Source organism: Crocodylus siamensis, chromosome 6 (genome assembly GCF_052110815.1).
Source record: "Crocodylus siamensis isolate JL-2025a chromosome 6, ASM5211081v1, whole genome shotgun sequence".
Classification (NCBI taxonomy): domain Eukaryota; kingdom Metazoa; phylum Chordata; order Crocodylia; family Crocodylidae; genus Crocodylus; species Crocodylus siamensis.
Genome location: NC_143400.1, coordinates 77819633 through 77891721, shown reverse-complemented (window position 1 = coordinate 77891721; position 72089 = coordinate 77819633). Strand labels below are relative to the sequence as shown.

General features: G+C 43.9%; 1 protein-coding gene across 1 annotated transcript; it reads left to right on the top strand.

The window, feature by feature from the left end:
• Positions 1 to 39042: 39042 nt before the first annotated feature.
• Positions 39043 to 58321, top strand: NMD3 (NMD3 ribosome export adaptor). Its single transcript, XM_090051854.1, has 15 exons — positions 39043 to 39583; positions 40300 to 40434; positions 41731 to 41827; positions 44161 to 44241; positions 44842 to 44970; positions 46505 to 46595; positions 46842 to 46920; positions 47282 to 47378; positions 48292 to 48409; positions 49256 to 49401; positions 51825 to 51937; positions 52784 to 52856; positions 53649 to 53755; positions 55106 to 55176; positions 55535 to 58321. The coding sequence occupies exons 1-15, from the start codon at positions 39540 to 39542 to the stop codon at positions 55663 to 55665; spliced, it is 1512 nt and encodes a 503-aa protein (XP_089907980.1). The 5' UTR covers positions 39043 to 39539; the 3' UTR covers positions 55666 to 58321.
• Positions 58322 to 72089: the final 13768 nt, after the last annotated feature.

Genomic DNA, 72089 nt, shown 5'->3' with positions numbered 1-72089 from the left:
CAAGCCTTCGATGGGCATCACACGGACACTGGAACATGCTGATGGGGTTCATTAGTGCATTGCCCTATACAAATATGCATTAGTGACACCAGATCACCTCAAGATTTTGAAAGCAAGGTGTGAGGTTGACAGATATGTTTAATGAAAAATATCCATAGTGGGGAAAACTACAAACAACACCTCCAGTATACAAAATGCATATCAATCAACAACATATTGACATCAGCCAGCATTAGTTTTCACCAAAAGTGCTGTATTCAGAAGTCATGGGAACAAAACAAATGAATATTGAATAATCCCTGTGCCCAAATCATTTCACATTTGGATAGACTGATGAATTCATAGGCAGAGTTCTTTGTTACCTTATTAATAATAAATGGCATATATCTGTGCTTTCTGTGCATACATTGTGTTATATTATTAATCTATAACCCAAGCCAGCAAATACATTTCAGCATAAGCTTTATACAGTAAAAGCCGTGTTAGCCAGTACTTCATTAACTGGCATGCCAGTCGACACGGCAAAAGCAAAACCAGAAGTCCTGCTTCCGGTTTCACCGAGTCCCACTTCAGGCCACGGTGAATGTATTGATAAATTAATAAAGTTTACATGTAATCCAAAGTATCCAATGTGTACAGGGGAGGGGCAGGAGGGGCAGAATGGTGCCTGCCCCCCAGCACACTAATGCACCGGATGCAGCAGGGGCAGGCAAAGATGCCTCTCAGGTAACCGGCATATTTGGTTATCCAGCATTCCCCATTCCCCATGGGTGCTGGACGACAGAGCTTTTGCTGTATTTATAATTGCTGAGTCTTTTAAAATCTGCTCATTCCAAACTGCATTTATAAGAAATTGGGCACTTTTTCTAATGTGCATTAAATTTAGTACCTCCAATGTGACATAGTAAAGAAATGCGCATTAGGTTGCCTTAATGCACAGTAATGAATGCACTTGGTTTTTCAGTGCCACTTAATGTGCAGTAGCCTATTTTACTGTGCATTAGCATAATCACATTTGTTTAAGTAATGTACAGTAAAATAGGCTACCGTGCATTAAAGCACATGTAGACGTGTCCACTGAGTACAGAAATGAGCTCCCAGAGAAAGGAACAAAGCAACAGCTGAGAGACTTGGCAGCATGACAGCTCCCAGCCTCCATTGGCATCTCTCAAACAAATTAATAAACTCCCATCCTTACAGAGGCATCAGGCCTTGCCTGATGGAAGCAAGTGTCTGCAGTGTCCCCACTTCAATACAAGATGGAGCATCCCTGGACCTAATAACAAGGAATACAACATCCAAAGTTCATTCACCTGCAACTCCACCAATGTTATATACACAATCACCAGCGTACAATGCCCTTCTGCTGTCTACATTGAACAGACAAGGTGATCTGTACATGTAAGAACGATTAATTGCCAATATGACATTAGCTGCAGAATGACAAAAATGCCTGAAGCAGAACATGTCTACCACCCCAAATAATCCATTGCTGACATGAGGATTACTGTTCTCAGGCAACAAGATTTAAAAAACCAGTTGGAAAGGGAAACTGTAGAACAAGAAACTACCCATAAACTTGCCTGTGTTTGTGTTATATTTTATAATTATGTTTTAAACATGGACTATGAATTCTTACCTCATTACCTGGATTAGGTTTTGTGACCTCCTTTTTCTGACGGGTTTACTGCTTGTTTCCTTATCTCTCCTACCACTGTCCCCTCCCTCTCTCCCCCTCCATTATCTTTTGCATTCCTGTCTCCTTTTTATACTCTTGTAACTCTTCTGCTGGGGCACTGGTCAGCAGCAAAAACAGACGGGTTCAAATTTTGGGGTACCTCATAAGTGATAACAGTGGCCCATCCAGAAAATCTGGGAACACTAAATTTCCTGGGGTGTCCCATGTAAACAAAACTCCCTCTCTCACATGCAGTATGTTTATATAAAACCCAAATCTGTTACACAGAATAAAACAAAACAAATTTGGAAATATCATTTTAAAACACTATTAACTACAGAGCAAAATCTATAGATGGCACCCTCTTAGGGAGGCTTCATCCATACCCAGGCAGTCTGGGATTTGGGACTCCCTAACAGTGAATCCCAGAGTCCTGCACCCCTATACATGCCCTTCAGCAATAGGCTTGGGAGCAGAGCCCACACTGGAGAGTCCTACAAGCTGCTTGAGAGTGTGTGTCCTTCTGCATTGCAAGGGGCCCCTCGTTGCTCCTGGGGAAGTGGTAGAATCCCAATCTTTGCCACCACGGAGAAGCTGAGCGCGTATGTGCAGGGTGACCGCGGCTCCAGCCAGCATGCACATACCTCAAAAATTCTGGGCTGGATTATATGGCCAGCTGAAACAAAACTGCAGGACAAAAGAAGCCAGGTTGATTAATGGCTACAGCTGACCCAACCACACAGCTTGACTGGAGCAAAGGACCATCAAAAGAAACAAAAGGGAAAAGCCAGGACTACCCTCTAGGCCTGAGCTGCAGGTAGTTTGGGCCACTGGGAGCAAAAAACATTGCAAACCTCAACCCCAGCCCAAAGTGGGAAGGCTCAGAAACTCTCAGGTTTCAACCCTGTTCAAAACTGCCAGGCCTCACTCCTGGTCAGGAAACCCAAGGAACCAATACTCTCTTCCCCAGTATTAATCCCTTAAACCCATAAAAAAGGGAAAGAAAAGGAGGAGAGAGGAGTTCCCAGACACTGGGACAGTTCTCCCTGTCTCTCTCCTCTGAGTTTCCCTTTTGCTATCTGCAAATTCCTTCTCCCTCAGAAGACTTGACTCTTCACCACCCCCTCGCAGCTACTCCCTCTCCCCAAACCAGCCTAGCTCATCTTATATCCCCCTGCATGACATCACCCTGGCCTTGTCCAGTCAGGGAGTGCCGCAATCCAGTCTTTCTCCCAACCAGTTTGCCTAGAGGATCTTCTGCTTCCGCTGGCCAATGAGTCCAGAGGGTTTTACATACTTTGCCCAGGTACAGGCCCCACCTTGCACATGGCCAGAACAACAGGGTCTATCTTGCCCACGTAAAAACAGAATATACAACAACCAAAAACATACAGTTTACCATACACAACCCCAAGTGTTACACTGTGCTTTCTGCACATCTTTTCACAGCATCAGATGAAGGGAAGTTGGGTTCACAAAAGCTTGTACTCTAATATATAGATCTTATTTTAGCTAGTCTGTAAAAGTGCATAACTGACTTCAGATGAACACAACTGCCCCCTCTGCACATACAGATGCCCAGCACTCTCATTCCAAAAATTCTGCAGCAACAAAAGATCAGCATTAAGTCTTTGAAATCAGTACATATACCAACTAACCCTCCTCAGGGAATCACGAGCCTAGATCAGAAATATATTCTCTCGGCCGCAGAGCAAATCCCCTTGCCAGTCACTTGTCAAGTTCAGGTTCATAGCTCATTGTTCTAAAGCAAAACAACTCTGTATACATGCTACAGAAGTGATGCATCAGGCCACCTTGCTATGAGTGTATCAGCAAGAATGACTGAGATAGACTGGAAAAAAATGGTCCACAATCAACCAGATGAAATTCAGCAAGGGCAAGTGCAAAGTCCTGCACTTCGGGTGGAATAACTTCATGGGAAAATACAGATTGGGGAACGGACTGGCTTGGCTACAGTACTGCAGAGAAGGACCTGGAAATTACTATGGACCATAAACTGAATGAGCACAGTGTGCTCTTGCTGCCAAAAAAGGCCAACTGAGTTGTATTAACAGGTGTATCACTTGCAAAATCAGGGAAAATGATTCTTCCACTTTATTCAGCATTGGTAAGGCATTAGTGGAATGCTGTCTCCAGTTTTAGGCCTCACACTTCAAGAAGGATGTGGACAGACCAGAAAGAATCCAGCACAGAGCAAAAAAAATGATGAGAGGTCTGGGAAGCATGCTGTGCAAAGAAAGGCTGAAAAATCTAGATGTATTCAGTCAGGAGAGAAGAAGGCTGAGGGTGTCAGGATCAACTGGGCTGTGGGAAGGCACTTGGAGCCAGCTGGAGCCACACCAGGTATCTACTGCAGTCTGAGTGGTCAGGCCAAGGGTTGAGGTAGGATTGTGGTCAGGACAGGTGGTAGGTCAGAGCCAGGATCTCCAAACAAGGCAGAGGTCAAGAAACACACAGAAGAGCACTGTTGCTAGGACAAGTGCCACAGGAAGTAGGAGGAGTTTTAGAGTCCCCCTGTCAGGGGCTCATGGCTCCCATAGGTTCCTCCAGGTCACCTGACTCCTCTTCAGTGTCTTCATGGGAAAGGCCAGGCTGGGTTGGGGCTGGTATCTAACCAGCTGCCTGTTGTTGCTGAGGCCCTGGCTTCTGCCTGCTGGTTTGGCTGTTCCAGGCTCAAATCCCCATACCATTAACAGAGGTCCCCAAATACATAAAGGGCAATTATAGCAAGGATGGAGATAGTATTTTCTCTGTAGCCATAGGGTACAGGACTAGAAGCAATGGCCTCAAGATGCAACAGTGGAGGATCAGGAGGAATTTTCTACCTGTGAGTGTGGTCAAGCATTGCACCAAGTTACCTGAAGAAGTGATGGGCTCTTCATCTCATGAAATTTTCAAAACCATTTAAACAGACACTTGACTGGGTTTAGTCATGGATGATCCCACCTTTACCAGGAGGCTGGACCTTGTGAAGTCTCTTCCAGCCCTACTTTCCCATTATCTTTTGTTGTTATCAATATGAAGGAATATGCATTTCTCTGGGAACAGAATTTGTAAAATAACTGCTGGCAAGAACACAGTAAATAGAGGCAACACAAGAATGTGAAATTCATTTCTCAGTCCTACAAAACTGGGGTTAACTTGTTTTCTTCAAGCAGTCAGCAGAGAATTTTGGAGTACTACAAATTATAAAAAGTGTTTGTTGATGGAAGGTTGGCAAAAAACTGAAACCACCTTTTCAAACACTGTTCAAAATGCCATCTTTGGGTTTTTTCAAAGGGTCACAGGTTAGATCGTAAAGTAATTTAAAGGCTTCATGATTCTTGTGCTCTTGTTGATTGTCTGCAAAAAACTAAGGACGTTTTTTGTCCAACAGAGATCCTTGAATTACTAAAGTCCCTACAGAGTTTAATAATCATATTCCTTTCAAAACGAATCCACCATTTTACAAGTTTAAGTCACAGGAGTACTCAGAGACCCTATCCAAAAGGCCAAATCACTGCCTTAGTTCCCGTCTAAACCTAGGCTACTCACTGCCCTTTGAGGAGTGTTCTGAAATACACGAATAGTACAGTGCACTCACTGCTCAGTAGTTTTCCTAAAAGACACGTTAATCTTAACATGGAAGATGTTCATCATTGTGAACAAAGTGAGCCTCTTAATGAAGAATTTCTGATGAAGGAATTGTTGATTACATCTATAGGGAAGAAAGTGTGACCTGAATGGAAAGTTTTCTTATTTGCACAGATATGGTATTAAAGTAACTGCCAAGTTTAATTTACCCTGAAGTGTGTATTTATGGCATAAGCACTATAACAAGCTACAAGAATATGGAATCCTTCCAATCTAAAAGAGCAAACAAAACTTGATAGGAGACAGACTAAGGTTGGCTATTCCTGTCTTACAAGTTAGAGGTTGAGCCAGTGCAGCAACAATAGTGGAGCTATCCTGAGAATATAACTAGACAAATGGTGCATGAGAAGGAAAAGCTGGGCTATAGATGGCAGGATATGGGTTGTGGATGGTTGGTAAATCCAGGGGAGAATGGGAGAAGCTAGTACCAGAACAATCTGTAATGAATCAAGAGACTGAAAGTGCAACAAGGGAAATTTAAATTACCCATTAAAACTAAGCAACAGGGGATTCAGGTTTTCTCTGTTTAAAATCACAAGTTCTCTGATAAAACACCAGAAACTCTTTTATTAACAAGCCCAAAAATCAATGTTTTTCTGCCACTATATGTATAGGTATCAGCTGAACACAATATTTTATTGATATATTTACAATTTTAAAGCAATTTGGAAGCCTACCAGTGCCTTAATCACCATAATAAAATAAATTCTAAATACTATATATTTTGGGGATTATGAGGTTTTATCATGGAAAATAAGAGCTCCCCCTGCTCTCTTCACTCACCACGATGCAGGGCCAACTTCAACTAACCTCAGCCCCACTACGTTTGAGTGCTGAATGGAGCCCCACTACATTGGAGTGGATATGCCAGTGCCCTGATCATGCCATTGCCCCTCACTTCTGACTCAACACCCCCCACAGCCCTGCTGGAGCCCCTCACTTCCCTCCTTAGCCCTCCAGGGCCTGCCAGTGCACCTCAATCCCCAGCCACAGCCCCACCGTCCCCCCAGCCCTGCTGGAGAGGACTTCCAGTTGCCAAAGCTACAGGGCCAGGGACCTAGGTCTCTTGACCCCCCAGCAGTACCCAAAGGGGGTGGCAGCTGCTGAGACAGAGCAAAGTGCAGAGCCCAGCTCCCCCTCCCCCATGGGTGGCATGGCTGGAATGGAGTCCCTCAGGGGAAGGTAGATGTGCGCTGCCTGTGGTGGTCTTGCAGCCCCCCACCCTGCTGCCCTTACCCCAGAGCCTCCACAGGGCAGTGGGCAGGACTTGGAGCAGCAGGGCAAAGTGGGGCTGGGTAGAGAAGCTTGTTACCACTGCTTGGAGTTCCACACTGCCATAGCGAGGCACTCCCTGCCCACCCAGCAGCAGCAAGGAGCTTTCTTCAAACAGCTAGCAGAAGTTTCCTGATCACTACCCCTGGTTCTCATGGGGGACCTCAATCACCCTGACATCTGCTGGGAGGGCAATACAGCAGTGCACAAGCTATCCAGGATGTTTTTTAAAAGTATCGGGGACAACTTCCAGGTGCAAGTGCTGGAACAGCCAACTAAGGACCGTGCTCTTCTTGACCAGCTGCTCAAACAGGGAAGAACTGGTGGGGAATGTAGTAGTGGATGGCAACTTGGGCAGTAGTGACCATGAGATGATTGAGTTCAGGATCCTGAGGAAAGGAAGGATGGAGAGCAGCAAAGTAAGAACTCTGGATTTCAGAAAAGCAGACTTCGACTCACTCAGTGAACTCATGGGCAGGATCCCTGGGAAGCCAGACTGAGGGAGAGAAGGGTCCAGGAGAGCTCGCTTTACTTTAAAGAAGGCTTACTGAGAGTACAGGAACAAACCATCCCAATGCGCACGAAGACTAGCAAGTATGGCAGAAGACCAGCTTGGCTTAGCAAGGAACTCTTTAGTAAACTAAATCACAAAAAGGAAGCTTATAAGAAGTGGAAACTGGACAAACAACAAGGGAAGAATATAAAAGCGTTGCTCAGGCATGCAGGGATGAACTCAGGAAGGTCAAAGTGCAATTGGAATTGCAGCTAGCACGGGATGTGAAAGGTAATGAAAAAGGTTTCTACAAGTATCGGTAGCAAGAGAAGTATGACAGGGGGCAAGCTCGGGGCCAGGTCTCAAGTCAGCCCACCTGCCTGTCTATGGGACAATCTGCCCAGTCTCATCTGCCACAACTTTGCTGATGCCTTTTAGTGGTGGTAAATGCAGAAAACTAGCCATTACATGCCCAAATGCCAGGGGCGCCATCCGCAGCTCCAAACCTTCCCTACACTGTGACCAATGCCTTGCAGATGGCATCTGGGATCATACAATACACCCAGCCTAAAGCCAGACCAAATGTAGTCCTATCAGGCCTCTTACACACATACCACCTCCCCTCTCACTGGGGCCTCTCACACTCCACCCTCTTTCACAGGGTCTCTTTCTTGCTGCACGATACTGTGCCCCCTCTGCTCTGCTCTGCTCCCTCTCAGAGCAATCCTCTAGGCCTTGGAGCTTATCTCATTCATGCCTTGGGTGGCAGCTGTGCAGTCTTTTGGGCCTCTCGTGACCCTCACCTGGGTAGTGGCCAGCCAATAATCTGACCTGGGCTGCTTGCCCTGGCCCCTCCTGGGGCAATTCTACACACTCTTGTGGGGGTTGGCCCATGTGTTGTCCTTCAGGCCTACTCTGGTTCCACCCTACTGAACACACCCCCTGGGGCTGTTCTTCAGACCATCCCACAGCCCTACTCAACCCCAAGTTACACCCAGTCCTTCAGGCAGTAAAGACGTGCCCTACTCTGGGAGGGTCCCACTACTGTCCCCTCTCTGTGGCCTCCAGGGTCTCATTCCCCTGTGGGGGCTCAGGTAGCCACGCCCATGCCTGGCTCCTCCCCTTTGCTGGGGTCTTACATCCACTAGGGCTCAGGTGGCCATGACCGTGCCTGGCCCTTGTACCCATGGTGCTGTGGGGGCTAGGGTTATTAAGGTGCCCCGACTCACTTTTCACCAGGGAGGTGAACAGTCTTGGCATTCGAGTGGGGCCACTGAGCCACTGGCAGTCCCACCAGGCCTCCCTTCCCTGTCAGGGTGCAGTTTTAGGTCATGCCTAGGGCTAGGAGCCTCCAAGCCATCCCCCTATCTCCTTCCCTTACCTCTAGGATGTTGTGAGCCTCAGCTCAGCCAGGTGATGTTGCTTCCTCGGAAGCAGGCAACACACTGCTGACTCTGCCTGGCTGACCTTAGTTTTAAAATGGCCACCCTAATCAAGTACCTGCCGGTTGCCTGCTCCAGCCCTTAAAGTGGCCCAAAGGTGCACTGCCACAAGGAGGATCAGGGAAAGTGTAGGCCCCTCACTGAACAGGGGAGGCAACCTTGTGCCAAAGGATACAAAAAAGGATGAAGTGCTCAATGCTTTTTTTGCCTCAGTCTTCACAGGAAAGGTCAGCTCCCAGATTACTGCAGCAAGCAGCAGTTTGGGAAGAAGGTAAGCAGCCCTCAGTGCTGAAAGAATAGGTTAGGGACTACTTTAAAAAGCTGGACATGTACAAGTCCATGTGGCCTGATGGGATGCACCTGAGGGTGCTGAGGGAGTTGGCTGATGTGATTGCAGAGCCACTGGCCATCACCTTTGAAAACTCATGACAATCAGGAGAGGTCCCAGATGATTGGAAAAGGGCAAACATAGTGGCAATATTTAAGAAAGGGAAAAAAGAGGATCCAGGGACTTATAGTCCAGTCAGCTTCACCTCAGTCACTGGAAAAATCATGGAGCAGATCCTCAAGGAATCCATATCTAAGCACTAGGAGGAGAAAAAGGTGATGGAGGAGAAATAGTCAGCATGGATTCAGCAGGGGCAAGTATGCCTGACCAATTTGACTGCCTTCTATAAGGAGACGACTGGCTTTGTGGATATGGGGAGACCAGTGGATGTGCTGTACCTTGATTTTAGCCAGGCTTTTGATATGGTCTCTCACAGCATTCTTGCAAGCAAGCTAAGGAAGTATGGGCTGGATGAGTATGGGCTGGATGGGGGACATGATTTATGAGGAAAGACTGAGGGAACTGGGCTTATTTAGTCGAGATAAGAGGAGACTGAGAGGGGACTTAATAGAAGCCTTCAACTACCTGAAGTGAGGTTCGAAAGAGGATGGAGCTAAACTGTTCTCAGTGGTGGAGGATGACAGAACAAGGAGCAACCATCTCAAGTTGCAGCAAGGGAAGTTTAGCTTAGTTATTAGGAAGAATTTTCTCACTAGGAGGGTAGTATAATACTGGAACAAGTTACCCACAGAGGCAGTGGCAGCTCCATCCTTGGAGGTTTTCAAAACCCGGGTAGACAAACCTTTGGCTAGAATAGTCTAGCTGGGGATGGTCCTGCTTTGAGCAGGGGATTGGATTAGATGACCTCCTGAGGTCCCTTCTAACCCTTTCTATGATTCTGTGATCCTATAACTCCATGTTCCCACCAACATTGCTGCTGGTCAGGCAAGGGGCACCTCACCATGGCAGTGCAGGGCTTGCAGCAGCAGCACCAAGCTTCCCCACCCTGCTATGCCCTGCTGCACCAGGCCCTTTCTGCTGGGCTGAAGAAGCCCCAGGGGAGGGCAGCAGGGTGGGAAGCACAAGCCCACAGTGCCCAGACACAAGTCTGTGGGGCACATGCCCCCCCCCGCCCTGCCCCAGAGTGCACACAGCAGCTGGGGGCCAGACCCTCTCCCCCCTCACCACAGACAAGCTGCCCATGGCTGCTTCCCACTCCCCGCCTGGGTCCTACAGCTGCACATTCTCACCCTGGGCCCCAAGCCCCATGCATCACCCTGGCTGGGCAGCAGCCCCAGCCCTGCCCAACTCCCTCCCTCCCTATGGGAGCCTCAATCCCCACCACCACCAAACTTACTTGTGAGGAGTTGCTCTCCAGGCTGCCTGGCAGCCATGTGCATATCTACATGTACACATGCACATGGCGCCCCCTGCTGATTGCCCTTCTCCTGCTTCTCCCATCCTCTTGTAGGCTGAAACTCTGCCAGCCTGCAAGGGGAAACTCACTGTTTCCCATGTTTTTCTCCTTTAATATGAGAAAATCTTGGTTTTTCAGCTTAAAATGAAAAAAGCCAGGTTTTACCGCATTTTCCTATGGCAAGCAGAAAACCCGTGCCATTGCCCCCTGTCTGGAACACTCTTGGAGCACTCTGGTTGGTTGTTTCAGACAATCAATTAGAGTGTGAATAAAGCATTACAGACAAACTAAGGTTTTTCTAATATTAAAATTGATTCAAGCAGTATCTCCAAAAATGAGGTTTCAGTTATATTGTTTTTTCCAGGATATTTAATAAATGAAATGATATGATTTCTTACTAACTCTGTAAAATGGTTAGCAGCGACTCTCAGTTGACTTCAGGAACTGTATGTATGGTTTTAGGAACAGCACAGTGAAGTTGCTGCATGCATCATATTTGTCTCTGCGGGGACCAAATGAGCCATCAGCTTGATTATTTAACATACAGACTCCATCTGTGGCTTAATTTAGACATCAGAACTGGATTCCTAATTTCCCTTAGGCCTCTATATGTGTTTAATATATTTGTTATTAGGTTGAGAATTCAAAGTACCACTGCATTATTTCTAAGATCTAGAATACAGTATTAAATATGACAGTCTAACAAGATGGTCCACAAATGTTATGGGCAGTTACTACATATTGGGCAGTAACTTTGACTGCCCAATTTACAAACACTGTAAGGTTTGTTGGGAAAAGGTATCCTTAGAAATAACAATCACGGTATAGTATACAACACACTTTTGACACCGCATGGGTACATTTCATTGAAGAATCAAACAGTCAAGTCTTAATGGGTCTAATGAATTCATAGAAAATAATATCATTCTGCAGCTGATGATGTGAAGTATGTGGAGATAAATCTGAAACATATTCCCAAACCACACAGTGCAAGATCATACCACAGAAAGCAGCATATGAGGCCAGTGCAGAAAGGGGTCAGCTTCCTCCCTCCATATCATCAACAGAAAGCATGTAGAGAGGAAGTGTTAACTTTTTTAAAGAATGTCCATGCAGGGCCCCACTGAAGACTGTATGGTAGTTATGAACACATTCCACCATCAAGTCAGCTAAGGCTCTATAGACCATACTAACTCCCCATCTTTCAGTCAATCAAAAGCAAATGAGCTAGCTGAAAACAGCAGAAGCCATTGCCTAAGACAATGGATCACGCATGGCAACACCTAAGCTTTCTGGACACAAGGATTCTAGAGATAAGGGGATTGTTTGGGAACAGAGAGAGCGAGCAAGGGTGAGGGTGAGGAAAAAAGCCAGCAGGCAGAAAAGCAATTGTGAGCACAGAAGCAACTGACTTGAAAACTATGAGTGAAAGAACAATTTGCTGTTGATTCACTGTGTCCAGGGACTTTACATACCCTTCTGGAAATAAGATATGTTGTACCAAAAACACATCTGACTCACTATTCATCTTGCAAGGCCCTAAATATTGTTCACTGGCCCAAGACAGTTAGCCAAAGTCAAAACCTTTGTTAAGGGCCTGAGTCTGTGCAATTATAGAAGTCTGTTTAAATTACTGTAGAGGTCTTTCAGATGTCTAAAGTAAGCATCACCTCTTATGAAGCTTTTCCATTGTGACCTCTAAGTAGCTTCCTACGTTACTTATTGCTTTTTCCCCACATACCCTTCTACATGTAATCTTCACCTAGTTCAGGCTTATTCAATAGAGTGCCAAGGAACGCTAAGAATTCAGAGAAGAAGCAGATCATAATTTTTATTGGTCACTGTCTGGTGCTGCTATTTACCTTCAAGGCTGTATTTACTGCTGTCCTCCCAAAGTGCTTCCCTTCAATTATTTATTTTTTTAATAGTTATGGGAACATGACAGGCTAAGGTCTTTTCTACTTGAATTGATGAGATTTAAACTGTGCTCAGGAGAGTCGGTCTCCAAGCATCAAGCACAAACTGAAACTGAACCAGAATCTTTCTTCCAAACTGCTGGTACAGCTTGAAAGGAAGACCAGCTGTGGCAGCTGAGAAGTCCTAACAGTGTCCCTGATGGGTTTTTTTCCCTGGCTCCAGTTTACACAAGGGAATGGTGAGATCAGGTGATCTGTTTAGTTAATCACAGGGACCTCTCTGCTATGCATTTGCTCCTGTACGCCTTCTTTATTGAAACTTGCTACAAATGCAGCCGCCGCCAACCAACTGCCCTGTCTTGCAAATCGCAACAAAGGGCAATATTGCACATTACACTTAGGACATAAATTGCACTTAAAACATGAGCACTTACATATTCAAGCAGCAAAACACATGCCAGATGCAATCAAACTGTAGCAAAGTTATGACTTTTTTGCAGGAAGAGTATCTTTACACTGTAGTAAGTAACAGAAATAATAGGACTTCAAGACTCTGGTGTAGTGAGGTGGTGGAAGCAACAATCAGCTGATTGCGGGTCCCAGCCCCTGCATTTCACCAGTGCCAGCTCAAGACTGTCAGCAGCAGAGATCCAGCTCAGCCTGCAGAGCCAGCAGCAGGTATGGGTCCAGCATCCTCTCCTGGGCTCAGCTCCCTATGCCTCCCCATACCCACTGCCAGTGATAGAAACCTGGCTTGCCCCAGTGTGGTAAGGTCAAGCGCTCCATGGCTGGGCAGCGCTGAGCATGAGACAGGGAGCGCATTGACTTCAGCAAGGCCGACCCACAATTTTTTGGGGCTCCCTGCAAGAAATAGTTCTGGGGCCCCCTGAAGAAGCCGGTGGGGGGCAGGGTGTGGTGAGCAGCTAAAGAAGCCAGTGACAGCAGCAGGAGGGGTGGCAAGCAGCTGGAAGTGAAGCTGGTGGCGGTGTCAGCAGCGGGGAGGGAGTGGCGAGCCACAGGGGGTCTCTTGGCTGTGGGACCCCCTGCAGTCAGAGGGTTTTGCGGCATAGGATGGGCCCGCTCTACATCCTCACATAGATGCACAAGCTGCAACAACTGATGCCAGGGTCAATGTTGGTGGGGAAAGAGCACAGCCGGCTCTGGTCCTGTGCAGAGGGGGCTGAGATTGTAATAAGCATTACCATGCAACTGCTCAGAACACATTCTTTTAATATAGCACAATAATGCTACAATCTAAATAAAATATGTGCTAAATGTCCTGTGCAACAAAGCCCTAACATTGTTCTTATCTCTTCTGCCTTAGTACCTGACCTTTCAAACAAGATATAAACGATCAATCCATTATTGAAGCATCTCCTCCATCCACTTAAGTAGCAGGGTTGGAATATTACTGCAGCCATTAGTCCAAACATAACCAAAATAAATTATCAAACAAATCTTGCTTCTTGATCGATATTCAAGACAGAAAGCAATTATTTTATTGCTATATTTTTGAAAAAACTGAATCCTCTTAGTTCCCATGTATTGCACCGATATTTTGTGAGCCTATTGATCACTTTACCTGCAAGGGCCCAATTTATAGTCCATTGAAGTCAATGGACAAATTCATTGAGACTTGAAAGGACTTTTGGTCAGGCCCTCAATGTATACTTAAGTGTTTGTTTCTTTTTTTAAGTCTGGGTAGCCTAACGAACAGAAATGTAATAGTATATGCCAAGGCAGTGGGCTTACAGTAACAGATTCAGAAGATGCTAAAGTGCATGAAAGTATAAGTAGCAAACTAGTACATGGCAAAATATAACATTAAACCCTCATAACGGGAAGTGGCAACAGAAGGGATAAGCAGTTAATGCAAAGCATGTATGACTCAGCAAAAAGTCTGCAAGATCCAAACCAGTGGTTCTCAACCTTGTTAGACTCAAGATACTCCTCTGAAAATGCCAGATCTTAGCTTTCACTCACTTCTTGACTGCAGAAAATGAGTAGAACAATTTTTCTGCTGCAAACACACAAGGACCACAACAGGTTCCAGAATGTTTTTGACACTATGGATTACCATGGGAAATCTCTGGGTTTATCTTGTAAATCACATACAGGTGTTTGCACACCTGACACCAGCACCCTACTTGAGAATCAGTTCTCTAAATGCTTCTGTCTGTACAATAAGGTCTTCAACTATCAAGAGTAGAAAAAAGTTTAAAAAGCCAAAAGCAAGTACTTAATATAAAAGATTCTGGAGGTATATTAGATAACCTGTAAAGCAAAACTTTTAAAACAAACAGGAAATCAATAGACTTCTGGTTTCATCCTCTAAGGTTTCCAAATGAAATAAAACCTTCATTGATTCTACCCCTGAATGCCTGAGTGTGAATTACCCCTATGGTATGAACAGGTCAAAACAAATGTTCAAACAGTCCAATCCTTTCTATCCCCTTGGAATTTTCATACTTTGATAAGTCTCACAACTAATGGCTAACTTACAGCTCTGTAGAATGAGGTACATATAGAAATGCTGACACACTTTTAGCAATAGCAGCTGCATTGCTTCAAGGGAGAGAAAAAAAAAATCACCACCCTCCTTTCCTCTTTCAATCATTATGGCTACATATACAGGCGTCCACATTCTAATTAGAATGCATCGGAGCAGATTAAGTTAATTGAGTCTGCTCCATGTTCTAATTAGAACTCTTCACCGTCACGTGTATTAAGTCCCCCCACAATTTTAAATGGCTACAGGAGCACGTTATCTAAACCTCATTGAATGAGCCTTAGATAAAATGCCCCACAGCCATTTTAAAAAGAGCAAGGGCTTAATACACGTGACAGTGAGCTATTTTAATTAGAGCAGCTGTCCAGGAACCACTCTAATTAAAACACCTCCCTCCACCCCCGAACATCTGTATAGGCAGGTTATGTACCTAGTGGTGAAGGCCTGACAGCTTTACAGTCCAAGTTTCCAGTTTACAGAGCAGTACCTGTATATAGTTTTACAAGTCCTACAGCTTTGATGTGAAAAGGGCAATTAAGTGGAGCTGTAAAAATTAAAATATACTGATAAATTACCAAAATGTGCCTCTAAAAGCAGCTCCAGCATCTTCAGCAGCAAAAGAAAATTCCACTTAGATCTAGTGTCTATATGGAAAGGATAATCCCCATGATTTTTCACCATTAGGCAAGCCATTTTCCTTCTTCCCTACTGCAGGTATGATATATATATTATTAAATAGCACAACTAAGTACAGAATAATGATGAATAAAAGAGAAATTACCAAAGGAAAGATATATATGGAGATGGGGAAAAGTTCCAGGTTGACCTGCATGGAAAAACCCTACCTCCACACATAATTTTTTAACTTGAGAAGAACCTAACCAAACAAAACAGACTTGCAGACCTGAGATCTACCTTCAATTGTTTGTTGTTGTGTTGATCTGCACACTATATGCAAGGTAATAAGCAGAAGTGAAGAGTTCTTCATAATCTATAGTGCTACATAGTGTTACCTTGTCAGTTTAGAGCATTACTAGAATGTTGGTTAAGTGCTGTATGGGGTAAAACTACAGAACAAGAAAAATTGTTTTTTGAAAAAGCTATAGTGAAAAATAGCTTTTACAGACGCTACAAAGTCACTTAACTGACCACAATGACCTAGTTCAGATTTTAAGTGACAATACACGGCATTCATGTATTGAGTTTAGACAGAGTTCAGTATTAATACAGAAGTAAGGTTCTGTGGAGTTACCACTGAAAATAAACCTATAATGGAAACATTTAGAGTAGTAGTGGAATCAAATAATCCTCCCACTGACTTCACAACAGATCTGGCTTACATAAATGACAGGCTTTGTCCCATCTCTTGCAACATGAAACTAGTCAAGTGAAAGCTTTCAATTTACAAGAATTTTTTTATGCATCAAAGAGATCAAATATTCAGCGATTCATCAGAGGTTGCAAGCAAGAAGCGTACAACATTCACTGAAAAGCAGGTGTTCTGCTGTGTAAAGAAACTAAGCTCAAGCACAGGGAAACCTCTCCGCCCCTCCTCTCTCTCGCATTCAAATGAAAGCCTCTGCAGTCCGTCTCAAGAGAGAGTTACAAAGAAGCTTAATTTCAAAGAAGCAAAAGTGAGTAATAGTCTGTAAAACACAGTGCCATCAAAGAAAAATGTACCAAAGGAATATAAAACATAAAAAGGAAGACAGTTCTACAGCCTATGATTATCATAATCCCAAGGGCAATCCTAAAGCAACAACATTTCTTTTCCCATTTGGCTGACACACTATATTGCAAACCATATTCAATAAGGTAGTATACTGGCATCTTTCTTATATCATCTTCCTTTGCAACTTTGGTGTATTCTCTTACATTATGAGAATTTGGTACCAAGCTTATCTTTAAACTGATTATTGTACTATTAAAAGATGATTGGAATCCAATGTCCAATCCAATTATATCATCTCTTTCATCTAAGACAATACATAATTACATGTATATGTAGCAATAATAGAAGTTGTATTAAAGACTGCAAGCTATCTTCCATGTGCTCTGGTCTTTTTAAAGCTATATATAGAGCACAAACTTTCATGAACCCGAGTTCACTTCAGCAGATGAGGAATATTTCTTAAACATACCTTATTTACTTAATCTATCATAAATAGCTACACTGCCTTCTGACTGACCTCAGACTAACACAGCTAACTACCTCTCAGGCACATCTACACATGCTATTAATTCAAAGTAGGCTTACTGCACAGTAAAAATACTTCGCCATAGGCTTACAGGGAAGCACATCTGCATGTGCTCCTTGGGAGCAGATTTGTCCAGTGTGGATTCCCAACCCCAGCTTTCTCCCCAGAGCAGCCAGCTCCATCCAGCACAGAGCTGGCTGCTCTAGGGGACAAGGGAGAAGGGCTGGATTCCCAGCCCCTACTCGCTCTCCAGACCAGCCAGCTCCATGTGGGGAGCAGGGGCAGGAGGCAAAGAGCTCCCCAGTCCTGGCCCTGATCAGCTCCCTGTATTTATAGGTAGTAGCTAACTGTTCAGTAAACTGATTTACTGCAGAGTAAATGTGAGCATGTGTAGATGGTGACGTCTTACTGTGCAGTAGACTAATCTACTGTGCACAGTAAAGCATCTCATGTAGAAACACCCCTCCTTTCCAAAGTTTCCATCATATGGGACTGACTTTTTGCTGCATTTGGACTCTGTTTGAAAGTGAAGCCTCTGGAAAAGTTTAGAATCCTTTGGGCTGTATTATAGTAAAAATTAAGAATTATTCTCCATTCTTAAATTAAAAAAAAACAAACCTACATCTGCTCTTCATAGGAAAAACCAAAAATGACTGACCTCATAAACCTCAGCATGTAAATGTTCTTCATGAGAAAGTATTTTATTAAGCATGGAAAAATAATTTTGATATATCATTTATGAGTATATATAAGTACAACATTGCATGGGCAGTAGAGTATTATGGGAGTAGCTCACTTAAAGTACACTTTGAATTAATTGCACAAATACCAAGGAAGTAGGCTTTATAGAGATAAATCAGCTGGGCGGGTGTGGCTCACAGTGTTGCTAAATCCAAGCATTTGAAGTCAGCTCTATATTAGAAACTTTTCCTGGCATAGTAGCATCAACTGGGCATGTGATTTTTGCAACACAGCTATGCTAACAGTTCTATGGCATGAAAAAGTGTTGTAGGCAATATAATTCATTTAACTTGGGGAACCAACATGAGCTCAATTGACAAAAACATTCCTTTTCTAGTACAAGCTGCAACTACATTAGTCAGGTTGCTGGTGTGGCTCTCCCAGCAAAACTTTTGACTGTTTTCATTCTTTTCTCTGTTTTCAGTCTTCTCTCTACAGCAGTGAAGGTTAGAAACATACCTTTTAAATTTAAGTCAAGACTCCTACCACATAACCAGGGATCCAGGTTTTCCGTTTATTCCAGAAAAAACATGGAAACGTGGATTTTCCTCTTTAAAAAAGAAAACCATGGGAAGCCACAGTGCTGGAAGCCTTCCAGCCTGCAAGGAGATGGTTGGGGCTGTGGGGAGTGGCAGGAGGGTGACTGGAGGCAGAGGGCACCATGTGCATCTGCTTGCACACATGCACTTGGCTAGCATGCAGCCAGGCAGGGTGGTGAGAGCAGCTCTGGCAGCTGGATCCAGGTAACTCTATGAGGGATGGGGGTTGGAAGGCCAGGGTTTGGAAACTATTTAGAGGGTGGTGGAAGGGGTGTGTATGTGTGGCAGGGGTGTATGGACGGGATGGGGATGGGGATGGGTGGTGTGGGTGCTTGCCAGCACTGGGGGAAAGTGCCCAGGCATTGGGGCCGAGGCAGGCAGAGGGGAGGTGCTTGCCCCTCCAGTGGGGGAAGAGGGTCGGGGGGGCCTTCAGAGGTGGCAGGGAGCTGCATGGCTGGCCAGCAACACTGGGGCTGGTGCCTGTGCTTGCAGGGACAGGGAGGCTGGGAGACACTGCCGGAGGGGGCACTGTGGCCAAGCAGCCTGGCATGGCACAGGAGCCCTAGCCCAGAGTGGGGGTACCACAGGCCTCCCCTCCACCTCTCTCCAGCCCACATCAGGGCCGGACTCGCTCCACCACCACTCACATAAGTCAGAGCTGCCACAGCCACTGCAGCCACTCTGCTCCAGCCCGGGTGGGATGGGGACAGCCTGGAGGGGCCAGAGGACTGAGGTTCAGGAGCGAGAGGCACAGGCAAGGGTGGGGGAGTGATTGTGGGTCAGGAGTGCAGGGCACCAGCAGGGCTAGGGGGCTGCAGGTTGGGACTGAGAGGCACCAGCATGGCCTGGGAGGGCAGGGGACTATAGGTTGGTAGTGGGGGGCACTGGCAGGGCCAGGGGGCTGTGGGTTTGGAGTGAAGGGCACTGGCTAGGATGAGGGGCTGAGGGTTGGGAATGAGGGGCACCATTATAGCCTGGGGGTCTGGAGGGCTGTGGCTTGGGGGTGAGGGACAACAGCAGGGGCAGGGCACCAATATATCAGGGTTGTTCAATGCCACAAAGCAGCAGGTGGGACAACTGCAGCTGGACCTGCGTCCTGGTGAGTAAAGATGGCAGTGGGAGCTCTGATTTTCCATGTTTAAAAAAAACAAAAATCAAATGCTAAATACAGTAAAAGTTGCATTATCTGGCACCTTACAAACTGGCATGCTCAACTAACCAACATGCCAGTCAATACGGCAAAAGCAAAACTGGAAGTGCCCACCATGGCACTTCTGGTTTCACTGAGTCCCACGGCCCAAGGGCCCCCTCCCTGTCCCCCAGTACACTGACATGGTGGGAGAAGCGGCGGCCTGAACAGGCAAAGACACCTGTTCAGGCCTCTTAGATAACTGGCATATTCGGTTATCCAGCCCCCTCCATTCCCCATGGGTGCCAGATAACAATGCTTTTGATGTATATAGGTATTTTTAATTTATTTTATGGTAGTGATTGAGGCACTGGTAGGTTTCCAAATTGTTTTAAAGCTGTAAATATATCAATAAAACACTGTTAAAATTGGAAGGGGGTGTGGGGGGGGCAGTGTTTCATTTTAATTGTGGAAAACCACTGGTTTGGGGGGTGTTGATCAGAGAATGTGGGGGTTTTAAGCAGAGAAAACCAGATCCCTGCTGATTACATTTCAGAGAAAAAAAACACAGAAAATATTGTAAGACTCACAAATAGATGATGGGATTGAGCGATACTGGGCTGGGGGATGGGAGAGGGCATAAGATTTACCAGAACAGGGGGCAGTACAGCTCTTCCTGCTGGCAAATTGCACTGTATCCTAACCACTTCAAACTAATACCTCTGAAAGGTATTAAGACCACTTCCATCCACATCATTTAAAACGACTGGCTGTGCAATTATATAAAGTCGTTCCATCCTCCTTTCATACATTCACAGTTGCCAGTCTGCTTTGTGGTTAGTTTCATAGCAGTGGCACATGGCAAACTTGATGCTTGGTCTAAATATTTCTTAAAAGACAGAAATTGGAAAAGAAACAGGGCCCTCGTCTTTCTTTGCGCATAATAATTTGAAAATAAATGGGAATTCCCACCGTAATTGTGATAATAATCACAATTTTTTAATTGAAACATTCATATATCAAGAACACCAGGTAACATATTAGTTAAGTAACCTAAAGGAGCTGGAAAAGTTTTAATTCATTGTCCCAGAAATAAACTTGGTATCATTATTTAGAAGGAGAAAGACTAGGAAGAGAAAGGGTTTGGGCTTCTTCCATGTTTGAAGGTGGTTGAGAATACTGTATGTAGGCACAAAAGGTAATAATTTAATCCTGAAATCCAAATATGAAACTATTTTCAAAATAATGTATGAAGGTAATAAAATTCTAGTACAGTAAAAGCTCCGGTAACTGGATCTTACAAGCCGGCATGCTCAATTAAGCGGCATACTGGCTTGTACGATGAAGTGATACCGGAAGTGCCCACCATGGCACTTCCAGTTTCTCTGAGCCCCTACAGCCCAGGGCAAAGCAGCCTGAGCTGCCGAGCCCCCATGGCCTGGGGACATAACAGGCTGTGCAGGGCTGTACAGGGATCACCTCCCTGCCCTGCAGGGCCTGTAGGAGGGGTGGCAATGCAGCAGAAGGGGCAGAAGGAGAAGCAGCAGCCCAGGCTGCTCAATTAACCAGCATATTTTGTTATCCAGCATCCCCCATTCCTGGGGGATGCCGGATAACAGAGCATTTACTATATAAGTTTATATTTTTATTATCTCCCCAAAACTAAAGCTTCCCCCTGGAACGTACTTGGGTAGATAGTAGAAATGTGCTACTATATTCAATGTAATTTTTTAACTGGCAATGATAAAATCACTATATAACTAACATCACTTGAAGACTACTTATTGGATTGCTAAAATTATATGTTCTTGACAAAGGGTCTCCTTTTGCGAGTCCCTGACAGAATCAGTTTCCCCTCAGCTTTGGTGGAAATTGAGGACAGCCTGTGCCTATCATGATCCTCTCCTTCATTAATAAATGAGTATAGTACACTTGTGTTAAAAAGAATAAATTACAATGCAAATAGGTGTCTCTGAATTAGAGATAACCGTTTGCTTTAAAGTTTAGCACGCTGCTAGCACCATCTTCTGGAAATTTAAAAGGCACAATTTGATTCAAACAGGAAACAGCAGAGATTCACTAGCACGAGCAGTTAGAACCTGGTCATTGTTCCTAGGTCTTGCAATTTGACTTCTATGATCATGACTTCTATGACTGTCAGTGTATCTTTAAAAAGCTTCCTCTTGAAAACAAGGGATTGGTCCTTTTGACAGACAAGGCTTGGATTCCTTGTTCCCCTCATTAACTTTTTATGGTTGCGACCCTGATTCTGGCAAAATCAATCAGACGGATAGGCCTGGCAACACTTATTAAAAAGAACTGCAAAACATCTATCTGTATATTAGATTTAAAGACTGTCTACTCCTGAGATGCTGTGAAGATTTGTAAATCCTAATAACTTACTGCTAGCTACTCCCCAAAGTAAAGGAGGATGTTGCTTCCTGCTGAATTCATATAAAGTCAAAAAGCAAATACAATTCTAGGGGTTATATAAAATGACTACAACTGATGCTTTGCCATCTTTTCTAATCTGGTTATGATTTTTTTAATACAATAATGATGGTTACAAAACAAATATTCATAGACTAGCTGTAGCAAATTAAATTAAAACAAAACAAAGAGTTCCACTTTTATTCTGTACAAAAGATTGTACAGAAGATTAAAATGTCAAACAATATTATCGAGTGATAAACAGAGCTAGATGAATAATAACAGAATCCAAAGTGAGCAGTGGATGTAGAATAGGTTTATAGATGTATGCATTTGTAACCACTTTTCCTATAGAAAGTAACAAAGATAAAATGTAATATTAACATCAAAGAACAGAAGGCACAAAGTAGGATGAGTAAATGATGAATCAATAATTTAGCCAAGGGCCGAAGGCATTATTCTTATTGTTTTAGGTGCATATTCCCCAGCTCCTCAGCTAAAACACAACCCACATTATTGCAAATAAGTTTACCAAAGCAATTCAAACCTAAATGTTGATTGCCAAAAGGAGGACAAGTTATAACAACAGAGCAAGTTTCTTTATAGATTCATAGATGTTAGGGTCAGAAGGGACCTCAGTAGGTCACCGAGTCCAACCCCCTGCCCTGGGCAGGCAAGAGCACTGGCAACCCCAGCCAGGTGCTTGTCCAGTCTCCTCTTGAAGACCCCCAGGGTAGGGGAGAGCACCTCCCTTGCAAGCCCATTCCAGATTCTGGCAACCTTTACTGTGAAGAAGTTCTTTCTAATGTCCAACCTAAATCTGCTCTCTGTCAATTTGCACCCATTGTTCCTAATTACTCCAGGGGGTGCCCTAGTACATAGAGCATCTCCTATTCCCTGCTGCCCTCCCCTGATGAATTTATAGGCAGCCACAAGATCACCTCTCAGCCTTCTCTTGCGAAGGCTTTCTCCTCATAGGGCCTTGCCTGCAGGCCCCTGCCCATACGAGGGGCCCTCCTCTGAACCCTCTCATGGTTCTCCGTATCCCTCTTGAAGCACAGTGCCCAAAACTGGACGCAGTACTCCAGCTGTGGCCTGACCAGTGCCGCATAGAGGGGAAGCATCACCTCCCTGGACCTGTTCATCATGCATCTGCTAATGAATGATAAAGTGCAGTTAGCCTTGTTGATCACTTCGTCACATTGACGACTCATGTTCATCTTGGAGTCAGCTATGACTCCAAGATCCCCTTCTGCTGCTGTGCTGCTGTGAAGGTCATCCTCCAGCCTGTAAGTGTATTGGTGGTTCTTTTTGCCCAGGCGCAGCACTTTGCAGTTGTCTTTGTTGAACTGCATCCTATTTCGTTCTGCCCATTTTTCCAACCTGTCCAGATCCTCCTGGATCTGTTCCCTACCCTCTGGTGTGTTAACTTTGCCCCATAATCTGCGAACTTGGACAGGGTACTCTCCACACCCTCGTCCAAGTCACTGATGAAGACATTGAATAGCATCAGTCCAAGCATTGAGCCTTGCAGGACTCCATTGCCCACATCTTCCCAGGTCGATATCGACCCATCCAGCACCACTCTCTGGGTGCAACCCTTAAGCCAATTTGCCATCCACCTGATTGTGTAATCATCTACATTGCAGCCTGTCAGTTTATTTACGAGCACCATATCAAAGGCCTTCTTAAACTCCTGCATCTAAGCATTTTGTGACCTAGTCATAAAAAGGAACAAGATTAGTCAGGCAGGATCTATCTGCAATGAATCCGTGCTGATTTCCTTTAAATATTATTTCCCCTGCTGGGCTCCCACAAATGTGATCCCTAATGATTTTTTCCAAAGTTTTCCCAAAGATAGAGGTGAGACTAACTGGCCTGTAGTTTCCCAGTTCCTCCCTCCTCCCCTTCTTGAAAATAGAGACCACATTGGCCCTTTTCCAGTCCTCTGGGACCTGACCAGAGCACCATGAATGCTCGAACAGCTATGCCAGCAGCTCTGCTATGACACTGGCCAATTCCTTCAGCACCCTTGGATAAAGTTCACCTGGGCCTGCTGATTTGAACACATCTAGCCCCTCCAAGGGTCCCTTCACTAAGTCTGCACTAACAGTTGATGGGCTGGTGTCCCTCCTGTGTCTATCTATGATCCAATTGGGAGATTTGTCTTGGTCTGTGTCTAGGAATACAGATGCAAAGAACTCATTGAGGTGCTCAGCTTTGCCCCCCTCCATGTCACCAATTGCCCTAGTTTGTCCTGTAGGGGTCCTATGCTACCCTGTGTCTTTCTTTTGCTCCTTATATACCTGAAGGACTTTTTGTTGTCCTTAATTTTTGTCACCAGCCTAAGTTCTAATCCTGCTTTGGCCTTTTTAGCTGATTCCCTGCAAGTGCAAGCCAGGGAAGGATACTCCTCCTTGGTAGCTACCCCTTGTTCCACAGCCTGTATACCTCTTTCTTTGCCCTTAGGCTTTCCTGGACTTCCCTGTTCAGCCAAGAGGGCTTCTTGGCCCTTTTACCCCCTTTTATGCACAATGGGATTGTCTCCTTCTGCACCCGTAGGATCGGTCCCTAGAGGAATAACCACCATTTCACCAGTGCTCTTGAGCTTTAACACCTCACTAACTAATCTTCTGAGCACACTGAAGTTAGCCTTTCTGAAGTCTAGCACTTCAGCCCTGCTAGTTATTTTACCCACCTTTTGCCAGACAGTGAATTGAGTCAATCGATGGTGACTATCCCCTAGGCTACCTTGTACCTGCAGATTCCCCACCAAGTCATCCCCTGTAGCTAACACCAAGTCCAGCAAGGTGTTTACCCTAGTGGGATCGTATACCTCCTCCATTAGATGAAGGTCCTGTATGCAGGTTAAGAACCTATGTGAGCAGTTAGATTTGACTGACTGCTCCTCCCAGCAGAAGTCAGGGTAGCTTAGGTCTCCCATGACAACCATATCTCTCAACCGAACGGCCTCTAAGAGCTGTTTGGAAAAGTCTAGGTCTAGCTCATCCTCCTGGTGTGGCAATCTATATATTGACCCCCACTACCAAGTCCCTTGCCACCTGACCCCCTTGTATCCTGACCCACAGTACCTTGGTTTGGCCCTCCTCCGATCCCATCTTGATTATAAAGGATGGATAGTGTTCCTTAACATAGAAACATCTCCCCACTTTTTTCCCCCCACTATATCCCATCTGTACAAGTCCCATCTGTTCTTGTATTAAAAAATAAAAGAACTCACAGCCTAAGATTCAGCCTATACAGTTTACAGACAGCTTTGAAGCAAAATGTTTATAACCTTACAGATAATATTAAAGCAAAATGTCTACAACCTTACAGACAGCTTTAAAGAAAAATGTTTAAGTAGTAAAGTATACTAGCAGTTGCAGAATAACAATGTTAAGGTAAGAATGTAACTGTGTGTGAGGGGGCTGTCTTCAGCTGCATTTTTTTTTAAATATGCCAGTAAGCGTGCCCCCATGAAGTCTTATTGGATTTTTCTTCTCTGGGGATCAGTTTCCCCCGCCCTTTACTCGTCTGCCATTACTTGATGTTACTTGGTTCTAAAGAAAGCAGGAGGCTGACCCGCAGGTTCCCAAACAGGCTCCGGGCTCACCACCCGTAGGGTAATGAGATGTTGCCTTCAGGGCAAAAATACACACTCCTACCTCCCCTTTGACGTGCCCCATGCCTCACAGTTTATTTTATAAATGTCACTTTATGTTGGGGCCTCAGCAGCTGTGGGCTTACCCCCTCTCTCTCTAGCTAGGCCTGTCAGTCAAAACCCACTAATCAGGGCTTGACTCCAAGGCTCTAGCTCTCTAACTCACTCAGGCTCGAGGCCCTCTGTTCCATATTGTCTGCGACACCAGGCCTACTGGCCTTTCTACACTGTGTGCCCCTGTGGTGGCAGACTGTTGGGGCCTCAACCCCCTTTGGACTTGCCCCTCTTTCTGTAGTTAGGGCCTTTCACCTAAGTCAACCCGCTAGGACCTGGATTCAAGAGTCCTATCTCCCCTTCAAGCAACTTTAGGCTTGTGGCTCTAGTGCAGCACCCCTAGTGCAGCAGGGCTTCTTGAGCCCTCTATCACGGCACAATGAGGCCTCCTCCACCCCTACAGCCTCATCCACAAACCACCGGCTTTTATGCGATTGTGCTTCTGTCTTACAACGTGGCATAGTCTTCCCAAAGAGGCTGCTGCCACTGTACCATAGTTATCGGGAGTCCCCCTCTCTGCTGCCTCTCTGGCCTTCTCCACTTGCAGTTTATATGGTTCTGGCCTTCCCCTTCCTGTCCCCTGACCAGCTGGCAGGGCTCAGTCCTTAACCCCTACTCATCTGGCCGGCCATGCCCGGAAGGTTCTGGGTTTAAAGGGACCACCCTGTTTCTTGGTAACAGGGCTAGGGTTCCCTGTTACACTATGATAAAATACTAAAACCTGATCACATCAATGAGGAGCTTCTATGCATAGTATATTACCCTCACACATGTAGAAGTCATCAGTTCCCCACGGTATATACAAGTCACTTGATTCCGTGGATACGGACAGAAGTTATACATAAACTAGTTAAGTGATCAGAAATCTATAATAAAACAGAAGTTCAGTGCATGTAAACCACTTTCAAAACATCCCTAACTGGTTTAAAATAAACCTGGTTAGCTGTAATATCAGACTTGACTTAGGTCAAATCAGTTTATGGAATTTCTGTCCCAGATCCTTTCATAGTGCAAGTTTAACTCACAGTCCCCCAGCATCCCAAGATGCTTTGCAACCCTGGGCTATGCCATCCACTCCAGTGGAGCAGAGACTGCCTGGCCTCTCTACTTCTTAGCCTGCATCTGTCAGCCCATAGCAGGGGGGAACAGGGGAACAGATGCCCAGACCCCCCTAGCCAAGGCCTACAAAGCATGTGGGAGGAAGGAAAGTGCCTGTGGTGTGGGCTTTTTGACCCTCAGCTGCCCTCCCCACTCCCACTTCCCAGCTGCTTCCCCTCACCCCAGCCCAGGGTTCCCCAGCCTGGGGCATCCCCAGAGAGCTGAGGGGAGTGCTTCCCCTCCCAAACCCCAGAGCTGCTTGCCTTAACCCCTGCGAGTCTCAGGCAGTCTCAAGCAGCAGAGGGGAATTCTCCTGCTCCTCTACAGCTAGTTTTGCCTCAACTGCAGTGAGTCTGAGGCAAAACTAGTTGCAAGGGAGTGGAAGAATTCCCCTCAACTCCCTGGGGCTGCCCAGGGCTGGGGGACCCTGGGCAGGGATAAGGGGAACCTACCCCCAAGGCAGGGGCTCCCCAGTGCCCCCATGCTGGACTGCACAGGCAGGCACCCACCTGGGAGGATGGCTTCCCCCTCCCTCCTGTGGCAACATCTGATGCAGTCAGCAGCTGTGGGGGGCAGGGAATTCCCCTCTGCTTCCCAGGACTGCCTGTTCTGGGGAACCCAAGCTGGGAGAAACTCCTGAGGGGAAGGCTTCCACAAAGTGGGCCAGCACCTGGACAGGAGAGGGGGCAAGCTCCCTGCTGTGGGCTCGGGGCTCCCTGCCCTGCTGCCTTCCTCCCATGGCTTCCGTGGCCCCGCAGGTGGGACCCAGAGCAGCAGGGCAGAGCGGGGTCAGACAGGCAACCTCCTTGCCACTGCTGCAAGCCCTTCACCCCCCTGGTGCAGCGCCCCCTGCCTGCCCCGCAGCAGTGAGGGTGGCTGCATGGAGTCATGTCCCTTGCAGCTGGACAGGCAGCAGGGGGCCTCACCAGGGCAGCAGGGGGCTTGCAGCAGCAGCAAGGAGCTTCCCCTCCTGGCCCTGCTCTGTCCTGCTACCCTGGGTCCCACCCGCTGGGCCACAGAGGCCCCAGAAGGAGGAAGGTAGGGCAGGGAACCTGAGCCCACAGTGAGCAGCCTGAACTCACCACCCCATATCCCATAGGCTCCACTCCAGCCATGCCAGCTGTGGGGAAGTAGGAACCAGTCTCCATGCTCTGCTCCCCACTAGGAGAGCAGCTGGGACTCAGGTGCTGCAGACCTGGGTCCTTGGCCCCATAGCCATGGCAGCTGGGGGCCCCCTCTGGTGGGACTGGGGGGGGGGGAACAGGAGGCTGCGGGCAGGGGGTCAAGGGTCATCAGCATAGCCAGGAAGCTGTGGGAGGGGAGTGAGGGGCCTGGACCTATGTCCTGGTGAGTGAAAGAGGCAGGGAGAGCCCTGATTTTCCATGATAAAAAACCCAAAATCAAATACCAACATTTATATCTATTTAGAATGTACTTTATTATAGTGACTGAGTCACTAGTAGGCTTCCAACTTGCTTTAAAATTATAAATATATCAATAAAATATTGTGTTCAATTGATATTGATATCTATATAGTGGCAATTCATTTTAATCATGGATTTGGGGGGTTTTAATCAGAGAATTTGTGATTTTTAAATACAGAAAACCAGGACCCCCACCTTTGGCTTTTCCCTTTACAGAATACTTTGAGAGAAATCTCAGCAGGGAAACCTTCACTGAAATTTCTTCTTCTTCACTTAAATTTCCTATGAAACCTTTTGGTTTCTGTATCATTTTTATACTTTAACAACCCGCACTTAAATTTCTTCTTCTGTGTCTCTTCTGCCATAATCCATGATTGGGCCTTGCAACATAGGTATTTGCAGTCAATTATTCAACCGCAGCTAGATGTCTCTGCATTGTACAGAGTTCCAGACATGAGCCATGATTAACAAAGGGCACAAGCCTGGTGCCCAGAAGCTTATAGAAACCTGTTTGTGTCTGTAGCTTGTTCTTGTTTTATTTAATAAATGTTTCCTAAAGATTGTGATACCTCAAATAATTTTGTTATAATAGACTTAGAAGAAAAAAAATACTTTTTGAAGTAGTTTTCTTTAAGAGTATACACATTTTAGATAAACTAGAGAATGATTTGGGCAATTTTTAAACAACTTGAAGAAATAAAATATATTCCAGTAGGTTAAAGATTTGGGGCATGGTTACAGTCATAGAAGAAAAATAAACCAAAAACTGACACTCACCCTTCTCTGCCCCCCAAAGAACCAGCAATCTTTCAGGGGAAACCTAGGAACTCCAAATTTTTCATAGAAAAGAACAATATCTCCACGGATTCTATAATATGCAATGAAAAGATGCAAACATATTCCACATCCTGTTAGAATCACTATGTAAAAATAATATATCAAATATAATATTTCCCTATATATAAAAGTTTTTCCATCATTTCTAAGAGATTCAGCCAAGAAATTAAAATAATCCTGTATCAAAATGTATAATTTCCAAACATGATGCCTTCAGGCTGCCCATCTGATCTAATACATAATTAATTTGTTGACATTTATAATATTTTAGTTTCTACTCTTATCAATTACATATGCTACTTCTCATTGTAATATCTTTCTGTCTTCTTTAGAAAAATGTTATTCCTTTCATAAAAGTGAAATATTATGATAATGGACTGAAAAATGAATAGTGAATTGTAGCTTTAATGGGTTTTCCCTAAATAATTCAAAATCACTGAATCAAATATTAGCTTTTATTCAACAAGATATTTTAAGCCCTTGGCAGTATATCAGGTTTACTCCTTCAAACTGTCTTCTTGGCATTCATTGAGGAAACAACACTATACGGAAATTTTATTACCAGTAAACAAAATATACGTTCCACATCTTTAGTAATTCACTCAGAAAAGACAGGGAAAACGTGGTCATTACTACAAATCTGTCTTCTGAGGGAAGAAGCAATATTTCAGAAATCATTGCTACTTGTGAAAAATAAGCAGAACACAAGGCTGCCAGCTGATCTGAGAAGTTTCCTAGGTTCAACAACGTTGAAGTTTTCTTATTTATCAATGAACAAAGCCTTGGCTGTTCTTAAGACCAAAAGTCCCCCTTCTGTTGAAATGGGATCATTTACACTATAAGTGTAAGGTTATACTGAATCCTTCTTTTGTAATCTTATTATAAACTCTGAAAGATTATTGAAAGATTAGACGGATATTCCAAGGTGCAAGAAAGCTGACCACACACTAATAATTTGTGTTGTTGGGTATCATTAGAGACTTTCAAAGTACTGATATTAACAATAAAGCTACCGGATCCAGCTCAACATTTTTGAGTGGAGCCTGAACATGCTGTCAGTGCACAAAAGTGTACACTCACGTAGCTGTATCACAGTTGCACAGGGGACAAAAGCTGCAGTCAGGCAGCTGCATATATACCATTTAGGTACACAAAAAGAAAAAGGATTTAGCTTCATAGGCTCAACACAACTCACAACACTAGATGCATTGACTTCTTTGTAAATGTCAACATACATAGGTAAGTAGTAAGGTAAGTTTGGAGCACCCAGATCTTAATTGATATGATTTAACCACCCTACACATCACATCTCCTGCTTGGTCCCATTAACATGGTACCTTGTCAGCAATACATCTTACTGAGGCAGGCAAACTGTGTTCATTTTCTTCAATCAAAATTAAGCATGTGGTACCATAAACTCCAATACTTCATTCACACCCTTCCCTCTAAGTTGCAGGGATTTTCTTGTTATAAAACAAAGAAACAGTTCACTTAGCATATCTAGACTGTTTAAATACTCTAGATGTTGGTGCTCTTTTTAATATACAAGACCACACTTCTCCCTAAAATGCAAGCCCTAGGTTACGAAACAATCATTTATTAACAGATCAATCAGTATGTCACAGCTAGGTGGTGATGGTCTTTAAACAGTAGCTCTTAAACAGAAGCTCTTAAAACAAGAATTCAAGTCTGTATAAATATATGACTCTGTATACAGTACATACATTTGGGTTTGAGGGATGTTTTGTGGCGGGGGGTAGAGATGGAACTTTCTGTTCTAAATGGGCAGAAAGAGCGCTGTTATAAGCACTCGATGATACTTTGTGAGTGGTCTAAGTCAGAAAGTATAAAATGCACTTATCTTACTAAGGAATGGAGAATACTCACTATTTATTTTTCATTTGCTCATTTCAGCATTTCAAAGACCACGTTAAAGCAGATTAGACTACAGAAGGTTCCTTTGTGTCCCCAGCAAGCAACTGAGATACATGAATAATGTGTACTTGACAGCTGCTTCTCCTTACCAATACAGATTCTCAAGTAAATGCACAGAAAATCTGTCAGCATATTTTTGCCTCTCTCTACCTGAGACCATTTGAACATTAATAGGGAATTAAGCCTCCACAAGAAGAAAATACAGTCCCAACCAAAAAAAGGTTATTTTGAATTTGAAGAAAAAGCTTAAGTTCCCCAGACTGAAGATTTTTATACTGTTACTAGCCAACTTCCCATCAAGAATGACAGGGGTGGGGGGCCGGGAAGAGCGGGCAGGGACAGAACCCCACCCCCCTTCCAGGTCCGCTCCCCCTTCCCTCATCCTGCTTGGGGTCCAGGCCTGCTCCCCCACTCCTCGCCGCAGAGGTGTGGGGGGAGAGGAGAGGGCCCGGGCCCGATGCGGAAGGGAACTGGGCCTAAGGGTTGGGAGAAGCCAGGCCGCCGTGGCAGTGGGGGGAGGACACAGACGGAAGTGGGCCCAGGCCTGATGGGGGGAGGCTTGCTCCTCCCCTCCCCCCGCAACTGCTGTATTGGGCTGGGCCAGGCCCACTGTCTGCCCCCCACTGCCACGGTGGGCCAGCTTTTCTCCCGGGCTTAGGCTCATTCCCCATCCTCCTCCCCCATATCAGGCCAGGCCCGCTGTCCCACCCCAGGCCCCCCTCCAGGGGTGGGCCAGCTTTTCGCCGATTCAGGCCTACTTCCCCACCCCATCCACACTGGGCTCTGGCCCCCCCTGCGTTGGACCCTTGCCTGCTCCCCACCCCCCTCATGTTACCTGCAGGGAGCAGGGCGATCTGTTGCTGCTGCCTCCATCCGTTCTGTTGTCACCCCCCACAACTCCGTCCCCTGTGTCTCCACCATCATGGCTGCAGGCTGCCTTCTGTCAGGACACTTCTTTGAGCTCCAGTTGGCTGTTTGGCAGCCAGAGTGCAAATAAAGTGTTACAGACAGACAGACTTAGGCTTTTATAATATTAGAATATTCCAGATAGTGTAGTCCAGAGACAAAATATAAACACAGAGAAATGTTCAACTATATCAAATAACAAAAATAACTACATTACAAAATCATGAATGCTGGTACAAACTTTTATTACATTGAGACTTCTTTTCAGCTTCGTATCTGGGTTTTTCCAAATTAAATATAAATCTTTAAAAAAATTGTTTTATGCATTTTCTGTATGAATGACTGCCAAATTCCTGACAAATATGAAACTGGAAAATGTAAAACTTAAAACAAATATCAGCAGCATTCTGGAGATGTTGCCACTCTTCCACGGAGTAAATCATTTCACAAAAGATATACAAGGAAATGGAGGCCACTAATACCACCATGCTGCATCACACCTTGGACAGTAATGCTGCATGCAGTTCCAACAGGCAGCCCAAAGCTTGACTGTATAAAAATGTTTTCTTAACTTCTAGGTATTCTGTGCAAAAGACTTGTTGGCTTTGTCATTCTCCTACCTCTGTATTTTGGTCAAGCAGCTTGGACACTTTCTTTAAAACTAGAGGTGCACTGATACATTGGTCCATATTGTATTGGCACTGATAAAAGGTAAATTGAGATTATCAACTTTTTTTGACTGATGTGGCCAATAATGTCACTGATAAATGTCGTGTGCATGCGAAACTGCAGTATGCACATGGCCAGCCCAATGGTAGTGTCCAGCTGCTAAGCCTGTTGGGAGGGAAGGGGTGGGGAGAAGGCAGTGAGGGAGTGGGGCTGGGCCTGGGTGCAAGACAGAGTGGGCAGCAGTGACATTGGCAGAGAGGGTGGTAGCCCTCCCTCCCAGTGCCGCTCCTGCAGCCCACCCCAAGTACAGCCCCGGCCCAGCCCCCCTGCCAGGAAGAGCCCAGCGCCACTCCCCGCCCCAGCCCACCCTCACCCCATGCACAGATACAGGGGGCACATGCCCCCCATGGCTCCCCCAGGAGTGCGTGCAGAGGCAGAAGCCTCCCCCACAGCTCCATCATGGCTCCATCCCAGCCCCAGGCCCTCCCTCATCACAGCGGCCCTGATCTGTCCCCTCCCACCCATTCCCCCCTAACAGACTTACCAGCCTGATGCTGTTCTGCAAACTACCAGGCTGCATGTCAGCAATCAGATCGGTATTGGCTGATAGTCTCATTAATAATCAGCCATCAGTATCAGCCCAAAAAATCTTTATCAGTGCACCCCTATTTAAAACTATATTATATTTATATCAGCAAGTTACCAAATCTTTATAGAGCATAATACAGAAGTATCTGACAATCCAGCTTCTCATGAAATGGAGAAAAACTCTCACTGATTTCAGTGGAAATTGATGCTGCCCTTTTCAGAGAGAGGGCTTGTAAGAGATTAATTGGATTGTAAGACTAGCAAAAGAAATTCTTGCTTTTGAACCAAGTGGTTTGCCAAATTGAGAACTTGCATGCTGTTTTCTATAGGAGTCAGATATTTCTTTAATTTCTTTAACTTGTTCTGAAACAATATTCATAAAGGCCTGCTTCCCTGAACCCAGCACGAATCCAACAACAGGAGGCAATTTACTTGTTCACAATTCAAAGCCTCTTTCCAGCTAGTACTCTACGTAAAAGAAGTTTCAGGAAGCAATATTGAGTCCCTGCATTTGTATTCAGCTGCTAGGACAAATTTCAGATTACATGGTCCAACTCCTACTGTGGCTTTGTTTACCACTCAAGTTTCTGTTGGTTTTTTTTTTTAATTAGACTTGACAGATCCAATAAGGTTTCATCCAACCCCCAGCATAACACATTTTTAAGATTACAACTTTTCCTGGCTTCTGGGTTTCATCTAAATATGTCCATGTAATGTAATTTTTAAGGAAACAAAACTTTTTCAAAAATACAAACAAACTTATGTGTAGAACAGGAATAGCCAAATGTTGGAGAGAGTCATCACTTGGGAGTGTTTTACCACATATGGCAGGCGTGTCCTAGAATCAAACCATTCCAGAAAAAAGTTGCAGACATAGTAAGGGAAATAACAGGATGCCATCTACCAGATAACCCTGTAGTGCTCTTACTGAATCTTCCTGAGAATTCTGCAACACATAAGAATTATCACTTATCTTCTAATGGCTTTAAGAATTATACTTGCAAAATCCTGGAAGAGAAGCAATACCCTTATTTTGAAACACTGACTGATTTAAAAAAGTTTGGGAAGTTTTAGCAATGGAAAAATTGTCCTATCTAGTATCTTTCAGGGGAGAAGGAAAAAGATGCCGTTTTAAAAATTTGGTGGAGTTTCTTGGAATTTGCTGAAACACAATCTCTTGGCCTGCCTTCAAATGAGCAAGCTTGAGAAATCTCTTTGAATACCAAAGGAGAATGCAAACTCTGTGAAAAGGAACTATCAGAGGTTGAAAGGAAGAGAAGAAAAGAACACAAAAATCTCTTCTCTGTGGACGCTGATTTGGGTTAAAGAGTAGTGCTGATGAAAGATAAATATTTGCCTTTATATTTTAGGGGACTGGATGCATCTTTAAATGTTAAATTTGTTACATGAGAAGTTAAATTTGTTAATAAAGTTAAAAAACCGTTTAAAAATCCAAATATATGTACTTCCATTGGACACATTATTATTAATAATTATTTGAACATAATAAAAACATGTTCACACTACTACCTAGTAATTTTAAGGGGAAAAAAATCAATTTTTTTCACCTTAATACTATATCATCAATGAACCCAACTAGAATTTTTAGTACTGTAGGACAGATAGTTCTCTCTTAAGCTAAAAATACTACCTCTACCAGCACAATCCTTCTGAGACAGCCTACGGCAGTGGTCACCAACCAGTCAACCTTGATCCATCAGAGGCTCCACAATTGGGAGCAGTGTGACAGCCAGAACCAGAGGGATTAAAAAGCAATAAATGTGTGCTTCTTGGAGACATTTAGTATTTTGCCTAATAGGCAATGTTAGCTGATATAAAGTTTGTAAATTCGAAACCCACAAATGTAACTTGTCTGTCATAAGTTTAACCAAAATGATAAAACTAACTGTTCGTGGAACTGACTGGGCCCCAAAGGCTAAGCTGCAGCTACAATATTAGCTGACCTAACAGTTTTTGCTCAGGGTTCAGCCTTGACAATAAAAACTGAATCCAACCACCTGGCACACCCAACACATTCCAGGAAAGCATGTCTCAAGAAAGCATATTCAGAAAAACCTAAAAGGGTTGGGTTTAGTAATGTTAATTCCAAACCTAAAAATGCTGCATTGTGATTTGCTTATTGGATAAACCCGAGTCTGGGTAGTAACCTTTTATGATAATTTTTAACACCTTTTAATCCCATAGGGTAACAGCTATAAAGCCAGACTATGCTCTAAAGCCAACAGATTAGCATAAGACTAGGTATAATAAGCACGTGCATCAGGTGACCAGTAGGAAGGAGGGAACAGAACAGTCATTCCAAGCCCAGACCCCGGTGCGAGTGAAGATCGGATCCTGATCGAGGGACCTTCCCCGGTAATCCCTCCAACAACGTCGATCGGGGTTGCCTGACTTCACTGGAATCACTTGGCATACACCTGGCATGGAGGGGCTATCGATAAGTTGCCAACCCATGTCTGTCTATCTGTTGTTTTGAACAGCCCAGTGGCTGATACCCTCGCAGTGCCCAGTTGACCTGCGACAGTTTGATCCATCTATCTGTTGTTATTATTTACTATTAGCTCTTTAATACTGCATTATCTGGTTGTCACATTTATCTTTCTGTTAACTGTTGTGTATGTAAGCTATAATAAATTTGCCTTTGCTTCACTCCCAACTCTGCCTCCTTGATCCCGAACCAAACAGCCCAGTGGCTGATACAGTTGCAGCACCCAGTCAGCCTGCAACAAAATTGATACACTCACAGTACCCAGCTGGCCGGTGACAAAGCAGCAGGACACACATGGATGGGCTGAGCCACGCTCCATGCCCCCCAGGCCAGGGGTCAGAGCCCAAGCGGCTTGTCCAGGAGGCAGGTGGGGTGGGGCGGGGCAGGGACCATAGATCCTGGGATGCCCTTTACTTACAAAAAGTGATCTTCACCATAAAAAGGTTGGAGACCACTGGCCTATGGCTAGGTAAATAAAGTCAAATCTGCCATTTTAGATTCAGCATTAAAGAGTTGCTCGTAAGAGTTGTAAAAAAGGAGGAAAAAAAAAATATTAATACCACTTAAGAGATTATATGGGTTTTGAATTTAGGGTTGCCTGGCCAAAAAAGGACTTTGATAGGTATGGGGACCATGCTCTGTACCTTCTGATGTTCCAGTTGTGCAATTAGCTCAGAATCATATTCAGCACGGTCAGTACTCCATGATCCGAACAGCAATGGTTAAACTCTGCTTCACCTTCACGTGCCGAAGTTGCACTTGCATAGTCACAGAACGGCAATTTTTGGAACTTACAGTATGAATTCCATATAGCTACACTTGGCCCATGCTTCCCTACTGAGCATTGTTAGGAGGCTGTATTCAGGCTGCACTGGTACCCAAGGGAAATTGAATGGGCTGAGCTACTATTAATACCATTTAATTTCCAAATGGGAGTCACAGAAAGACAACTAGTAGATTCTTGATGCCAGAAAACATTTCTACCCTAAGTCTAGCAATCAAGTTACTTACTAGTTCACTCTGGACTACTTTTACTCAGCTACATACTGCGTGACCTTGTTCACCACAAATGAAAACAGAACAAACTCTGTGCTAAGTAGCAAAAAATTGCATTGCAAGCATGTAAAATTGAAATGGGATTTAGCCCAACTTTCATAAAGCCAAACAAAGATATATTCCTGACTCCAGGGCTATTCTGCCAAATTTGGAAGTGCTGCAGGCAACAGTCAAGTCACTATTAATATTATGCTTTTGTACTACAGCATTGGATAAACTAGAGACCCTGTAGACTGTTAAATCTTGCTAAGTCTTCATTAAAACATTGGCTCAACAAGACCTCAACTTCTAGCACCACCTTTACGTTACCTCCCCCGTCTTAAGTTTAACAAGGTCTCAGCTTCTAATTAGGTGCCCCCCACATTCTTCCTCCCTTCCTAGAAGGTGACCAGCCTGTTGGGATACCAAAAATATGCTAATTAGAGAGCTTCAAGGCCTTTTCAGACCACACCTAGAAGATGATCAAGTAACACATCTTCCAAGAGCACAGGAAGATATTTGAAAGGAGGCTGACCAATAAGGGATGGCTGACTTTTACACATACCAAGGTCATGAAATAGAGCAGTGGTTCTCAACCTTTTTCTTACCAGGACCCATTTGCAAAGGTTCATGGCCTGTCCCAACCCACACCCCGCTCGTCCTGCTGGTGCACAACCCACAGCCCCCGGTCCTGTCCTGTCCCCCAGGCCATGCTGGTGTCCCTCACACCCAACCTACAGCCCCTGCACCCTCAGCCCTCCCAGTGCCCCTCACTCCCAACCTGCAGCCCCTGTTCCCTCCAACCCTGCCACTCAAGCCCTGCCGGGACTCATTCCCAACCCTCAGCCCCTTGCCACCAGCCCTGCCAGAGGGGCCTCCAGCTGCCCCAGTCCCACTGGGGCCAGAGCACGGTGGCTGCAGCAGCTCCAGCTCACATGGGGGGCAGCGGAGCAAGCTAGAAAGACGAGGAAGGGAGGCATGCAGCAGTCTCTGCGCTGGGCTGGGGCTGCAGCGCCAAGCACGCAGCCTGGTCACAGCCCGTTCTGCCCCCTGAGCAGCATCTCCCAGCCACCCACCCCTGTGAGCAGCCAGCCCACCCTTGCATCTCTCCCCCGTCCCCTTCCCCCCGCCACTGTCCTGCCACAGTCCCAGCACTTTCCCGGGATCAGCGTTTCCCAACTGAGGCTAAGATCCTCTGGAATCTTCATGCAACCCATGGGTTAAGAAACACCTGCATAAGTATATGTGTGGTAACAGTTGATTGGTGTTATTGTGGAATCATTAGAATCTGTGTAGTTTCTATAGTTATTCAATGTATAACAAACACATCAAAGACAAAACTTACATCACCCTTTGGACAGGTAAACCCTTGCACACTTCGACTCTGCCAGCCACTCTGATCAGCCAGCTGAGCATGATTAAAGGCTCTCATTATACTCACTGACAAGACATTTACTGTGGAGTTGACTAATTAGCTCTGCAGTAAACATCTTGTGTCTACACGTGCAGTGCTATTAGACAGGAATAAACTCCACAGCAGAATAGTACTGGAGTTAATACAGGTACAATCTAACACAAGTACCAACACAGTACTAGTAAATACAAGTACTATCCCGCTGCAGGGTTTTGTACTCTGCAGCAGCACACATGTAGATGCTGCCCAGGCTGGCTATCGCATGAGGATGCTTCAGTGCAGCCTCATGCCCCAGCCAGCCCCTCCATGGCACATCGAGCCAAACTAGAGCAGTGGGCTGGCAGGCTGACCACACCCCAGGGTCCCCGAGCAGCCAGAGCTGCTCTGCCCAGCTCAATGTGCTGCATTCCCACGCACATGTAAATATGGTGCCTGGGAAGCAATACATTCCAACACATTAAGTTCCAGAGTTTATTGTTTCAACTTAACTGCACATGTAAAAGCACCGGTTGTATTGTTTTTGTGAGTTTAATAAGTACAGCTAACCAGTGATGGATCATTTGGGGCTGAGGCTTGGTCAACCCAGCCACTAGCAACATGCAACACAAGCCAGTCACAGACAGGGATGCTAGATGACTAGTTTCTGAATACACACATAGCAGAAAAGGTGATCTCTAACCCAAAGAGCTTGAGAGCTTTAAAAACTTCTGGAAAAGTATTTGCAATGAAATCTTTTCTGCGATCTTTTAACACAGCAGTTACCTTACAATGACAGTTAACCCTAGCATTTTTCTTTAATAAAAATCCCTTTAGCGTGCTTTTCTTTTTGCTATCTTCTCTTTTCCTATATCCAGTCATATAAATTAATGATGCAAAACAACAAATAGTCTCCTGGTGGGACTTCTCCTTTCCAGACTATAAACCGATCCTTCCTTCCACCGCCTAGCATTAAGTGATCACATGGAATGAAATATTTTTTAAAATCATGTTGCAACATAACCAGATGTGCTCATCCAGCCTTTGTAAGAACAGCAGATGTAATCCTCAAACGACAGATGAACAGAGAGGAACAATACACAAAACACAACCAGAGGTGCACAAAGGCTAGAAACAGCTGTCACCAAAGGGAGCGATTCAGCTGCGCCGTGTGACCTGGGCCAGCGGGCAGAAGTCCACACTCAGCCAGACCCACGGGTCTTCCCCGCTCAGCCCAGGATTGCGGGAGTGGGGAACACCACCCAGGCCCCACAGGGCCGAGCACGGGTGCACTTCCCCTGCTGCCCCAGATCCGGGGCGCAGGTCTGCAGCGGCAGGGCAAAGGGCGTTTTCCCCGCCAGCCCCGCGGGGCAGGGGCTCCCAACCGCGGGCCACGACCAAGGATGGGTTGGCTTCCGGACCGGAAGTGACCGCGGACTGGCAAACTGAAATCTGTCCCGGCGGCCCGGATCCGCCCAGCACCAGGGTCCCACGCACCCCGGCTCAGCCCCGAGGCGCGCGGCACCGCCTGCCAGTTGGAGGGCGGGACCTCGCAGCCCCTCCCCGCGCCGCGACCTCTGCCCCGGAAGCGGACACTGGGGCGCGCACGCGGCCGCGGGACGAGTAATCCGTGCTGCGGGCGCTGACGCTGCTCTGCCCCGGCCAGAGCCGCGCAGGGCGAGCCATGGAGTACGTGCCGCCGCCCGCGGCGCCCACCCAGGGGCACATGTGAGTGCGGGGCCTGCTGGGGGGAGGGCGGGTGTTGCGCACTTAACGTGTCAGCGGGGCCTCTACTGCGCCTGCGCGGGCGCCCCCCGGGAGTGGAAGCGCGCGGTAGTGGCCGCATTGGTGTTGACCGGGTACGAGAGATCGTAGTAAAAGCATTCAAAGTATAGGATATTTTTCGATGTCAGGTATCCAGGTTGTAACCGGATTGGTCTAGAGGCCAAAGCAATCGGGACTCTTGGAAGAGGTGATCTCGTTTATTAGACCAACTAGATTTGTGCAAAAAAAACCTTTTTTGCACAAATCTAGTTGGTGTAAGAAAGCTTACCACCTCTCCCACGAGTCCTGGATATTTTTTGAGGTAGCTAATGGATGCCGCATATGAAAAAGCCAAATTGCTTTCAAGGAGTCTTAACCAATTTTGGGGGTTGCTGTCAGCACTTTGCTTGTCTGGGAATAAAGAAATGCTTCAATTTTGATGACCCAGTTCTCACTCACTGGTAATTTGCTGCGAGCAATATAAAGTAAATAACAAAGTGCATTCGCGTGTTTTTCAGTGTGTAGTAGTTTTTCAACAAATAAAGTAATCTTGTGTTTCCACGGTGATAAGTTCATATTTAGGATCTGGCATAACTGAGCAGTGGCAGCGTCCAACTCCGCAACGGGTTAGGCGCAAGTGTCCTTCGCTGACAGCGGCTCCCGCTTCTTTCCTTCCTCAGCCTGTGCTGCGAGTGCGGCGTGCCTGTGCCGCCCAACCCTGCCAGCATGTGCGTGGCCTGCCTGCGCTCCCGTGTGGACATCACCGTCGGCATCCCCAAGCAGGCCAACATTCACTTCTGCAAGCAGTGCAGCAGGTGCGGAGCGCGCTTCCAACACGACTCTGCCTCGGTGCCCGGTCTCATCTGCGCCAGGGTCGTGTGAGTGGCCTGGGGCCGGTCCACAGGTTGGATCGGGCCCCGTGCTGCTTCCATGCACCCAAATCAGTGTAGCACACAGGTCAGCACTGTCCAGCCCTTAGGCCTCCCCAAGAGGCCAGAAATTGGCAGCAGGGGATTAGCAATTCATCCTGCCATTGCTTACCCACTGCCAAATTTGGGGGCCTGTGGGGAACCCTACAGGCCAAATGATATGGCTCTAGGGGCCAGATCCGGCGCCCAGACTAGCACCCTTGGTCTATGCTTTTGATCATATTTTTTAGCCCTTTCGTTTGCCAGCGTAAACAGCCCCAGCAGCACGGTATGTGTTGCTAGGAAATGTTCAGATCGTAATGTAATTGTTAATCATTTAAGCTCAGTTTATATTTATAAAATCCTGTGAGTTTGGGGAGTTTTAACTGAGGGCAGCACAAAGGCCTTTAGGTTGCGGGCCCACATTAAAGTATTCTCAAAGAGAAAAACTTGGTAATTCAGGGGGTTGTTGATGGGAAAAGCCATGTGAATGTGAATGTTGTGTTATGGGGATAAGATTATTTGGTTGGGCCCTTGACAGACTTCTGCTTTAAGATGTGATGGGATCTGATCTGAGGTCCCAGCAATCACACCACATGTGCATGGCAGTTTGCAAGATTTGGGGATCAAAGACTATATGCCAGTCATGTCTTACTTGCTGGTACGGAGGAAGCCCAGGACCATGAGCCCAGGCTCCCCCTGCATAAGTAAGATGAAACAAGGTAAGTAAGGTGAATCAATTGATTATCAATTTCATATGGGAACCAAATCAGTCCCTGACCCCAGACAATAATCAGCTGATTCTCCAAGCCCCTGTGGGGGCACACTAAGCTTTTACTCATTTCTGTGCACAGGGACCATGAGATCTGGCTGCAGCAGATCTGTACCCTGGGAGCTATAAAACCACATATGCCAGCCAGCTGGAAAACGCAAAATGTTTTGACAGGTCCTAGAGCCCAGCTGGTCACATTCAGTTTTAAGGTGTGATACAAACAAGCCACAAAGTTATTCCACATTGCTTACTCTATTGTCATGCCTAACATTGATTTGCACATGCAGCTGGGTTACTATTTAAGGCACGGTTAACCTGTTAACCATGTCTTAAATGTAACGTCAGGTGTCTTGATGTCCAAAGTAATAGTGATTTCATAAACATTTGTTGAAGCCATTTCATATAGTCTAAATATGTCTTCATTACATCAGGTATCTTCAGCCTCCAGGAACTTGGATCCAGTGTGCCTTAGAATCAAGAGAACTTCTTACTTTGTGTCTTAAAAAAATCAAAGCCTCCCTTAGCAAGGTTAGTCACTAAATTCTGTTAGTAGTGTATTAAATGAAGTCTGATAGACGTGTTGTGGCATTTGCACCCTTTTGAATAATGAACATGCTTACCCTCCCCTAATACTTACTCATTTTAAATATGGAAGGTGAAATCCCAACCTCTGCAGCCAGTGGGAAAAATCTCATTGACTTCAGTGGCATCAGGCTTTCATTCAGTTTGTAGACTGGGATTAGCAGGATCTGATTCATCCAATTCTAGACACTGCTCTTATGATGGGATTAATAAGAAATGAGTGAAGTAAACTGATATTCACAATTCTTTAATAGAAACTAATTTGGCAGATAATTATAACAATGTATGACCTATTTGTTTGTTAGTATTCTTACTCAATTAAAGAAATTCTGCAGTTTTTCTTCTTAAATTCTGCAGTGCTATTGTATGCCAAATCTTTAGCAGCAGCTCCAGAGCTGTGCAGCAGCTCTGTGGCAGCCAGGACAGGACCACACTTTACACAGTGTGTCCACTCTGGATCTGGAACGCAGAGCCGGTGTGTGGGTCCGGTGTGGTCCAGCCCACCCACTGACACTGCCATTCATCCAGTCCACAGAGCCAGATGAGTTTGACGCCTGTATTTTAAGGGCCTAGCAGAGGCCATATTGACTGGTCTGACAAATGACTGGATAAAATTTAATAGCCTCATATTGAATCCAGTGTGTTTCCGGTTATATCCATGCATTTTAGTCCTCAAGAAATTATAGTTTGTGCCACAGGCAGACAACAGAAAGGACTAAAGTGGCCTGAGGACTCTGCAATGACAGGGACCTAAATTGATAAAAAATACTCAGATGCTTGTAGCAGAAAGTCTAAGGACTGTCTGTGTTCATGGAGTAAAAACCTCCCAAATTCCTTGAGATTCTGATCTGGAGAGAAAAATCCTTCCTGACTCCAGTTCTATCAGTTGGATAATAAGCAGCATGCAAGCAGCACATGCCAGCAGATCACCAACATAAAGATTTCTCTGTACTTCCTGAGAGCATTAGCCCGCTCCCTTTTGATAGCCGACATCCAACTGTTGTTTAGATTTATATCGTGCCATATCCAGAAAGGGTCCAGAGCGGTTTACAATAGATAACTAACAACAAATTACTTAATTGAGGAAGGTTACTGTAATAGCCAACAGTTCTCCTAAGTCTACCCAGTGATGCAGTTGGTCTAATAAAAAATATGTGACAGTCAAGGATTTTTATAGGTGATAACAACTTGCAGCCAGTTATGCCTTGGGAAAGAGAAATTCCTTCCTGACTTCTGCAAGCAACACTCTGAAGCATGCAATTTTACTGTGACTTAACTGTGAGTGTTTTGATCAGACTAAGAACATTTCTTCCAAGGTGGAGGAAAGAACGGGATCAGGCAGGACAATTTAGAGTCCAAGGCCACAAGAAACAGTCTTTCCCTTTTCTACGCATCCTTCCATTAGATGTTGTCTTAAAGTATATCTTTTAAAAGATATCAAATTTACATTTAAAGACTTAGCAATGGTGAGTCTGCCACCTGCTCAGCAAGCCGTTCCAGCACGTGATTAAACTCACTCTGAGAGGGATGCTTCTTATTTTGGCAACATAATTTTTCCAATTGTAGTTTCCAGTTGTTGGACTTCGTTAGTAAGATTGAAAAGCCCCCTCCACTCTTATTATCTTTTCCACGTACCTCCACACAGCGATCAAATTGTCATTAAACCTTCTCTTTGGTAAGCTAAGCAAAGAGAACTCTTTGACACTCGTGTTGTAAAGCTTGTTGTCTATCCATCACATGATGTTTGTGTCTCTTCTTTCTTTTATTTTCATATTCTTCCTGAAGTATAGATGTTAGAATAAGACACAGTGCTCTAGTATCAGTGGTATCAATGCTGGGTATAGCAGCGAGATCACTTTTCCACTTCTATTTGATATTCATTAGTTTTTCTGTAGTGCATAGTAATTCATGTTTTCGCTAAACCTTTTTATACTGTTTTTTATTTAATTGGCATCTTGTCTCAGTGAAAACAAGAAAGGCTTTCTTTGTGTCTGTATTTCTATTCAAGTTGTTTTAGAATACTTTTCCAGGCTTAAAATGGACAGCTGTAGCTCAAATTATTTTATTAGGTTTGTCATGGCATAAACATTTTTCTTAGAAATCTTCCAGTGCTCAGTTGTGAATGGCATACTTCATAACTGATAACTCTTATTGGTGGTGCCTCAAGTTTTTTATTCTTAAGGGTTGAGTATGTATGCATTAAACGTGTATTTTAATCTTTCAACAGGCTATCCACTCTAGGACTGACGAATAAGCTTCTTGTTTGTTCCCACTTACAGGTCCGGCTGATTGATGCAGGCTTTGTTTGGACCGAACCCCACTCCAAGAGACTTAAAGTAAAGCTAACTGTGCAAAAAGAGGTAACTAAGTGACAAAAATCTGCACATAGCTTTTTAAAGAGTATTTTGGTCAAATTGTTATATACAAAAGCAATTTTCTAGTTAGTGGAGGTCAGGTGTGTTGTGAAGATACTCCTTATCTGTGAGGAATACAGATTTCACTGTGCAAAATCTGATAAATAGAGTAGTGTTGATATTAGCCCTGAAAAAAAGTATGCTGCTCTTTAGCCCCAAGGAGGCAAAGTGACTGTGCACATGCAGAAGAAAACAGATGATTTAGCTTATGAAGCTACAGACTTGTCTCTCCAACACTTTGATAAGACAATGTAGGGGAAACTCATTTTTCAAATATGCTATTTATGAAGAACTCAGTTTTCTAAATATCAGTTTATAGTCTAAAATTTGTTTGCTTTAGTGAGGAAAGAAGTATTGTCATACAAAGCATAACATATCTGTTTATTGTGTAAACTTTCTATATCAATTATTATTTGCCTACAGCAGTAATTTCTGAAAGAATATTTGCAGCCCTGAAGGTAAACTATAAAATGGCATCGTCCTGACACAAATGGAGCTGAAAGGAGATAACCAAATCACTAAAATTTTTTAAATTTGTTTCTGCAGGTTATGAATGGAGCAATTCTTCAGCAGGTGTTTGTGGTGGAATATGTTGTTCATTCTCAAATGTGTGATGACTGCCATAGAGTTGAAGCTAAGGACTTCTGGAAAGCAGTAGTTCAAGTCAGACAGAAGGTAAAAAAAGAAGTACACTTCGTCATTGATCATCTGCTTCGGTATCCTGGAACTTTATAAAGTATACAAGTGTTCAATTTCTCTACAACGTATCTAATCAATTCAGTATGGTTGCACTTTACAACCATAGCTCCCACAGTCCTTCTAGTAATCAAATATGTTTGCTGAAGCACAAAAGTGAAGAAGATACACAGGGGACACATCTACACATGGTGATTCTTAAGGCGAATTAGCCATTTCTAAGGCGCATTAAGCGTACAGGTCTATACATGTATGCCCTTATTGTGCCTTAAAAATGACAATTTTAAGTTAATCACACCTAAATTTGGTAGCTGCATAAAAAAGTATCAAATTTAGGTGCAATTAAGGTGTCTTAACCCATGTATAGACACCCTACAGTGCCTTAACACTACATGACTGGGGCTGGAGCCGAGCCTGTAGGGCCCCACACTGCTGCTGGGTGCCACCCAGAAGAAGATGGGCAGGTGCTGTTCTGGAATATACTGGAGCTGGAGCAGCAGTTCCAACAGCAGCGGTCCCTGTCAGTGTGCAGTAAGTTGGCAGAGGGAGCAGGAAGCATGAGGGCTCCTGTCAAAGCACAAGGGAAAGCACCCCTGCCATGACTCCCTGAAGGGGAAGGGGCCAGTGCAGCAAGGACAGGGCCTTTGCTAGCAGCTTTCCCCTGCCTCTCAGAGTGTGTTTGCTAGCCAGGCAATGTAGCCCTGCAGGGGCTAGGTACACCTGGAATTCCAGCACCCTTAGATGCCTGTGCTGGGGCTCCCATCCAGGACAGCAGGCAGGCTGGGACTGCATCTGCTCCCAGCATAGCTTTCCCTGCTCCACCCACCTCTGCATTGGCCAGCCAGCAAACCCGCCCTGAGGGAGAGGCTCAGGAGAACTTCTAGCAAAGGCCCTGCCGACACTCTGCTGCCCCCTTCCCCTGCAAGGAGTTGTGGGGAGGGCCTTTCCCTTGTGCTTTGACAGGAGTTCTCGCTCCTCCTGCCCTCTCTGCTGACTTATGGCACAACTGACAGGGACTGCTGCTCCAGCTCTGGTGTCTGCACCTTGTAGAACAGTGCTTGCCGCATTTTCTTGGCAGCATGGGGCCCCACAGGCTTGTCTCTGGCCTGCTATTGTCTGATGCTGGGGAGACAGGAACATGGGGAGGAGATTAGGGCCAGGGCCAGGCCAACTGCATCTGGGGAGAGTGGAGGCTCCGACACCCTCGACCAGCACCAGGATGCACTGCCCAGCTACACTGCCACAGGTTTGGGCGGCTGTCCGGGGTGCTGACTGGGGCAGGCTGTCCAGCAAGCCGCATTAAGGCATCCACACATAGATGCCCACCTAAATCTCCTTAATGCATCTTAGGCTAAGCCACATTAAGTTTAGGCATGTGCAAATTCACATGTAGACATGGCCAGGACTGACTTAATTTGGTACTTCCTTTTCTCCTTTTGACATGCTGTTTTAGCTGATGGGTTACACAGTCTTCAATAATAATCATAAACTAAGTGAATTGTGTTGTTTTCAGACTTCTCACAAAAAGACTTTCTTCTATTTGGAGCAGTTGATTTTAAAGCACAGACTTCATCAAAATACTCTTCGCATTAAAGAGATTCATGGTAAGCAAAGCACTTTTCTAATCTGGAAGTAAAAGAACTGATCTTGGTAGCCTGTATTGGGTCAGCAAACAGCAAGTATCCTCTGCTTACACGTACAGTGACTTCTTATATGCATAACCTAGGTGTTCAGGATTAAATGTGTTATCCTTTTATTATAGAATATTAAGTCAGGTAGTATTATTGTATAGTACTGTACTGTGCTTTATACATTATACTGTATCTTCATATAGCTATATTTTCTTTAAGATGGCCTGGATTTTTATTATGCTTCAAAACAGCATGCCCAGAAGATGGTAGACTTTCTTCACTGTACAGTTCCTGCCAGGTATATTCTTTCATTTGTATTCCAGCTTAAATAGAAAAATGTTTGAAAATTATTTATTCTTAGAATTTAAAAATTTATGTTAATGAAGATTTCTTAGTTCTGTTACACCGACAAAAATATCCTACAGTATCTATTCATGCACTTCTGTTAATGAGCCATTCTTTGTCCATGGAGAAGGGTTTTTGTGCTTTTGTTGGCTTATTGTAATATGAAGGCATACTTTCACAATCTGTTTTAACCACTATACTTTGTGCTGGTGCGATTATATTTGAATACAAAAATGAGTTAATTCTAATTTTATTTTGTCTTTCATTAAAGGCTTTATTATATGAGTAACATTTTACTGTTTGTATTTTTTTAGGTCAAAATCATCCCAGCGTTTGATTTCTCATGATATCCATAGCAATGTCTACAATTACAAAAGTACTTTCTCCGTGGAGATTGTTCCAATATGCAAGGTAGCATTTCCTCTCTTTTTAGAAAAAAAATTCTTCAACAAAGTAACTCTGCAAGGACTGATAATTAGTTGCCCTTGTTGGTGACTGTGTTCATGATATGGCATGAGCCTAGTGTGCAATACATCTGTCTAACTTCATCAGAAGCAAAGGCAATCCAGTTCTTAAAGTTTATATGGCAAATTTTATTTTGTGGTTTAAAAGGTGAAGGCAATTCTTCTTAGGAGTTCTGAAAGCTCTTGCTTTGAGAATTTCCCTGTTCCCTTTTCAAAGATCTTCTGAATTGGGGTTTCGGTGTCATCCCTAAAGCAGATTTTACATGTCAGCTTCAAGTTCATCTTTGGAATGTAAGCCTGGAAGCAGCCTCCTTGAGCCACTGAGTCTAGTCCCTTGCATTAGCAGATGATTGTTTACTTATTAGGTGTCCAAGCACTACTGATTTCCCATTAATACTTTCTACATTGCCACCTCTTTTGTTAATCCCAGAAAAAGTAATTACTGAACACCGGATCAGACACTGAAACAGAGGAGAGTGTGTATTCTCATAGTTGGGAAATATCCAGAACATTCTGATAGTGGAAGACCAATGCAAGGTGCATGATACAGACAAGGGATGTGATTGTTCTCTGTTTCAGTTGTAAGTTGGAAAACAGCCTTGTTCTGTAATTATAAAGCTAATTTCCAACAGCAAACCTCAAAGGCCTGATTCAGGAATACAAACTAAGCTGTTGATCACCGCAAAGTGTGTCGGGGAGTAGTGGTTTTTCCCCATGCTGGTCCGGTATATGACTTAACTGAATGGAGATAGCAGTGGCTGTGGGTTCCAAGGTCAATTTAAACGATGGGTTTTTAAGTTTTAGGCTCAACTACAATTAAGGAACTAAATATATGTAAAACTTTGTCTTTTGGTGTACAGGACAATGTGGTATGTTTGTCACCCAAATTAGCACAGAGCCTGGGGAACATGAGCCAGATATGTGTGTGCATCAGAGTGACAAGTACCATTCACCTCATTGATCCCAACACTCTGCAGAGTAAGTGGATTCTCCTTTCCCTGGAAAGTTAAAGAAAATATTATAACAACAGTTCTTCCTATCGGCATTGTGCCTACTGAACGTTACCTAATGCAACCTCACATGTTTGGATTTTCAAAACTTGAACCAGACTTCTCACTGATGTATAAATTAATGACAGACTAAGAAATATCCTAGGCCAGTGAGGGTCAACCTTTTTGGGAGACATCACAAATGAAGCTGTGCACCCTCCCTGAGTACTGCTCCAATCCACTTCCCTTGCCCAATCTGCTGCACTGCTTTCTACTTCCTGCCCAATCTGCTGTGCCCAGTGCCACATACCACACACACATGTTGTCTGAGCCATTTGCGGCACACGTTATTGGGTTGGCCACCCCTGTCCTAGGCAAAATGTAGAGTCAGAATTACAAACCAGTTAAGCTAGTGCAGGTGGTGGGTAGATTTAGTTTTTCCTTTGGTGCTTTGCTATGTGCTTAATTTGTCAGAGAGATGTCTTATTTCTAGAATTAATATATGATGTATGGAATGTTAATTAACTTATGACTTAAAATAGACATACAGCAAGAGAATTTTGCTGGCCTAGTTATGCAAGTATATGGTGGCTACAAGGCAGTTCTGCTGTGGGTTCAGAGCCTGTTTGTTCAATGTCTTCTGCCAGCAATCCTGTATCAGTGAGCTTGCACCTTGTCACATCCATGATCAGCATTGCTTCTAAGAGAAGTTTGTATCATAAGCCTTATATGTTCTCTGTTCAAAATAAATATCACAAACCATTTTGTAGTGGTCTTCATTTTGCCCTGGAAGAGTATCCACCATTCTCCTTCAAAATATTGTCTTTACTTTCAGTTGCTGACATTGATGGAAATACTTACTGGCGTCATCCTTTCAATAGCTTGTTCCACCCAAAGCAGCTGGAGGAGTTTATTGTAATGGATATCAGCAGAGTCCAAGAAAGGAAACCAAGTGCAGGTGCAGGGATGAGATCAAACAAAGTAAGTGTTTATTTACTTTATGTAACACTTTTATACATCTCTTTTCGTGCCACCTTACAAAATAAATCAGATATATTTGGAAAACTTAACTGGGCAAGCTCTTCTCCAAGATAGGTGTAACACTTTACTGTCATGTGCAGGGATCCTGGTTTTCTGTGTTTAAAAATCACAAATTCTCTGATTAAAACTCCATCAAGATGCATATTTTTCTATGATTAAAATGAAATGCCACATATATAGGTATCGGTTGAACACAATGTTTTATTGATATATTTACCATTTTAAAGCAATTTGGAAGCCTACCAATGCCTCAATCACTATATAAAATACATTCTAAATATCTGTTAATTTTGACATTTGATATTGGGTTTTTTATCATGGAAAATCAGAGCTCTTCTTGCCCCCTTTACTCAGCTGGATGCAGGTCCAGCTCTGGCTGTCCCCTCCCTCAGTCCCCCTCCACTGCTGTATGGTACTGAGCAGCCCTGATATGCCAGTGCCCTGCCAATACCATTGCCCCTCACTCGCCACCCACAGCCCTGCCAGAGAGGGCCCCCAGCTGCCAGGGCTATGGGGCCAGGGACTAGGGTCTGCAGCCCCCTCCACCTGCCAGCAGCACCTGAGCACCAGTTGCCACCAGTGGAAGGCAGTGGCTGCTACAGTGAAGCGCAAAGCCCAGCTGTCCCTCCCCCACAGGTGCCATAGCCAGAGCAGAGCCCATGTGGAGGAGGGTGGATATGGGTTGTCCACTGCAGACTCAGGCTCCCTGCCCTGCTGCCCTCACCCCAGAGCTTCCACAGCCCAGCAGGCAGGACCCAGCAGGGCCAGGCAGGGAAGCTCATTGCCACCACTAGGAGCTCCATGCCACCATGGCAAAGTGCCCTCTGCCTGCACAGAAGCAGCAAGAGGCACAGCGCTGTGCTGCTGCCCCTACTGCTGCCAGGCAGGCAGGGGGCGCCTTGCTATAGTGGTGTGGGGCTTGAGGCGGTGGCATCAAGCTTCCCAGCCCCACTTTGCCCTGCCGTACTCCCCACCCAGGCCTTGCTGTGGTGCATTCCAGGCCCAGCCTGGCCCTACCCAACTCCCTTCCTCACTATGGGGGGCCTCAATCCTCCTCGCCAGACTTACCTGCAGGGAGCTGCTCTTTAGGCTGCCTGGCAGCCATGTGCATATACCTGTGCACGCATCCAAGTGGCGGCCCCTGCCTGATCGCCCTCCTCCCGCTCCACCCAACCCCTTGCAGGCTGGAGCTCTGGCACCCTACAAGGGGAAACGCACCATTTCCCTGTTTTTTCTCCTTTTAAAGGAGAAAATCCAGGTTTTACTGTGTTTTTCCCTGATGAACAGAAAACCCAAATCTGTGGTCATACAGCAGGAGTGAGATATATATATACACATCATGTTAATTCTCCTTTCAAAAATCAGGTTGCTTCAGCTTGAAACTAAAATTGATTCCATACATTAATCTTCTTACTATTAGGTTACAAATTTTTTTGCTTGCTTTTAATTGTAGGTCCCTCCCACAGGCTTGTAGAGTGCATCTTTCATACCACATAACTTTATTTAAAGATAAATCAGTTGTACAAGTTGGATAGGACTTTTGATTTGGCTCAGGGTCTATTTTTAAGCCCAGGCTTAAGTATTTTGGCAAAAGGTTCACCTCATTCCTCCTAGGCCAAAACATCAGTGAACTTCTAAATGGTAGTCTGTAGTGTTTTTTTTTATTGCATATCCCCTTGCAGAAATTGGTCATCTTAGGTAACTGCTTAGGTATGGCTTGGTTTTGTTGTTTTGTTTTTTTTCTGCAGCATCTCATTCATAGAGTTGTATGTAACCACTCCTAAACTTTTGTCCTTCAGAAAAAGATTTGCTGCTCAAAGGCAATAATGCATTGTTACTAAATCATGTTGTTTAATCTAAAAACATTAAAAAAAAGTCTGAAGTAAAAAAAAATCCTTTATAATCTCATTTATGTGAAACATACCTGTTGTGTCCTTTTTTCTTTTTTTCCCTTTAATAAAAAAGCAAGCATTTACATGGAAGTACTGTGTTCCAAGCATTTACATGGAACTAGACCAGTGATAGCCAGCCTCTGGCAAGCGGGCCACAAGTGGTTCAGGCAACTTGTGTGGCATGCAACGCATTGTGGAGGGATCAGGCAGCATGGTGGCAGATAGGGCAGGAAGTGGAAAGCAGAGCAGCAGGTCAGACAGGGGTGGGGATCAGAGGGCATTGTGCTTAATTTGTATCACACCAGCCAAAGAACTTGACCCCCAGTGTACCGGGTGCTGATCCCTGCAGATAAGTAAGGATATAGTCGGTGATATAATACGACATGGTACCAAAGCAGTGCAGATATTTTAATTTTGCGGCTACTACTATTATATGTTATTATGAAAATGTTTTGTTTTCTCTTTCTCTAGCATACTCTGGCTGAAGCTTGGGTAAAGAAGACATCAGAGATGAATACAGATCATCAGTATTTCTGCCGGACCCATCTGGGACACCTTCTAAATCCTGGGGACCTAGTTTTGGGGTTTGTGTTGCTATATTCTGTTTGTATTTGGTGCTTGGTTAAAAGTGTCAAGGTTCTGCATGTTGTCATGGAACAGAAAATTAGGCTATATGTTTTTAAGGTGTCCTCCTTAACTCTGAAAATCCCATGTTGTAAGAATGATACTCGATTAAGGCCTGCTTATTGTATTTAGTCGTCACTGCACCTAGTTTTGTAGCTTTTCCATTTTATAGTGATTAGAGCGATCACTGCTGTGAGAGCTGTCACTGCTGTGGGAAGCTGACGTGGATTCTGTTCCATCTCAAGCTTCAGCAGAATTGTCAAGTATTCTAATTTCAAAAGCCAGTGTCAGAAGGAATGAGGGTAGAGACATGACCAGCAAGATGTTTTGGATCACCTTGGTAACAGAGTTTCGGTACCATAAAGGGACAAAAGCAAGATGGGAGGGGGTCAGTCACTGTTAGCGAAAAGTCTCTTTAAGGTGCATGTATGACAAACTACAGATTAGGCAGAGATGGAGAGGAATTGCAGAGGTTGAGGGGATTTATTAGAAGCTCTAGATGTTGGTATTTTCAAAGTTCTAGTAGGAAAGAAGGTAGCAGTGAAGTAGGCAAAGGATACGCAGCTTGATAGCTTGGATTACCAGCTCTGTCCCAGGTAGTAGCTAGGTAATGTAACTTACTCTTTGTTATCAAGGATGCTTATAAACATGGATTTTCTCCCTCTGTACTGCTGCCTCCTGGAAATGTGCATCTTTTAAATGAACTATAAAACTAGTTATATCCTGCTGGTGCTTTATGTTAGCATAAAACATGAAAGGGTGAAATTTCAAGCTATTAAGTGTATTGTAAACCTCTTCCTCTTTAGATTCGACTTGGCCAATTGTAACCTAAATGATGAATTTGCAAATAAAATGAATCCACGTGATGTCCCAGATGTGGTAAGGTTTTGGAGTGTCCTTTCCTTAGAAAAGCTTTTGTATTTTCCACTGTTAAAAGAACATGGTGATGTATACCAGGGCTGTCCTGGGGCAACACTATTCTGGCTATGCATCACATGCCACAGACCTGCCCTACCCCACCCAGTGGGCACCTCTTGCCATGTTGTGTGGGCCTTCCTGCTGTGTTGCACCGAGCAGGTGCCATGGGTACCCTGGACCCTAGGGACAGGGAGAAAAAGCTATGGAAGCCCAGAGACCCCAGTGGCAATAGCAACAGGAGCAATGGGGTGAGCAGCTCCCAGACCAGGAACCCAGGGACATGAGTTAATCCTTTGTGGGCTATATGCAGATCACGAGTTGAACAGCTTTAGTATATACAATGAATACTACTTCTTGGCCTAAAAATCGTAGTGTTAGGGCCAGGATACTGCAGTTCTGAAAATTATTTCCCTTGATGATTTAACTGGATCTGCTGTCAACTCCTTACTCAAAATTGTTATGTGCTACAGTTGTGGTGATACCTGTACTGAAAAGTGAGAGTGAAGTACAATACTTGGGAAGCCTGACAGGCAGTTTTAAATGCCCAACTGATGGTCACTGCCTTTTTTTATGCACATCAGTGGTACAGCTTTCTCATTCTGCCCTCTTGTGTTCTATTGTATGATTGCACAGTAAGGTCAGTTCATTTTATACACACACAATTCTGAACTCTTTGGTATTGTATTTTAAGAAAACATTATCAGTGTTTTATTGAAAATGTATTTTTGGAATATTTTCTATTTTCCAATGAAGGTATTAATAAAGAAGAGTTATGACCGTAGTAAACGTCAGCATCGCAGGAACTGGAAACTGAAAGAGCTGGAAAGGGATAGAGAAGGCATGGATACAGATGATGAAAGGTTTGCTAAATGCTCTTACTACATTTTTGAGAGAGAGAGAAAAACTAGAATGCAAGTATAGAGAGGGTCTCCAGGGAGATTTAGTAAGCAGAGTCCCTGCTTCCTTCTTAGTTCCACACAGACAAGTACAGTTGGCCCTGTATTAGGCATTGTATGTGTTGCACTCTGCCAAAGACGGCTTTGGCAAGTCTGTTACATGCTAGGGGGCGGTATGTCTTTGCAGGGGATGCTTCAAAGGCACAGTTTAGTTCTAAGCTTAAAATAAAATTTCATCCTCTCCTGACTAATGAAATAGCAGGGGAGATTATCCCAAATATTAATCAGCAAGAATTGTCTGGTTCTTGTATACTATTCTTAAGCTATTATAAAATTCAGAACTCCACAACAAAAGTATTGACTCCAAGGGCAGAGAAAGAGAAAGAATTGGAGTCACAGGCAGCATGTCTTTAGGATGACCTACTGTGTAGTGAATTGGCTGAAGTGACAAATCAACAAGAATGGGAAAGTATTCGTCATAGTTATGCTAAGTGCCAAATTCAACTCAAAACAGCTGTAAAATTCCAAATTATCCTTAATTGACTGGAAAAATTAAGGCAGAGCATCACAGTTAAATTGGAACATAGAAACTAAATAAAAACCCTGAGAAAATAAGTCATGTAAAATAAAAATAAGCTAAAAAGAGAATGAGTTATAAATCGGATTTTAGGAGCATATGTCGAAGGAACCAAACCATAGTTTCTTGGTGTCTTTGCTCCCTTCCTACACTGTTGGCTTTGAGGATAGCTGAGAAATTAGAAATGCAGCACAGCTAGGTTCTTAGGTTCTCTGCAAGTATGCTCAAGATATAAAATGGATGCCTTAAATTTATGGCGGTGGTAGACCTAGATCCAGTAAGGGTTGCCTGTCCTTTTTTGCCTAATTCTAAAAATTTGGCTCTGCCCTGGCTTTCTGTGCATTTTATTTGGGGGTACAAGATTTTAGGAGACAGAATTGCCTTTTTTCACTGATTCCTATTGAACTTGGTAAAATAGGCAGTAATTCCTCAGATCTCTAATTCTTACCTAGCTGAAGCAATAATGTAAATATACCTAGTACAAAATAAAATCTGATCACCTGTTAACTTGTGAAGTTTTCTGTATGTTTTCCTCTTCCATAGGGATTTTACTTCTAGTAGGCACAGAGAATTTCACTTAAGGCCTGTAAGATCAGCCTTAAGTATTTGTAGTCATTTGACATGACCCCACTTTATTTTCCCTGATGCAGCTAGCCTGCCAGACTCGGTCTGCGTACTTCTGAGGAAAAAAGAACAGATTTAATGTTTTCATTTCTGAGGCTGTTCTTCTTTTATAGACAGTACCAGGACTTCCTTGAAGATCTTGAAGAAGATGAGGCAATTCGAAAGAATGTCAATATTTATAAAAGTAAGGCTTCTTGTGGCTGTTCAGCTCTGAATAATAACGTGGCTTCGGGTGTTTTTTAACTTCAGGGCATTCACACTCTTGTGAGTTTTTCAGACTAACATGACACGCACTTAAGAGCACTTCATATTATTTAAGATCATGATGTCTCTAGATATTTAAAAACCTTTGATTATTGTGTATGTGTATGTTTTCTGTTTGGGATGCTGGGCAGAGAACTGAAAGCTTTTTTCTAACTCAGGAAGGGATTTGCTCTGTTAGCAGCAGCCTTATGTAAGAGTGACAGTTTGCTATTGATACGTTTTAAGAATGTCATTTCTTGGAGTTTTTATGTCCTTGTCTGGCTTTTCTATTTTCTCAGGTACACACATTCCAGTGGAGAGTGACACAGATGATGATGGTGCTCCACGGATCAGTCTGGCTGAGATGCTAGAGGATCTCCATATCTCCCAAGATGCAACTGGTGGGGAAGGTGCTGATATGATGACATAATAAGAATGTGCATTCATAAATGCAGTTAAGTTCCCTCCCTTTGAAGGAAAAAATTTCCAGTATTTAAATAAATGCTATGAACTGCTGAGCTAACTATAAGCATGTATATGATCTCATGAATGGACAGTTATACACGTATACCTTACTGTATCCTAAATCAGCTTATTTTGTGGATATAATAGAATCGTCCTGGAGATCAGAATTCCTTAGTGGCAAACTGCTGATGTAGGCATCACAACATTAAACGAGCATGCACTTTGAAAGTGTCGCTCACCACTCATGTAACTTCTGTGGAAACAAAGTGACAAACTGAAGAAAGGATTGTCTTGTGGTTAAGGAAAAGAAGTAGGAATTGCAAGATCAAGGTTCTGTTGCTGGTTGTTAGACTTCCTGTTTCACTTAATCTTTTTCTGCCACCACTCTTAAGTTTTCCTTACCTGTAAAATAGGAATATTATCCTACTTCACAGGAGAGTTGTTGTCAGGGTTGGGTTTTTTTAATCCTTTCTAGATCTTCAAGTAGAATATACTAAATATATCTGTATTACATATTTTTAAACTTAAGTGGGTTGCTTCCCTTCCTTTAGCAAGGCTAGAGAAGAATGGCAATTGTATAAAAATCTCCTAAATGGATATATTAACTCAGCTGCCAATACTGTCCTCTGTATAGCAAAAATTGGGCATCCCTGCTCAGTATAATACATACTGCGCAATCCAGAATGTCAGTGCAAGTGAGAGCAGTATGAATAAACTGTCTACATCCTTATATTAAAAACTGGTAGATATATGAAAATCTTTAACATCCAGTAAATGTATGATTTCATGGGATGGAAATAAGGATAAGAATGTATAAAATGCAAAACCTGTAATGCCACTTTCCCGAAAAGGATGATTCAGAGTAACTGGGAAGGGCCATAAGAAGACATCCATGCAGAACAATTGAAAGAAAAGGTCAAAAGTTAGAAAAGGCTGCATTGGGCTTCAAGATGAGGTGAAGATATACCCAGTGGTGCTGCCAGTAACCTAGACACTCTGCCATGTAGAGAAGAATGGCTGTAATTAATCTTATAGTCAAGTTTCAATTCCTGCCTGTGACCTTTTATTCACAGACCTTGCTTGATCCAGGCCTTAAATATCCTTGGTGCCTAGGGGCTAGAACCAATTCCAGCTGAAGTCAATGGCAGTCTCCGAAAGTGGGATTAGGCTTGATTCTTTTCTGGATTATTCTTCATAATGTTGTAGTTTAAGTTCATCTTAGTATTGTCCAGGTGTACCCCAAAAAACATGATTTGGCAGGCATTTTTATGTAGTTTGGGGGGGGGGCATCTTGGCACTGAACAAGTGGCACACAAAGAGATGACTATTATTTTGCATCTGTGTTATACTGACCTGATGATCTACATCCTCTTTCAGGAGGTTTGTCAAGATTTTACACTATGGAATTGCATTTAAAAAACCAAAGTCCATAAGGCTGCTTTGATCCCCAGTCGCACTTCATGCCATAAGGTCCAAAATAGAAAATTCATTAAAAAAATGTTTTTACAATTTTTTTCATGAGAGTGCAGCTATGTAGCCAAAGTGAATTATCACTGTCGTAAGTATGGATTTTATTATACAGACTTTACTATTGTAGGGAAAATGATGTAGAAATTTGGCCATAAAAATATGCTATTATGCAACTTTGTGTGGAAATTTGTTTCTGGAATTCTAACTTAAAATTTGAATTAATTTGTTCTCTACCTGACTGAGGTATGTTTTGGGCTGTACTGTGCTCACATGTTCACTGTGCTGACATGCCCAAGCCTTTCTTAAACAGATAACAAAGCAAGAGGTGAGTTGTGTAATGAGACCTACAGTGTTTGTAATAAACCTAGGTTCTCCTGTGACTGACTCTTTCATGTGTTGGCTGACATGTTTCTACATGTTTTGCTTTCTGTCAGCAGTGTCAGCTGTATTGTAATCTTGTCTCTCACACAATGGAGAAAAAACATGTAAGAAATCACCTTTCAGCCAACCTGTCTCCCAAAAAACAATGGTCTGTGACTAACGCTCTCCTCTTTCCTTTTATATGATTAGGTTCATACCATTTCTTATCATTCTTATTTTGATATTAACTAGCTAAAGGCAAAGAAAGCACCAGTCCTACCAAAGGATAGATAAAAATAATAAATCCCTGATTCCTGCAGGCTGCCAGCTGGTAACTGGAACAGGAACAGCTGGCTGGCTGAGCAGGCAGGCAGTGTGCTGTGTGCACTTGAAATTAAGCAAAGTTCTAATTTTAGGCCCCCCTAGTCTTGGCAGCATCCCTTTTAGAGTCTAAAAGAAGCTAATCATGGCTCAGCAGATATTTCATTTGCTGTTTCTGTACCTGTGCTCTTGAAAACACAGTGATTAGTGAGCTTGATAGCAACCACTTAGTTTGCAATGAATAATGTGCTGCTGCTTTCTGTCTACACTTCTGCCTGCAAAATCCCTTCTTGTAAGCTACATTTAGTGATGCTAGCACAGCATGTGATCTGTGTTCACACAATACAAGCACTGCATAATGTATGTATAGTCAATGCATTTTAAATAAAATGGGTCTTCCCTGGAAAACTCCTTGTATGTTAGAAGATCTTGAAAGGAGGCAAAAAAAAATAAAAGCCATTTTAAAAGCTTTTTTTTGGTTCTTGAATGATTCAGTGTGGACAGATAGAGATTCTGTTGCAGCAAAGGACCCTTTTCTGCAACAAAATCCTTCCAAAAAACCAAAGTTTTTTGTTTCTAATTTATCAGAGATGGCTTAAATAATTAGTCTACACCACAACAGGTTCTTCATAGCAGTTACATTTTACTACAGTTTCCTAACAAATTTCTAGTTGCACGGTCATGGAAAGAGAAGTCTACGTTTACATTTCTTCATTGCTAAATACTTATTTTGGATTGACTAATTTCTTGGCAGAGATGAGATGTGTTAGTAAATGACAGAGAGTTCCCCGGATTAACCTAAAAAAATGCTGAGTTTTGGGAACAATTTTTTAAATTTTAAAGTAGTCATAGGAAGCTGCTAAGGAAAAATCCTACCATTTGGTGATGCTGTGTTTCCTTTAGGTCCTCTGTCTGCTTAAATTTTTGAGGAAGACTGTATTTTTCTGAAGAGAGAATTATAAAAGGTGCCATACTGTAGTAGTCCATCTAGTAGCCCAGTAGTCCATCTAGTGTAGTATCTTGTCTCTGGTGACAAAACTAAATGCATTAAAGGGAGAGCATTGAATTAGGTATATCTAGAGTGATCTATCCCCTGTTCATTTATCATCCCTAACATTCACCGTCTTTGGTTTTGAGATGCCAAAGGATACATTCCTGACTGTTCTATTTAATAGCTATTAATCTATTGTCCATGGATTTACTTAGTCTGTTTTTGAACTTGGCTATACTATCTGTCTTTACAGATACAGCCACAGTGTCTTTATAGAGGCTACACTATCTCCTGTAGTAATGAATCCATAAGTTGATGACTACACACTACATAAAATACTTTCCCTTGTTAGTTTGAGTCTCCTGCTTATTTCATTGAGTGCCCCTCTAATTCTAGCATTCTGGGACCAGATGAGTAGCAACTTCCTGTTCACTTTGTCCACATCTTTCACGAACAGACCTCTGTTGTCTGTTGTATTCCCCCTTCCCCCACCAGCCTTTTCCTTTCCAGACTAAAGAGTCCTAATCTTTTGAGTCTCTTGCCCTTCTCTACCTTTTCTAATTCTACTGTCTCATTTTAGAGATGCAGAGACCAGAACTGTGCGCACTATTCAAGATGTGAGCACATCAGGATTTGTACAGTGGCATGATGTTTCCATTCTGTTTTCAATTCTTTTCTCCACAGTTGCTGCTGGACACAGCTACTGTTTTTAGAGAACTATCTATAGTGATTCCAAGGTCTGTTTTCTGAGTTGCAACAGCTAGTTCAGAACCCAGAATTACACATGTATAATTAACCCAGAATTACGCATGTATAATTGAGGTTATTTTTCCCTGTGTGCCTCACCTTACACTTGTTGACACGGAAGTTAATCTGCCATTTTTTTGCCTGCTTGTTTAGCTGTGTGAGATCTTTCATGAGTCCTCTCCATCGGCTTGGGATTTGACTATTCAGAATAATAGGGTAGGAATGGGCATTGGTGTCAGTTGGACAAGTTTATTACAAAGTCTTTTCAATATCCATCTTAAAACTCTACCCCTTATCAAAAAGCAGCTTTTATGTAGAAATTCATGGGATTTGAAACTAGAATTGCTAGTTCCATGGAGTGAACTTTAGGATGTCTTGTAAGCCCAGATGCTGCAAGCGTATGCAAGCCGACTCACTGAATTCAATGGGATTGGGTTCTGGTCCTTGATCAGGGATGTTTATGAATTTTACATGACATGGTCATTGGATGAAATAGAGAAATAGTTGTGGTACTTGCGATTTCTCCATCCTAGCTGGATGACCTAATCATTACACTGCAGTCGTGTACTCTCTTGCTTGCCCTATACTGCTCAAATATTTTGTTGCATAACAATGTGATGGGTGGGGAGCAGGCGGTAAAGTGTCCCTGTCCTGACTACCTGTGTTAGGGCACTTTCCTGAAAGGTGAGAGAACCCTTTAGAACCTGTTGTGGTGGAGACTAATTATTTAAGCCAGTTCTGATAAATGGCAGATTAACTTCCGTGTCAACAAGTGCAAAGTTAGGCACACAGGGAAAAATAACCTCAATTATACATCTGTAATTCTATGTTAATTATACATGTGTAATTGAAGAGGGTATTGAAAACAGTATTGAACTTTAGGTCTCCCATTCCTAGGTAAACTCACTAGCCACTAGGTTAAACAGGACACACCACCACAAAGACTAGCTCTTATTTTGATCCGGGTTTGAAAAGACACAATTTTGTGTTATGAGGCGCCTAACCTGTCTATGTGCGAGTTCTGCTTTGAGCATGCTTACTGGCTCAGGTCCCTCGGGAGACTTTGGCGAAGGAGTTCTGATGTGGATTAGGGGCCAGATTGTTCAGAGTGGGGCTGTTTTGGGCAGCTACAGCAGCTAGGAACTTAAGTTGCACAAGGTGACACCTCTTATGGTTAGGGGTGGAGCAGCAGGGGGTTGGATTACAGCTGTGTACTTAAACACCTAAATTTTTGTTGAATCCAGCCCTTTTATTACCAGGAAGATCAACCTGACTGCCTCACCTGAAGTGTTCCACACCCATCCCACGTACAGCTGAAGCTTTGAGCATAGTTGTGTGTTATTATATACACATAGTTTTAAATATAAGTAGGAGGCAAAAGTGGCTGGCATAAGTAAAAAAAGAAACAACATAAGAATTATCCTGCTTACCTCGACTCTAATCCCTGTGGAGGGATTTTTCTTTTCTTGCAGTAATCTCTGGAGCTGTTATCTGAAGTGCAAAATGCTAACTCATCAAGCTGTTCTTATTTTCAGTACTTCATTTAATTTCCCTTTTCACCCAAGAGAGAACTGCAGGAGTTGGGAGATTGCGTACAGGCATTGCCATGAATTTATAAAAATCTTTGTAAGCCCTGACAGTTTAGACCATAAAACTGTCAGGCCTCTACCACCAGCCTCTGCATATTTTTGTTTCACTGAATGCTGCTTGAATCCTACAACTAGGTTGCTGGAGCCACGCAGGATAAGATAGGATTCTTTGGGTAAGCACCACGTTACTTTTAGTCTTGGGATGAAATTTGCCCTCATGCAAATGGGTGGCACAAGGTGAGATTCTACCTGAGAGCAAGCAACTTCAACACTAGATAGTCTGTTTTGTTGGCAGTATCTTGGGTATGGATGTTTTCAGAATTATAGCTCTCACTGTCTACCCATAACCTGAAGTATGACATTAGATTTTTTTTAATTGTCTTTTTTTTTGGCACTAATACAACCTAAAATGGAAGGATTCAATTAAACATCTCTCTCAGAGAGCACCTCTCCCATAGCTTCTGTATTGTCAGCATTTCAAATATACAACTCATTTTGGGGTCTGAAAGCCATTAAAATTTTCTGTGCTCTGAACAATAGCAAATGGCATCTTAGAGGTTTTTAGTTACAGTAGCTAGTGAGGGAGGAGACTTCTGGTGGTGCAAATTAAATCTATGACATGAAAGCCCCCAGGTTTTAGGAAAGAAATGAAAAGGAATTAATAGATATGGTTTAGGAAAGCTGATAGTTAAAATTTTTATTACCCATAAATGTTTAATGTAGTGTGTTCCTACAGATGGGCAGTGAGTAATCCAAGGATTTGTCTTCAGATGCTGAGGTGAGTCACATTTCTCATTTTAAAGCATTTGGGGGGCAGGGATTTAATTTTGAGAGAAAATAACAGCTATCTTGGCAGGATGGCTCCAGAGGAGAGCAGTGTGTGCTGTAGAATACTGCACAATTCCCCCCATCGATAGGCAGCACTCTCCCTTTGTACTCAGCCTTGGTGAGGCCGCACCTGGAGTACTGCATCCAGTTTTGGGCTCCACAATTCAAAAAGGATGTGGAGAAGCTTGAGAGAGTCCAGAGAAGAGCCACATGCATGATCAGAGGTCAGGAAAACAGACCTTACAACGACAGGCCGAGAGCCATGGGGCTTTTTAGCTTGGAAAAGCGCAGGCTCAGGGGTGATCTGATGGCCACCTATAAGTTTATCGGGGTGACCACCAGGATCTGGGGGAATGTTTGTTCACCAGAGTGCCCCGAGGGATGACTAGGTCGAATGGTCATAAACTCCTGCAAGACCGTTTCAGGCTGGACATAAGGAAGAATTTCTTTACTGTCCAAGCCCCCAAGGTCTGGAACAGCCTGCCATCGGAGGTGGTTCAAGCACCTACATTGAACACCTTCAAGAGCAAATTGGATGCTTCTCTTGCTGGGATCCTATGACCCCAGCTGACTTCCTGCCCTTCGGGTGGGGGGCTGGACTCGACGATCTTTTGAGGTCCCTTCCAGCCCTGATGTCTACAAAATCTATGAAATCATTAGTGCCAAAAGCTTCTTCATCAGCACCTTATCGAGCAATGGCCACCTTGTGCTTTTCACATACCTCCCAGTTTGTGTTGAGTGCATGATTGGCTGACAGGCAAACAAGGCTGGAGTCTTAATGAATGGCATTTGAAGTGGTGGCTTGTAGTCCTTTGCCAAATGCCTTTCAGCAGGTGCATCATCTACCTTCTGATACTTAAAACATATATACACACAACACCCAAAATATTGTCTCTATGAAATCTGTAACGATTGCTAAAGGCATTTAAACTGGTTTACTCCATATTCGAGAAAGGTGAGCTGGCACATGCACAGACTCATCCACACACATGTGGAACCCAGGAGTTTGGAGCGAACACACGCTTGGTGGGCACCGAGCATGCTGAGTGGCCATGCAGGTGGGTCATGGCCATGAAGGTGCTTAGGGTTGAAAGTTGGAGCATTTCTGCTGCAGGCTTCTTGAAGGCCTGTAGTTAGCCAGAGGGGATTCTCCTTCCTCCCTCCATACCAAATCCTACTTTGTACTTCCTGACCATTTTTATATTGATTCTTAAAAACAAATCAATATTCAAGTGTGTAAAAACAGAGAACAGTTGAATCATTTTTGCTAAAACAGTTTGCCTTTCAAAAGCCCCCACGGAAAACAGTTTGGATGCTGAAGTGAAATAGTTATGCAACCTTAAAGTGAGTTTTTACCATTCCTCAAATTATAAATCACCATAAATCCAGCAACATAGTTATTCTTGACTTTTTTGTTTGATTTTTAAGTAGGCATATGAGTGGTTAAATGATTAATCATTTAAGTGATGAGCCCAGTGATAACCAGTTCTAGCTTACCAATTATCATTTGGGAGGGTGGGGAGAGGGAAGGAAGGAAGGAACCAGAAGGTAGGAGCGAGAGAGGGTAATAGGAAGGGAGTGGTGAGTAGGGAGTGAGTAAGAAGGGAAGGGAAGGGGAGGGGTGAGTAGCTAGGCTTCATGGACTCCAGTGCAGCTTCCCCATGACCTGCCACAAGCCGCCCGGGCTCTGGGTAGGCCCCTGCCACCCACTACAGAGCCCAGGCTGCTCACAGCAGGCAGTAAAGAGGCTGCAAGTGGCTGCATTGGGATCCGTGGAGCTTAACTATAGATACTGGTCACCCTGTCCCCTCCTCCTTCCTCCCCCCCCTTACCCTGCTGCACACAAGGAGAGGGCTTGCTGCCACCTCCTGCCACCCACACTGCTGCAGCTGGCCTTGGGAAGCCAAGCACCAGAGGCTGCAGCAGGCTGGTAAAGCCCCTCGCTGCTGCCACCCACAACTTCCTGGGCTGTGGTGCCTGCCTGGCAGGCCTTGTCGATGCTTTGGCCTGTGGCTTCCCACACTACTTCAAGCAGGTGGGTGCAGCCCCTCATCTGCGGGGCAGGGCAGAGCAGGCACTGCCCAGGGCTCAGCAACCCCTCCCTGCCCTGATCTCTCAGAGCTGTGGGCTGGAGCCCAGTGCCATGATATCTGTCCCCAGCCCGATGGGGCTCCTGTTGCTGCAGCTGCCACTGCTGGCTGCACCCATATGCATCTCCCGGCTGGACCCACAGCAACAGTAGGGGCAAGGTGGATGTAAGGGGGCATGGTGCAACTCTCCTGGGCCTGTCGCTCAACCCCATGGCACACCCCACTCACACCTGGATCAGAAAGGACACACCCACCTGCCCAGTTTGTCATGAGGCATGGCCCTGTGAAGCCACCGAGTCCCTGCTGCACCTTGTGGGCCTGGAAGCACCCCACTGGTGCTGGGCTGGGGCACCCTGCAGGCCAGACCAGAGCAGCCCCACATGGGCCAGGCTGCGGGTTGCCCTACAGATTAATCACTTAACCATTGTCATTACAACGGGTATTTTTTAATCGGTATTTACATCCTTATTTTTAAGATAGTTTCCTTTACATTTTGAAACTAACACTTTTAGGAACTTGAATATTACTCAAATGACCAACATACTCTTGAGAGAAAAGTTTTGAATTAGAGTTTTGTCATTGATTTCAGTGGAGCCAGTATTTCACCACCACTGTTCAGCTCACCTTGTACTGGATTCACATTCTTTCTAACTACAAACCATGACAGCAGAAGTGGCATATTATACAACAGGACAAGTGCTGTATGTAATATGTAATGTATAGCAACAACTACATAATCTACTGAAAAAAGAAATTATTTAGTATATATACACATGCACCTTCCCTTGGAATATCCACGCAATTCCTTCTTCCCTTGCAATTCTAAAGAATATTTTCTTCTGCTTCTCCAGAGTCTTTTTTAAATACAAAAGCTATTCAAATTAAATGTTGTAAATTTTTTTTCTAAACAAAAATGCACAAAAAGATACAAAAGCCATAATCAGAATGACCATAATGTAAACATTGCTTTCAGGCTTGCTTCTAAATAAGTGTAAGAAGAACTTAAGACCCAAACAGATGTAGATAGGAATACAGATGCAATGTAAAACAACATAACTAAGATAGGAATGACGATACCACAGAGGAGCACTTTTTCCCATGGCTCCAAAAGGTAGCTACAGGTAAGTACTTCATATTGACAACGCAGCACGTAGAAGTAGTACCATAGGCACCTACTAGTCTTCATCTCTGAGCAATTTCAGGAAGTTCAACCTATTAAAATAAAAACCTTTCGATGAGAAAAAAAAATGTAGAAAGAAAAAAATTAGATGATATAGTGCAAAACCACCTCACATATAGAGATGCATGTGGTAATTCTTCTGCATCATTAGAAACATTAAAATAAGCATGAAGTATACAGTTAGTGTCACATGTTACAACTGAACATGGACCACAGTGCTAGTATGTTTTGGACAGATCAGCTTAGATCCTAGGACCTTTTAAACTTGATTTACTGCTAACAGACTTGCACAACATCCAAGATCGTTTTGCTGCTATCCAAACCTCCACAGTGACTCTTCATCCTATTTGCACTTCCCTCCCCCCACACTAAATGAAAAACTGTCTGTTCCTCAATGACTGCCAGCAATGCCAGGAGAATGCCACATTACCCTCTTCGGAGCCACTGTTATTGCATCTTCCAACTATAAATCTAGTTCTTCTAGTAGGATATTCTGATCCTCCTATTGACAATACATCCCAACTTTGTCCCATCAACAAATTTCATTAGCTTGCTCCTGCTTCTTTAGCCAAGATAATGAAAATATTATGTAAGGCAGCTTTCCATTTATGAAATGAGGACTCCAGCACCGATTACCTGCCTTGATAGTACAGTAATTAGTTACTGTTTGTACCACACTGTGCCCATGAACAAAGCTCAAATGGTATCTCCAGTAAGCTCCAGCAATAACATTAATAGACTTACCTCACTTTGACATATGCAGTTTTATACAAAAATATACATAATAAAAGTATATAATTTATAATACAGTCTCCCATCAAAAAGGACTACTTCTAAAGGAAGTAGGAAGTAGTTCCAGGAACTACTTCTAAAGGAAAGAGATTTCTCTCTGTTTGTAAAGGAAGTATAGTCTGGATTCCATGTTCAGCAAAAAAACAAGGAAACTCACCTCTCTGCTTGAGCGTTGTCCAAAACGTGGTACTTGGTGCTCCTGAGTATACAAGAAGCTCCCTTACTGCATTACAATTGTCAACAATTTGCTCAGTACCTAATTTACGATGACTGTGTTATGTGCCCCACCCTTCCTCATGAATGCTAAAACTCAAGTCTATCCCAGGTTCCAAGGGTTATATTTAAATTTAATAAGTCAAAGGACACAGTGCATGCAACTTGTCTGGTATTCAGCTTTATGGTATTTTTTTTTAGTTCGATAAACCAAACATACCCAAACTAGGAGATTCCACACAGGAGGAAAAAAGCTGAGGCCAACAAGGCTTAAACAATTACCATAAGCATAGTAGACTACTCCCAACTTGGGGTAAAAAAACAGTTTTTGGGACCTTGAGGAACGGAGCCCAAAAAGGCATTTACTTCTCCCTTCCTCACCCCAGCAGCTACTCCCCTAGCTCTTTCCAAACCATAACACCTAAGCAAATAGAGGAGAAATCCAAACTCAGAGATGCTGTTCAAGCTTTGTAAATGTGTTATATATTAAGTGATGCAGAAAGCTGACCTGCTCACCATACTGCTTTAACAGGTTTTAGTTTGCATGTTTTAAAATATATTTCTTCCTCCATCCACCCAACCCCAAATGAGGAAAAAACAGCACTCAAGAAATAGCTGAGCTCAGCAAAGGAAGGTTATGGATATCGAGGTGGAGACATATGGACTCCAGTCTTAAGGGAGGATGTACCTCAGTTACGTTGAGGCTGAGCAAAGTGAAAAAAAAATTTTTCTACACTATGTTGTTGGCAGAAGGGTAGTTTCTGCCCACCTTTTAGCTCACATTTTTAATTCATCATGAGACAACTGTACCTCTCAGAATTGCATTGCCGGGGCCAAAACTGACCTCTGCTTAGAGAGACAGTGAGTGTCAGTTCATCAGAGAGTACCAGCTTTGTTAAGTCTAGTACAGGAGAGAGTGGGAACATTTGGTATGATTTATGAAGATATGGCCATTTAAATACAAGTTATACTCAGATATTAAGGTTTGGAGTGGTTCTCTCTCAATCTGACTAACCCCTCCCCCCAGAAAACATACAGCACCCCCATCACTACTTGCTGTATTGCTTTATTCATTATAAAACATAGAAGACAAACGAAGACCATGCAAGCTGGCACCGTGTCTTTTTTATTCTTCATTCAACCAAAAGGCATGTACAGAGCAGGACTGCGGAATAAGGTAAAGGCAGCTATTTCAAAATATTCAACCCCTTACTACTGCATACTGGCTCTCAGCCTCCAAACGTAAGTAGGTCATGTTACTGAACGCCTTTGTCAGAGCTGTACAACCTGAGCTCACTCCTTCACTTCCTAACTACCTTTCAGTCAAATCACAGGATGACACCTACGGCTTCTCAGTTCTCAAGGCTTCCCACACCCTACTCCTGCCCCTTCCAGTACTTACCACCTTCCATACCTTTAAGTCCCAACATACTCCTATCCCCGACCAAAGCTCAAGACAGGTGGGATAGTGGAGCGCTACATCTGAAGGTTACAGAGGATATCCAAACACTAGTAGCATATGTCTTAATGAAGCCACCGAGCCCAGGCCCCAGAATCCTCACATTCTCTGAGAGTCAAGAAAGCAACTGTCCTGACTAGTCCCCACTGTATCATTAAAAGGGATGAAGGTAACAGTTAAATATAGTCACTGAAATAATTTTGGACATTAAGGCAGACTAGAGATAATCCTGCCCTGGAGCAGGGTAACTTTAATTAAATAATGAGTGCTTTAAGCCATTCAAAAGGTGTTAACATGCTGTGAATCCAGGGGTTAAGGGCTCCAGAAGCTGTCTAAAATTGCCTTGTAATAAAGCTGAAAATGGTAGCTCAGCAGGGTACCCAGGTTCTTAGGAAGTATGTAGTTTCTAAACACTTTCATTTTGGGAGATGGACAACATCTTTCCATTACAGAAATGGGTTGCCTTTCATTCATAACTACCATACCTTGCTTGTACAAGTATTTCTTGTGTTGCTTTGCAGCCTCTTGCTAGTTTTTTTTTCTTCCAAGATCACAAGTAGGTCACTGACACCTATTCATTAAAATTTCATTAAAAGAGTATGGTACATGATAAGATGCACCTGTGCAGTGCAGGCAGGCGTTTAGGTGTCTTTCCCACCCAACTAGTTGTTTCAGGTTAAGTTCACCCTTAGGAAAATCTCCACATGCTTTTAACACAGCTACCCAGTTCTATGGGGCGTGTGTGATCCTGCAGATGATCTGATTATTAGGAAATAATTGCTGATGAGAAACAAACCAGGTTAAGACATTGCCCAAAGCCAGGAAACCTCTTTATCCTTCAGCTCATGAGACCTGTCTCCCTTCCTTCATCCTGGCAGGTCCCACCCTTTTGTCTCATGCCAGGAAGCAGCAAAAGGCAGCCTGCTGAAAGGAGTATCTAAAAGCAAGGGTAGGACCAAACTGGTACAGAACTCAGACAAAAAGCAAGGTCCTTGCCCAGGGGAGAATACAATGTAAAACTGGACAGGTACAAAGCTACAACCGAGGTTCACAGATGGCTGAGGGTTGAATGACAGAGGTAATTGATGGCAAACTATCCCCAAATGAAAAGAAAACATTTGGAAGAATACAGGGGGATTGCTGAAGCTCAGGGCTCTGGGTGTCAGGTTTCATTCTCCTGGCCGAGGCAGAAGATACTTGAACCTTACAGTAGAAATGCCTTGTAAGACTCACAAATGGTTGCACAAATAAGTGCTGACGCTTACCATTTGGGGCTTCCAAAATCTATTTGATCCATGTGAAATAGAAATATGTATTAGGTAAATATGAACATACAAACACAGGAGTACCAATCTGCTAATTGCTTTGTCTTTTAAAAAAACAGATTGGTTTTCCAGTTTTATAAGTTGTTTTGTTGGGGGGGTTGTGACTTTTTTTTGTGGGGGGGGGGGGTGTCTCATAAGGGTTCCATCTGGCTTGCCAGGGTGGGATTGATTGCTTGTTCTTTGCAAGCTTTCAGGCACAAACACCCTTCTTCAGGCTTAGGAAAACTTTGCTGGTGTTGTGTGTTCTCCAAGGTTCAGAGCTTGAGCAGAACATTTTTTCCAACTATTTAGTTGGTCTAATAAAAGATATCACATCTACCCAAAGAACCTTGCCTGCTTGCCAAGATGGACATTATTGTGTCATTACTGCATCATATCATGAATCCCTGCATATAGCTCCTCAATACAAACTTGCTGTGTTTTCAAATTTTCCAAGTTAGCATGTGACCTTCTCTAAAATTTTGCTCAAAGTGTTGTTACATGGTCACCATTCTCTATACACAGTTACTTAAAGTGGACAATCGTGCTTAAATTGCAGGTACTGTCATTCACCTGCATTGTCAGTCTATTTTTATTAGCAATGTAGGCAGGAATGTAAGTGGAATAATCCACCAAAAAAACAAAAAAACAACAACCCATATGCTGAGGAATAATTTAAGTGACTCTAGCTAAACAGATTCCTATGAAACTCTGCTAAATATACAAAGAAATCAAACACTGAAAAAAACCTGTCAGTAATCAAAACATTGACCTGGACCTACCAAAAGCTATAAAATAGAAAAAAGTCTTTAAGAATGTTCAAATTTTCCTGGCATAGTTCATTATTATTGCAGGAATAAAATCAAGACACCGAACAAGCCAATAGGTATCTTGTGTGCAGGGAAGTAAAAGCAATTTTCTCCTATATGTATGGTGGTGATCCTTCTGTAAATATAAGAATTTTCTGTTCCATTAGCGCCTGATTACTATTAGCTTTTTTCAGGAAGAGCAGCTGAAAGAAATCCAATGTCTTTATGCCCTGGCTTATTAGCAAATCGCAAATGGAGTTTCTTAAAATATCTTTAAAGGATTTTTTAGCATTAAACCCGGTTTAAAAAATAGTGAGCAAATGGAACTTCAAACTAGAAACTCACAAATCAGGTGAGTATCTTTTGTTTCCTTTGTCTCTTGATCCGTAACAGGCAGCTAATGGTTTGACTTATTCTCCAAAGTGAGTCAGAACATACTCTCTGACAGTTGTTCTCAACCCTTAGACTTAAGCAGGGGTAGATCCAGGTACACTCGGGATCCCCCTTTGATTGGACTCAAAGTTTAAAACCAACTGCCTGGCAGTGATAGCTGCATGTTTAGTTAGGCGGTGCTGAGGGAGTCAATTAACCTTATGGTTCATTATAATCTACCTGATCCTTTCTAAACTCTTTATTCCACAGGTATTAATAATGCTCTCTTCTTTTTAGTAGTCTCCACCCTTCAAAGTATCCTTTACTCTGCAGTTCTGCTGTTACTTGCTCCTGGTAATGGAGCTCCTATTTCACAACCCTGCAGATTGGTTTTAACTCAGTCCAGTGAAGTTATATTTATATTTGCTTCAACCTTAACCCAAACAATATGGTCCCAGGCTTCTAGCATATTAGGGCAGCTTCTAGTTTTTTTTTTTCTAGGTTGTTGGGGTTTTTTTGTTTGGGGGGGGGGTCTAGTTAGTTTATTAGTACAACTACTAATTTATTTAACTGGAGACACATGGTTTCCTATGTGGTGATGCCCCACACCATTTCAATCCCCCCTTTTCACAATTCTAGATCCACCCATGGGCCCAGGGCACTCTTCATTATATTCCAAGCACCTTGGATAATGCCAGCTCTTGGCTTTCCCACATTTTTTTGAGAATGGAAAAATAAAGAGAGCTTTTTTTCCATTACAAATAAGGCAGGAAGACCACAGCAGCTCAAAACAGGTGTGACATTCTGGATTCCTAGGGTTTATCTTGTGAATCATGTGTGTCCACCTAAGGGTGCTAACACTACGGCAACCCTGATAGGATCCCAGAGCACCCCAGGGTGCCACCACAGCTCAGTGAGCAATCACTGCTGCAGAAGGCCTCAGAAGATGTAGACAGAGGGAGATTCTGTGGCTAGAAACAAGTTGGGGAAGAGGGGAGATGGGGAAGTTAGTGCTCCCCTTCCCCTTCCCACCAGCAGCTGCATGTCCCTGCTTCCCCTTGCACCTGCAGTGCACTGCAGCTTGTCCATCTGCAGTGGTTTTAACTCAGCTCCAGGCTTTCTGCGGTGGCAGCCCTGGCTGGGCTGGCAGAAGCAGCAGTAGCAGCTCTGGGCCCGGTGGTGGCAGGGCCAGAGCTGGAACTGAAGACAAGTGACAGAGTAAAAGTAAGGCAGCAGGGAAGGGAAGGCTGCATGATCTCCGCAGTGCTCCCTCCAAGCCCTGCCCTCTGTTTTCCACACAAACAATGGTTTCCCCCACCGCGAGCCTGCCTTCCCACCACACAAGTCACCTGGGCCCAGGTCAGGCTGGTGCTACCCCTCCCCACTGCGTCTTGATTACAACTGAGGGGGAAAACTTACCACGGATCTGAGTAAATATGATACTGTATGTATGGTACTCCAAATAATTTGTTTTATCATCTTACTGTGTCACCCACTAAAAAAGTTTTTCCTGATATGTATCACACAATATATTGCATTTCTTATAATACGTGCATACGCAGATTTGACGTCAAATGTGCCTGAGAGCCATTGTAAGTCTTATATACATGCTGAAAAGTGAAAAGGAAATAATAAAATTATATTGAATATTTCTCTATTTTAGTGTAATCCTTGGTGCGCAATGCTACCCACAGTTGTGTCCAGATGTTCAGGACCTGCAGTGCCAGGTAGCTTTACCCCTGTACAGCTCACTTAGGAGTGGCCAGAGGCTCCCTGAGAGGAAGGGCTCCCTTTTACAATGGAGAGACCTTGCAGACTCAGGAGTAGCTATTTACAGAATTTAATTATATACAAGGAACTATAA

Excerpts from the sequence above, each read along its gene's own strand:
- NMD3 (XM_090051854.1), top strand. The coding sequence starts at position 39,540 with ATGGAGTACGTGCCGCCGCCCGCGGCGCCCACCCAGGGGCACAT. Across the intron at positions 41,828-44,160 it reads TCAAAGCCTCCCTTAGCAAG|GTCCGGCTGATTGATGCAGG; the intron begins GTTAGTCACTAA and ends TCCCACTTACAG. Across the intron at positions 44,971-46,504 it reads TAGTTCAAGTCAGACAGAAG|ACTTCTCACAAAAAGACTTT; the intron begins GTAAAAAAAGAA and ends TGTTGTTTTCAG.